The sequence below is a fragment of the Melospiza melodia genome, chromosome 19 (assembly GCF_035770615.1).
Source record: "Melospiza melodia melodia isolate bMelMel2 chromosome 19, bMelMel2.pri, whole genome shotgun sequence".
NCBI lineage: Eukaryota > Metazoa > Chordata > Aves > Passeriformes > Passerellidae > Melospiza > Melospiza melodia.
In genome coordinates, this window is record NC_086212.1 from 15,256,141 (window position 1) to 15,325,143 (window position 69,003).

A 69,003-nucleotide genomic window follows, 5' to 3' on the forward strand; every position below is an offset into this window, starting at 1 on the left:
GAAGGAGAAGGAGAAGGAGAAGGAGAAGGAGAAGGAGAAGGAGAAGGAGAAGGAGAAGGAGAAGGAGAAGGAGGCAGCAACTGGAGCCTTTCTGGCTGTGCTCACATGGAGGGGACGTGCTCAGGTGGTGCTGCAGTGCAGGGGCCTGGTGGCAGCGGCCCTTGTGCTGCTGCAGGGACTGTCACCCTTGCTGTGGGCTCCTGTCACCTCAGACTTTGGCTCCCATGGCCCTGCTGTCCCTGAGCTGCTCTCAGATGCCGTTCCCATGCTGGGACTGTATGATTCCAGGATGCTCCAGCCGCAGAGCAGGACATTTCCCTCAAAGATCCCAGAGCAGGCGCTGCAACTCAGGAAGCACCTTCTCTGAGAGGATACACTAGTTAAATTTTGTCTTCCTCCCAGCTCCCTGTGTTTGAAGAAGCCAGAAAGGGTTTCAGTGTGCACAGAGCTACCCAGGACCCATGGAATCAGGAGAGAGGACGCTGTCCCAGGGTTCCCAGTGCTGTCCCCCTGCAGCTGTGGTGTCTCTGGGGACAGCCTGGGGAGGTGGCAGTGCCATGCCCATGCCCTGCTCCCACAGCTGCTGGTAAGTGACAGTGTGCCGCAGCTGTTTTCCAGAGCTGGCTCGGTGCTGAGGGGCAGTGGCAGCGTGCTGACGTGCTGCTCCAACGAGCCCTGCAGCCCTCGTGCCCCTCTCGGGGCCCAGGCAGCCGGGGATTTACGCTGGGGGATAAATAGGTGGTGCCAAAGTGAGAAGGAAAGAGCCAAAGCTGGAAGCCAACCACAGAACGTGGGTGTAAACGATTACCAAAGGCTTCCAGTAACTCTGCTATCATCAGAGACTGGCTTTATGGGTATGGCCTCAAGAAGTTTCCCTCCACTTAATTAAAGAGGCAGATAAGTATCTAGGTGGAGTGTGCAGATAGGTTCTGAATGAGTTATCCACTAAGGCTGGTTCGCTGCACCTATTGTTAAAGCCAGAATATAATATCAGATTAATGCATTATATTTGCCTATTATAGCACTATGTCATCATTATATGACATGTTATAATTAAAGCCCTGCATTAGAAACAAAACTATTTGGCTTGGGATAAGTTGCCTTTATGACTTCTGTGGTTATGATTTCCTCCTTTTCTTAACCCCTTAAAACTGCATAATATAGCTATTTGTAGCTGTATAAAGAAAGTTTCTAGCTTCAGATTCTAATCTCAGGTAATTCAATGTAAATAAAGTCAAAATCTGGCACATATTCTTTTCCTGTGTCAGAGTATTTGCTAGTAGAGGGAAATCCACGTTGTTTGGGTTGAGAGAATCCCAAAGATGGGCAGATTAAAGAAGAGGGTGCCTGGCTCCCCGTCCTTCCCAGCTGTCCCCAGCAGCTGCTGGGTTTGTCCCATTCCCCAGGGTTCCAGGAAGCTGCCTGGCAAACTCTCACTCTTCCTTTTCCTTCCTGGAACCACACAAGATAGAACTGGTTCTTAGAGCAGTTTCTGGCCGCAGCTGCCGGGAAGCCAGAGCTCCCAAATGCAAACTGGAGCCTGGGTGTGGGACGGCAGCTTGGCTAACTGACTATGCTAATGGCCTTAATGAGCCATTTGCATATGCACCCTTCTCAGTGTCAGTGGTTGGTGATTCACAGTGCCAGCCCCAGCCCTGCTGCCAGGCACAGGGGCCCAGGGGCCAGCAGTGCCCCCCGTGCACAGAGCCAGGGCTGGCTCCAGGCAGGGCACAGCTCCCAGAGTGGCCAGGCTGGGGCTGCTGCCCGGGCAGGGCAGGGCAGGGCAGGAGCCTTCCTGCTCTCTCTGGAGGCAGCTCCACCAGCCAGGGTTTTGCAATGCCATATAATAAATCTAATTGCTGTCTTTCATGTCACTGGCTGGAGTGTGCCCTGGTTTGGCTCAGGGGTGACCACCCTGCTGAGGGTGATGGGGAGGGGGCCTGGGCTGACATCCCCTGTCCCCCCAGTCCCTCTGGGACAGGTCACTCTGCGCTGCAGTGCTGGCAGTCCAGTCCTCGTCTGCCTGATTGGTGATGACCTTTCCCCTGGACTTGCAGAGAGCTGGATTTGGCCTTGGCAGTTGGCTTGTGCACCAGGAACTGTTCTGTCATTTCTGTTTCTCTTGGAAATGTGCACTCTCCTCCCAGGCAATCTCTGCCGTGCGGGAAGGGCCCAAGTGCAAGTGCCAGATGTGTCAGATCATCAGTCTGGGCACACACAGGCTTCTGATGGAGCTGCTGGAGACACAGAGTTTTAGCATTTCATCTAAAACAATCAAATTCTGCAGCAAGAAGTGGACAAGTAAAAATAATAATATGCAAAAAATTTATTTTAATTTTTGTCTTGAACAGATATTTACCTGGCTTTTGCCACCGGTCGCGTGGGCACTGCTGAAGGGAAATCCCCTCTCTGGTGTCACTGAGGCAGGTAAGGCACTGAGCCCATCCACCGAGGCTGCCCTGCCAGGGGGATGTGCTGGGCCACACTTGGGTCCTGTGTGGTGCTGCTGCACCTCTGCTCTGCACTCCCGAACACTGCAAACACTGCTCACTTCTGGGAATGTTTCCATCAGCCCTTACAGGGGCTTTTAGAGCCCCTCCAGTGCTTCCCTGTCCTGCCTGGCAGCCAAGGTGTGGGCATGGCAGGGTTGATTGTCACTGTCCCTGTCCCTGCAGCCAGAGTGAGCCTGGAGTCACACACTGGCACAGGAGAGGGCCTGGCAGGGCAGGTGTGGGCATGGCAGGGTTTATTGTCACTGTCCCTGTCCCTGCAGCCAGAGTGGGCCTGGAGTCACACACTGGCACAGGAGAGGGCCTGGCAGCCAAGGTGTGGGCATGGCAGGGTTTATTGTCCCTGCACCCCATGTCCCTGCAGCCAGAGTGGGCCTGGAGTCACAGACTGGCACAGGAGAGGCCCTGGCAGGGCTCAGGGCAGCTCAGGGCCCAGGGCAGCTCAGGAAGGCAGAGCTCCCTTCCCAGGCAGGAAAGGAAAGATGCTATCCAGTTCTGAGGGTGAGCTAAAATTCCTGGAGATTATGGGGCAGGATGAAAATACGGCCCCTGCAGAGGATTTCCTAATGAGGCACAGGCTGCTCAGTGAGGGAAAAAATTACCTTCTAATAGCATCTGCCTATTTTACATGTATAATGAGCCAGACTCTGTGTGGTCAGATGAGCGTCAGGGAAGGGTTTGGAGTGAGGGACAGTTGTGCTTCTGGCCTTTGCAGTAACCAGTGCTACCCTGGAGAGAGCAGAGTGGAAAAGCAGAGCAATGTCTGCAGAAACCAGCATGTCACAAGCCCAAGAGGTCCATGTGCCATCACAGGAACCATCAGCAGATGGGGAAGGCACTGGCTGAGAGCACACTCCCACCCTGGTGAGCACTGTCAGAGCTGTGGAACCATCCCAGTTTGCTCTCCCAGGCAGGGGCCCTTGGGTGGCAGCTGTAGGAAAGGGTGAGCCTCTTTAAAAAAAAAAAAAAAGAGAGAGAGGGAGAGAGAGAGAGAAACCTTTTTGCTCTGCCTGTCCCAGTAAACTGGCTCCCATGCCAGTAAAGCATTCCTAATTGGCAGGATTTAGAGACTGATCATTTCAATTTATGCCCAGAACAGGTAGGGCAGCAATGAGAGCCTCTCCCACCCCACCCCTTCTCACCAGTGCGCCTCAGCCCTGCCCTGGAGGGACCACCTGGAGCTGAGCAGGGAGTTCCCATCTGTGCAATAGAGGCCCCGGCCGCAGCCAACAGCAGCCAGCAGCCTGGGCCTAGGGCTCCTTAACAGCCAGGGTCCCTCTGCTCACACAGCTCCTGCAGAGGAGCACCTGCTGCTGAAGGCCCCTGTCCTTTCCTAGCACTGCCTTTCAGACGTGGCAGGAAGCACCAGAGTGAAATTTTCCCTTTTCCTTTCCCTGAGGTCAGTGGGAAAATCGTCCCTTGGCTGTTGGGAATGGTTCCCATCAGTGCCAGGCTTGCCACAGCCTCCCCAGAACTGTGGGCTGCTGGGATGGCTTCCCTCTGCCCAGGCCCCTTCACCAGGGCAGATTTGCCTCCTCGCCCTTTCTGCCAATCCCTTTGCACTGTGCCAGCCTGGCTCAAGGACTGTGTCCCTGTATGGCAGGAGGGCTGAGCGCCTCATTCCTGCTGGAATCCACCTGCTGTGAGTGCCCCATCCCTCACAAGGCCAGCTCCCCTCTCTCTGGGGAAGGCACAATCAACACATATTTGTTATTTGTTATTGACAGAGGAAGAACTACCGAGGAGTGTTAGATTTCCCCATAAAGCAGGAGCATCTCTTCCTCTAAATAAAATGCTTTGCTAAAGTGACAACTAAACCCAAGCACAGTACAAAGGGAGCCATTAGCAAATCAGGCTTCTGCAATTGCTAAAATCCAAATAACATTTTCCAGTAGCCCTTAGTCTCACTCAGATTGCCCAACGCAGGCATCACTGCTTTTCTCAGCATCTGCTTTATCAGTTGTCTTCCAGCCCAGGGAAGTCCACGGCTCTTGGCAGCAGCTGCTGCTGATGTGCAGGGGTTATTGCTCAAGAGCCTTTGATCAGCAGCCAGGCTCTATCACACCGAGCTCTGCAGCCCTGGCTGCATGGGCTGGCCAGTGCAGGGCTGGATGGGCTCCCTCAGGGCTCCTCCTGGACAGCATCTCACCCAGCACGTCCCTGCTCAGCCAGCCTTGCCCTGAGCTGGCCACAGCTGTCCCAGCAGTGTGCCCAGGGCTGGGCAGGCTCTGAGTGTGTCTGCACAGCTCTGGGCTCAGCCTGCAGCTCCTGTGCAGCCCTGCTCTGCTGTGCACTCACTGCAGCTCCTGCAGGGCAGCTGCAGCCCAGAGCTGTTAGGTCACAGCCTGGATCCCACTTGCCAGATGCTTTGGTGGCTGAGGTTTTTCCCTGGGAAATGCAGAAATGCCAGAGCCACTGTCATCTCCTTTTGCACAGCGAGTGACAGCCAAATCAGCTCTCTCCAACTGGGAAACACATGAAGTGAAGCGCTCAGAATTTGCCGGGGCATGTGCTGCAAAACCGAGCAAGGCACAAAAATGTTCCCAGAGACACCGTGATCTCAGACCCATGTATATACAGATCCATGTAAATAATCCCATGTAAATACAGATCTATGCATTTATCATTACTCATGCCAGTAATAATAGTTCCACTGAAATCACTACAGCTACGTGTATAAAACGAAGCACATGTGTAAGATCAGGATCTAAATATGGAACAGGCAAATTCACCTGCAGCTATGGCAACTGCACCTGGAACTGCAGATGCACATACCTGCATGAGCCTCTGTTGTGTTAGGGGCTACTGATAATACAGAGATATATGAAACACTGGTGGAAAAGGCAGGACCAGGAACTGTCTCTTGTTCCAGAGCTCCATATTTATCCCTTGCCTCTTAATTTCTGTCAGCATTCTGTACTCATTACCTCTGCAGCTCTGTAATTTAACAGGGGTTGAGGACACTGTAGCTGCACTCAGACATCAAGGCCTCCTGCCATCTCTCCTACTCCTCCAGATTTGGGGACAGCCCAGCAATCAGCACTATCCTTAACTTCAGGCACAGAAATGCGTTGTACCACCCTGAGTGGTCATCAATAACTCAGCAGCAGGAGAGCAGCCCTGTGCAGGGTTTGGGTTTCCTCACAGAGCTGGCACCGAGGCTGGCTTGTGGGCTCGACTGGAGTGTTCTTGGCTAGGGGCCAGCCTGCATTCCTCTAAGCAACCAAACTCCTTGATAATGACTCCTTTTTTTGTAATTCTCCTCATCTCCTTGTGCCAAGTTATCCCCCAGATATTCTGCTCCTGGTACACTGAAGTGTCAGACACGCTAAAATATCTCAGTAAGTTACATTCTTGGTTTGGTCCCTGGCCCTCTGCTTTGCAGAAAGCAATAGAGACAGGAGCTGTGTTTGACTGTTTAGGACACCTGGGCTCAGAATGCCTGTCAGAAACATCCACCCCGAGCTGTGTGTGCATGGCAGGGCTGGGGAAAGCAGCAAAACTCTGTTTGTGCTGGAGCCACCCTTGCGCTCTGCAGAGCGGCTCCAGGCACTTTCCCTACTTCTTGTGATTCCCTTCCTGAATTGCTGCAGCCAAGTAATTGTTTCATCATGTTGCTCTGAAATATTTTCCCATCGTGTCACCATCACATTCATCTCTCAAATGTCCATTTCTCCTCTGCTCACTTATCGGAATTCTATCCCAGAGCACCATGCCCAGGTGGGGAGGGAAGGCAGCAGGGGAGGCTCGGGGCTTTGGTGGTTTGGAGTCCTGACTGCTGTCACTGTCATTTCTAGGCACCACCAGCGAGCTGCTCACCACAGCCTCAATAACTGCTGTTGCAATCCGCTGGCAAAGGCCCGGTATTTATAGCAAACAAACAAGTCTGGCTGCGGGTGGGGCCGGGCACGGAGCCTCCTGCCCCTCCTGGCCAGAGCTGTGCCCCTGCAGAGGGGCTGCACAGAGCCCCAGGGCCAGGGCTGAACCCTGCCTCAGCTCCCTTTATTCTGCAAATTGCGTGAAACTGGGAGACACAACTAACCCTGGGATTAAATACCCTGAGCTCCGGGAAGGTGCTGTGATTGCTATGGAATGTGTGGTACAGGAATCCCAAAAACAAGGGCCAACAGGACAGGGCGAGGTGAAAACCAGATGTAGATCTCAGTCTTTCTTAATTTTTAATTAGCTCCAAAATTTTATTTGAATTTATTATTAATTATTGTTATTATATTAATAATGTCCATAGTAAATATATTTAAATATAAATTCATAATAAATGAGAATTAAATTTGGCACTACTTTGTGAAATCCTGGCACCCAGTTGGAAGGTTTGGAATTAAATATGTCCCTGTTGTAAATGCAAATCAATGATCTTAAGCAAGTGCTAACCCACTTATCCTCATTTTGAATTCCAGCCCTAGAGTTTCCCACATGTATCCCCCAGCACATCTAGGAGGGGAGAAAAGCCTTTTACTCAAAATGAAACATTTGAACCATTGAGCAGGTGGGGAAATGATCACAAAAGGCAAGTTGGTTTCCAGTGGAGTTTCCAATTCCCAGTAGATCAAATGCAGCATTTTAGGGAACGAGGGCTCTGCCAGCCCTGGGGGCTGCAGTGCCCAAGCAGCATGACTTCCATTTGACAGAGGAGAAGGATGATCTTTATTTGACAGAGGAGCAACAGTTAGTACAGAGAGATGCAAGAATTTTCCTGCATCTTCTAAGAGTCAGCAATGGAAAGCAGTGGGAAAAGTGGGAAAGCAGCATCACAGTGTCAGAACTGCACTGGGCTGCTCATGCTTTGGGCACATAACAGAGTGATAATTGAAGAACTGCTTTCAAAATTATAATTGTGTTTTTAAATATATTTTTTCAGCTGCTAGATATGATTTGTTTTGCAGAACTAAGCACTACTGAATTCAAACACCTTATAAACCAATGCTTTGGAAAGGGCATATCAGTGCCAGGGATTTACAGACTGACTTCTACAGAGAAAAAGCTCAGTTGTCTTAGTAGCAATAAGACGTGTAGAAATTAACCAATGCTGATACATCATTTGAAAAGAAATATAAAAACACAAATAAAAAGCCCAAGTGCAATGCTGGTTATCAATTTGATAAAACTGGGAGCAGCTGTCCGTGCCTGGAGTTCTCAGCATGGTTTGCCAACCACGGGCTGTCCTGAGCAGCTTCAGGAGGAGAAGCTCAGCAAGCCCTGTCCGAGGCCAACTGAGACATTCCAAGTCCTGCTCTCAGCCAGCAGAATCTTATTTGTCATGGGAAACTAAATCAATATTTGGAGCTGAGACACTGTTTGGACAGGGATTTTCCAATCCCCCCACTGCAATTAGAAAAGGTATTTGGAATCTTTTGTCTACTTTAGTGCTTGGAATTTTCTCAGATTCGTTTACAAGCTATTTTTTCCAGACTATTATTTTCTAGGAAATGTTTTAATTACCTGGGTTTTTTCATGCGCTGTTTTAGAGGGCAGAGTATTTCATGGCCTCCGTGCATTTAATGGCACTAAAAAGCTCCTACAATGTAAATTTTGAGGGTAATACAAGATTACGAATGAAGGATTGGGGAATTATCTTTCCAAGTCTTTCACAGATTCCTTCTGAGACGACTGTAAAATTGGTGTGTTTATGGCTTAATTTTCTTGTCTGTACAAAAAATCATTGCTGGACAAGGGTCCTCCCAAGCTAGAAATCTGCAATCCTAATTGAGAGATACCTTGGAATACAGCAGTAATTTAAACATCATTCTTTAAATTGCAGCCACGCCGCCCTGGCTCTCCTGCACTGGGCAGGCAGGGTTTAGGGATGGGGATTAGCTCCTTCATGCCTGCTAGAGCTCAATCTCCAAAACTGGACTCGTATTTAAACAGATATAAATACCTCCAGTACATCTTATCTTCCAATCTACCCTGCCTTCGAACTCTTGCTGGAAACTTTGTTATTTAGAAAGAAAGAAAGAAAAGTGTCTGAGGACACCTCCAGCAGTTCCACCTTGGGCAGCACGGGGCTCTGCAGCCTGGGAGCACCGTGTGTGAGTTTGGGTGACATTGTGTGGCCTCCAGCAGAAGAAGAGAATAGGATCTGAGGATGTGGATGGGTTTCGTAATGATCCAAAGAGTAGAATAAACAGCCAGGGGAGGCTGGAGTAATCATCGTCACGAGGGACAGCCAAGACAAGATCTAACGTCTGTCCTGCCTGCAAGAACTTGAGTCATGCTGGTGCAGGAGCGAGCTCACCCAAGAAATCTATTTTAGGGGCTCGTAAAAACAGCTGAACAACCGAACTGCACTGTACAAATGCAAAAGCAAACGGGGCAATCTGTGAGGGGCTAACCCTGCCCTGCTCACACAGCTCTGGGCGAGCAGGGAATGAGCAGCCAGGGCCAGGGAGGGCTCCGGCTGATGGACCTGCAGGAGGCTCTGATCCTAAGAGTCACAAAAGCAGAGCAGCTCTTTCAGCAGAAAACATGTTTTGCTTAAAGAGACACTGGAAATAAGCAACAAGTTTTGGATTTGTCCTGCAGCCCCTGGCTGTTTGCTTGTGTGGAATGTATAGGAACAAACTCAAGGCCACTGTCTTTGCACTGAAACCCCCTTTGTGCTCAGCTGTCAGAGCACAGGCAGCAGAGGAGCTTCTTTCCCCAGGCACTGGGAATCTGGATCGAAAAACTTCACGCTTAAATTTGGCCTAACAGGAAAATGGAAAATGCTGACTAAGACCTGATCTTCTGCCCAACTCCCTCCACGTAACCAGCCCGGGTCTGTTCACTCCTTGCAGACCTTACACAGGGAACAGCAGCCGGCAGCTCCGGCCAGGCTGGCCTGTCCCAGCAGCAGGAACAGCCTTGGGTGTCCCCAGAACAGAGTCCTGGCTGCCACAACCTCCTCTTCCTCCTCCTCCTCCTCCTGTGGCACCCCCACTCTCTGCCTCTTGCCCCAGCAAACACCTCTCATCAGAGGATCTGCCTGCAGCTCTCAGGAGGTTTTAGGAGAACATCTCCGAGCAAAGGGAAGGGGGTGGTTCATGAGCCTCTCACCTGGTTGGGTCTCACGGGAGCTTCCTGAGCAATGCCCGAAATTACCGAAATCCAACAGAAATGCTACTTTCTCATGTTTATTCCTGTAAACTACAAACATAAGAAATGCTGAATCGTAAAGAATAGAAACTCTGTAAAGGAAAAAAAAAAAACCAAAACCAAACACAAACAAAACCTCATTTCAGGCTTCCTCCCTTACTTTTTCTTCCTCCCTCCCACTTCAGACTCGGCGTTATTTGCCAAAGATTGGTCATGGTTTGGATAGCACATCTTGCTCTACACGTTCAAAACAGCATGAAGTGCAGAAAAAAAACCAACACAAACACCTCCTCCCCAAACAACACCCAAGCAGCAGCTAAAGCAGGTGATTAAAGGAAACAAAATGAGGCAACAAGAACCGGCTAAGGCTTCCAGCTCTGCTCTTTGCTGAGTTTCTCTTGGGGGTTTTGGGGTTTGCTTCTGATTATTGGGTTGGTTTGTTGTTTTTTTCCTGTCTCTCAGGGAAAGCTAAAAGACCAACAAAAATCCCTATCCCTGATCACAGCATTGAGCTAGAATCAGCTGGAATTTCAATTCCGTGTTTAATCTAACTTTAAACATGCCTTCAAAATAAAACAAGCTACTTTTTTTTAACCTAGTCATAAAGTTTATTAAAATTGTTCATTAATGCTTCAAATGTAGCAAGAATGCATAGATCCCAAAATATACATATGTATTTTCTTATAGAAATAGATTATTCTTTATAATAAAAAAACTGTAGGAACATCTTTAACAGATTACTCAATCCATGACTGACAGTTACACGAGATTGCATCATGTACACAGCATTCCCAGCCATGCTTAAAGGATTGCATCACTTTGCCCTTGCTCTCCTCTGGCTCTTTTAAATAACCCAGCGCCCAGCAGAGCCCGCCCGGGCCGGGGCCGGGGTCCCTGCGCGCCCGCCCCGCTGCAGCCCCGGCCCCGCTCCGACCCCGCGCGGCGGCGGAGCCTTCCGCCAACATGTCGGTAAAGACAAAAAAAAAAAAAAAAATCCAACAACAACAGCAACACAAATGAAAACCAAACCCGCCCGCCCGCCCGCCGCGGGCTCTCGCCCCCCCGGCCCGGCCCCAGCAGCGCGGAGCGGGGCCCGCGGCTCCCTCGCCCCGGCCGCGGGTCAGCAGCGCGGCGAGGAGGCGAGCAGGGGCTCGGGCAGCTGTTTGAACAAGTTCCTGAGGGTGCTCAGCTCCCGGGAGAGCTGCTCCACCTTCTTCTGCAGCCGCTCGTTCTCGGCCGTCAGTTCCAAGACTTTGTGCTGCGTCTCCAGGTTGCGCATTTTGGCTTTGTCGCGGCTCTTGCGCACCGCGATGTTGTTCCTCTCCCGGCGGAGCTTGTACTCGTCGCTGTGCTTGTCCACGCACTTCTTGGGCTTGTTCTTGCCCGCCGGGGCGGCGGAGTAGCCCCCGCCGGCGGCGGCGGACTTGGAGGACTCGGAGGGGTTGGGGGTGCCGGGGGGGCTGGAGGAGGAGGAGGTGGACAGGTTCCCGCTGCTGCCGCTCGGCACCGACTGGTAACCCAGGTAGGAGCGCACGGTGCTGCCGTAGGGCGAGGACATGCCCCCCGGTCCCGGCCCCGCGCCCCCTTCTTCCTTACGGGGCCCTTTGCAAGAGTCCAGGGTCTCGAAGACCGGCTCCACTTTGGTTTCCACGATCTGGGGCGGGAAGCAGCCCGGCAGCCCCCCCGGCTTGTGGCTCTGGCTGGCGCAGGGGTGGCTGTGCCGGGCGAGGCTGATGTAGGTGTAGTCGGGCTTCTTGCTGCCGCCGCTGCCTTTATAGTCCTCGGCGAAGAGATCGGAAAGGAAATCTTGGCCGGCGCCGCTGCTGCACGGAGGCTCAAAGTTGCCCCCTGCTGCTGCCGCGGGAGGCGGCGGCTGCGACGCCAAGGGCTCCAGGTACGGGCTGAAGTCGATGGCTCGCTCGTGGTCCCCGACGGTGAGCTCGGTCATGGAGCGGCCCCCGGCCGCCCGCGGGTGCAGCTTGTTGAGAGCAGCCAGACAGTCCGCCTCGTAATAGAAATTAGCCACTTCCATGGATTTAAAGGCGGGCGGCTGGATGGGGAGGCATGCTGCGTCCCAGGCCACCAGGCGTTGCATGAAAGCAAAGGGGGATGCGGGGAGGAGGAAAGGACGCGGGGGGCCCCCCCCGGCAGAGGGTCAGGCTGCCGCCGGCGGGGCGGGGGGCTCCAGACCCTGCCGCGGTCTCTGGCCCGGGCACGGCCCCGCGGCGCTGCCCGGCCGGGCTGGATCAGTCCCTGCGGCGCGCCGGGGCTTCACCGCTCCGGCAGCTGCGGCGGGGGCTGGCGCGTCTCCTCCGGACCATCTGGTTCTGGGTCCCGTGTCCTAAAGTCTCTGACTTAGGAAAGTTCCTTTGCTCAGTTATTTATAGGGGCGGTGGATCCCATAGCAACAGGCGCGTCACCGCCTGGCCGCCTGCCACTCCGCACGCTCGGCGCTGCCGGTGCCGGCCCCGGAGGAGGCTCCCGGGGCGGGTGCCGTGCCCGCCGGGCCGCCCACAACAAACCGGGCACGGACGGACAGAGGGAGGGAGGGAGGGAGGGGCGGCCGCGGGCCCGCAGGTGCGGGACTGGGACTGGGGCTGGGGCTGGGGCCGGCCAGGGGGCAGCGGGCAGCGCTGAGCCCCGGGGACACGGGGACACGGGGACACGGGGACAGCGTGTGCCGGGCACTGCCACTGCCGCTGCTGCTGCTGCTGCCCCGTGCCCGGCCGGGCCCCGCTCGGGCACCGCGGAGCGAGGCAGTGCCCGGGGCTGGCAGTGCCCGGGGCTGGGCACGGAGCGCTCTGGGTCTCGTTTCACCCCAGGGGAAATCAAGGCAGGGAAGATTTCTCCAAGTTCTCTTGGCAAAGCGGGGGCAAAGCTGCAAACCAAAGGCGGATCCCGTTACTCTGGTGCCGGGCTGGCTTTGGTGAACCCCACTGGCAAGCAGAGGTTCCAGAGGGACGTGCCCAGAGCCGCTTTGCACCGTGCAGGGCAGGAGCGGGGCGCTGCCCCGGCTTCCTCTGGCCGCCGCCAGCAGCCGGAGCCCGGCCAAGGCAGCGCTGCCAGCGCCCACGGGGGCCCGAACGCTTGTCTTGGCGTATTTGCTTTGCACGGGATGGTGCAACTGTCCGGGCACACACGGGAACCGGGAATAGGGAACGGGCGCTGGAGCCAAAGGAGACGGAATGGGGGTCAGAGGAGAGTGAGATTCCTGCGTCAAAACGTGGAATCCAGAAGTTTTGAGATTTGCGGGGTAAGTTTGGGAAGGAAGACTGAATCCCGATGTCCGTTTTAATTAAAGACACCCACCTTGGGAATCAAACTTATATTTTCACTCTCTTACTCCCACATTTACCTGTCTACAAGCTGATGATTCATGCCCAGAATAAAGGACATTAATTTAAAACAAAACATATAATTAAAGGAAGTAGGAGTGTCCTCCCTCAGTAAAGAAGACCTAGCACTGCAGGGAAAATGACACTGCCTCTTAGAATAATGTGAAGCAATCCTGCGGTGTGGGAAATATTGTAACGTTAAGCCAGAGGAACAGGTATTGCATTATATGATTCAAACAGTCAACTGTTCTTAATGTTCAAACCTCAGAACTCTGAAAAGAGGAAGAATTCAAGAATCAGTCAGTGGATCATCAGACTTTTTCTTTCTTTCTTTTTTGTTTTTCTTTTCACGTTCTAATAGGATTTATTTGTTTGTTTCCATAACAAAAGCTCCCCAACAGGTTTTCAGGCTTCAAATATTTCTAGTTCCATCTTTATCTACCAAGTTAATCTTTGGTGAATGCGCTAGAGATTAAATTGGAGCTGGGCCTGGCCAGAGAGCTGGGTCTGGAGGTTGTAGTTGGAGCCCATGCCTTCATAAATACAAACATCTGTATTGGGTGCAAATACTGGCAAGTTGCAGTGAGCCAGGGCTTGTTCCTCTGGCTGTTTACTCCCTCATCCTGTGCCTTTATCCTGCATTCTGATCTGGCAGTTACATCCAGTGGCTGCCCCAACTGGCCCTTCCAACCGAACTCTTGAAAATCAGCCTGGTGTTTCCTACGCCGAACGGTGCCAGGGCCCCAGGGCAGGAGCCCTCCTGGCTGGTGACCTGCTGCAGGCATGGCTGGTCAGCCTGGCACTGCCCCACAGGGCTCCAGCTCGCCGTGGTCCTCAAGCTAAAGCCAAACGTTAAAGCCGCTCGCTAAAATTCCTGGACAGATTTTCAAGATGTTTTTGGAGATCTGAGTTTGCCCTCTTCAAATTTCTGCCCTATTCTGTGCTGCTCTGCAGCAGAAAAGTTGTATTCCTGCCTGGGGTTAATCTTCCCTAACAAAACAAAGTCTGTGCAGCTGTCATGTGAACGAGATCCTATCGGGCTGGCGTGGCCCACACCTGCTCTCCCGGCCAGTGCTGAGTAATGCCGCAGTCACCCCGATCACGTCAGCCGGGCGGTAATTCAGGTTGGGTGCCCGGCTGGTCCCCTCCTTCCCTGCTCCCCCTCGCCTCCCTGCTCCACCTGGATCTCTTTCAACTTCCTCCAGCTCACCTCAAATCCCAGCATCCACTCTCACGGAGCCGCCGTCCGCTCTCAGCTTCTCATGGGAACCTTGTTGGCGGGACTAACCACCGCTCCACAGCCCCAGCGTTCGGCGAGCAGGTTTTGGGCTAACTCTGCTCTCTTTTCAATTATTTCTGCACTTGTCACAACAAATGCGTGGCCAGAAGAGGGGTTTTGAAATGGGAACAGGTGCAGAACGAGGCTCACAGCACAGGACTGAGCCCAGGCCTGGGCACACAGGGCTCTGTCCCTGCGAGTGCCTGGCTGGCCTTGCCAGATGTGCAGAGGCTGCTAATAATTGTGCTGGAAAAGCTCCTCAGAGGTGCTTTAGGCAGGGAGATGCAGACATTCCTGGTAAAGGGACCCAGGCACTGGCAGCAGCCCTTCAGCCTGTCTCCCAACAGAGCAATTTCCATTAGAAAAGCAGCACTTCTTTGAAAAGCACCTTCCTTCTAGTGATTTCATAATTTCTTTTTTTTTCCAGAACTATTCAGCTGAGGGAGGAGACAGCAAAAGTCCCAAATTACTTAGTAATAATATAACATTTTTGAGAAAAAAATTCTGATGCAATACCATCCAGGTTCCTCTACATTCATGTGTGTAACAATCCAGACACGGGGAGGGGAACAGGAGGAGGCCAGTGTGGTGAAAAGGTGGAGGGAAGAATCTCATCCTTACTGCTCATCTCTGTCACAAATTAAACTCTGCTCTCTCTTTGTACTGTAGAAGCCTCAACTTTGCAGCTCTGGGCTCAGACCTACGGTAAAGCATTGCAGAGGAATTTTCTTCCTGGAAATTGTCCTTTTTTCCAGGATTTCTTGCAAGCTTTCCAGTTCACACTCCAGGTCTACATCAGCTGCCTCTGGAATGACACCAGCTTTGGGGAGATGCTGTGAGTTTAGTGGTGATGGCTCACACAGTGAAGTAAGTGTTTATCAGAAGGTCTCTGGACCCAGGATCATACCCTAGAAAGGGCCTGGCTGACATTTCTGATGTTTCTTGCACAGCTTTGTCCCGTTTATGATTTCCCTGGCAGTAGCTCTTGGCAGGTCAGTGAGATCAGAGCTGCATGGCACTGGAGCTGCTCACCCAGCCTGCAGAGCTGCAGCTGGGGCAGCAGAGGGGCAGAGCAGGGGCAGCAGGGCAGCAGGGCAGTGCCAGCAGTGCCTGAGCTGCTGTGGGCAGTGTTGGAGCTGGCTGGAGGACAGGAACGACCCCAGAGCAGAGTCCCTGCCAGCGAGCACGGAAGGGCTCTGGGGGTAGGAGGGGACCTTGCCTAAAACACTGACCTAAGAAGAGCAATGTTGCAATAAAGGCTGTGAAATAGAGAAGTAAAATTGAAATTTATTTCTGAGCATGTTGAGCCCTTTTCTCCCTTCTCCCCAGCCCCATGTCTCTATTCAGCTGCACACCATATGCCAACAGCAGCTGTACCTGGCAGAGCCCAGGTTTGGAACCATTGCTCTGCACTTGTGTTCTGTGCTGTGAAACAGCAGCCCTTACTAAGTGTCAGACAGGGACAATGTCTCACTCGAGAGAGGCTGGCTGTCCTTCTGGCTGCCCCAGCTCAGGCCAGGCTCAGCCTTGGCTGCGTTTGAGGGATTGCCACGCGGTGCCCGCAGCGGGCGGCTGCGCTGGCAGTGCCAGGGGCGGCTGCAGGCTGTGTCTCCTGGCCTCCCTCGCTGCCGTTGTTACAGAGCAGAGTCCTGCCCGAGCCTCCCTCGCCCCGCTCCCCTGTGATGGGCTGGCACACGGGTTCTGTTGCTCTTTGCTGATTCTGTGCTCACCTCTGACCCAGCAGGCCTGGCCTTTCGGCGCCGCTTGCTCAATCCCCTTTATCTCCTCGCTGCTCTTTGCCCTACTGGCCGCGCGGAGACGACACCTGGAGACTGACACCGGTGGGACAACATCGGCCAAATTCCCTCCCTGACCCCACGGAAAATTTCCAGAGCAAGTCCGAGGTCAGAGCACCCACTCTGTGGCTCTGAGAAACACAGAGAGGAGGAAGAGTCAGAGCACACAAAGGCCCATGGAAGGGAACAGTGACAAAGCAAAGCCACAATCTCCGTCCTGCATGGCAGAGAAAGTCCCTGCTGGAGCTGGCTGGCTGGAAGGATGTGCGCTGTCAGTCGGAGCAGGGACAGTGAGAGCTGACTCTGTGTTTTACGAGTAGCCCATTTCCTTGTGCTCCATAAAAACGGCAGAGAAGCTGCTGTCCACTAACTGTCCAAAAGTTCTCTGTAGCTGCCTGACATTTCCTGGGTAATTGCAGCCTCCTGCTTTGATGAATTTGTTACAGATCATGCATTTGTGACCTCTAGTGTACCCAAGCTTTCAAAAGATCCATCAAGGGAAGATGAATTATATTCTTCCAGGGTACCCTGTGAGGTGTCAGAGGTTCCTAGTAACAGAACTTAGTAATTCATTAGGAAATTTCTAAAAGAGGAGAACTCCTCTGAGGTCCTGAGGCTGTGGGACAGACAGCTTGGACTCCGTGGGGTGTATGGCAAGGGGCAACATAAAACAAGGGAACTCGGGGTGACAGGAGAAGGGGCTTAGGTGAAGAAATAGAAGATTTTTTCTTTATTGAGAGCGTTAGAAGTCTGTGCTCTAGACTGTACAAATACTTGTTTTCCATCTGCTCTCACCCTGTGTCGAGCACCATGGGGAAAGTGGGGCTGCCAGGAATCGGTTGGGGCTTGTTGTTTGTGAGCGCTGGCACTGGCACAGCCGCGGGGCCGCTCTGTGTCACCTGGCAGCTGGCTGTGCGGACGGGCTGCCAGGCGGGGTGAGCGCGGCGTTCTGTCCTCCCTCCTCTGCTGCTCCTCGGCCCCTGTCACCTCCCCGCCTTTGCATCTCGCCTTTGGACGGGAGCCGTGGGAGTGGCTGCTCCAGCTCTGCCACCCACTGACACTTTCCCATGCCAGAGAGAGTCCGGCGAGGAACCGCAGCCAGTTCCTGCTCCCCGGTGCCCCGGGGCTCGGGCGGAGCGGGCCGGTGCGGGGCCGAGCGCCCGCGGGGCTGCGCTCAGCCCGGGGATGCGGCCGGGACGGGGCCGGGTGGCACCAGCGGGGCACCCGTGGGGCACCAGTGGCACCCATGGGGCACCCGTGGGGCACCAGTGGCACCGGTGCCGCTCCCCCGGCGCGGGGTCAGGGAAGGGGTTCAGTGTGTAACGCGATAAGCGCCGCAGTCCGGGGATGGCTCCGGGCAAACGGCTCCGCAGCCGTGGGCGCTTTCCGTGTCCCGTCCGGGTCCGTCCGGTCCCGGCGGGGCTGAGGGGCGGCAAGGGCCATGTCCGGGGCGCGGGGACCGGCAAGGAGACCCCCGAGCCCCGCCCCGGCCGCATCCCGATCCCCGCCCTTCCCCGATCCCGATCCGGCTCGTGATCCCGATCCCCGCCCCGCGCCCGGCAGCAGGCTTGGAGCGCCACCTAGCGGGCGGTGCCGTGCCGTGCCGTGCCGTGCCGTGCCGTGCCGTGCCGTGCCGTGCCGTGCCGTGCCGTGCCGTGCCGTGCCGTGCCGTGCCGTGCCGTGCCGTGCCGGCGGTCGGGCCGTGCCCTTTTACGGGCAGGTGCGGCTCTGGTCCGCCGATCCTGAGCCATTATCCAAGGACGTTTAACAGCTAAACTTCGGTAGCAACGTGCCGGTGCCTGTTCGCCCCGGCAGCCCTTCGGCCTCGACAAACCAAGATCACCAACACACCTTGGAGGTGACTTGGGAACGTGCCTCAGCCACAGCCGCTTCCATCCTCCTCTCACTCACAATTCGTTCGGGCACGTGTGGCCGCGGAGCCGCCGGGGCTGTCCCGGCACCCCGGTTAACAGCGGCCATTCCCGCTGTCACCATTCCCGCTTCCCGGCACCGGGAGCACGGCGCGGGCCTTCGCCTGCAGGCCGGGGAGCGGGCAGGGCCACCAAAGCACCGACCGTGGCCTCATTGCCGCCGTGGTGGCGGGTCACGGGCACGGTCACCAAAGGCACCGACCGTGGCCGCATTGCCCCCGCTGTGGCGGGTCACAGGCACGCACGGGCGCTGCCGCGGAAACAGCGCCCTGCACCGGCAGAGGGCGCGCGAGGCACCGGGCGGAGGGGGCGGTGCGACCGGGAACACCCGGGAGCGCCCGGCCCCGCCCCGGGCCGGTTTCCGCCCCCATCGCGGACTGGACCGGGCCGCGCCCGCCGCCCCACCCTGCCCTGCCCCGCCCGGTCCCGCCCGGTCCCGCCCCGGCTCCTCCCCGGTCCCTCCCCGGCCCCGCGCCCGGCCCGGCCCGGCCGCCCCCGCCCCGCACTGCGCCGCCGGCCGTGCCGCCGCGCCATTGGCCGCTGCGCGCCGGGCGGCGCTGCCCATTGGCCGGCGGGGCGCGAGGCGGCGGCGGCGATTGGCGGGAGGCGCAGGGGGCGGGGCCCGGCGCGCCCGCCCCCCGCCGCAGCGCGGCCCGTTCCCGTCGCTGCCGGGCGGGTCCGCGGGCCCTGCGCGCCCATCCCGGCCGGACATGGCCGAGAGCGGCCCGGGGGCGGCCGCGCCGCGGAACGAGCCCGCCGAGGAGACCGAGGGCGGCGGGCGGCGCTGGGGCGCCCAACACGCCGGGGCCCGCGAGCTGGCCGAGCTCTACTCGCCAGGTGAGGCGGCGCGGACGGGCGGGGCCCTCGGGCCGGGTGCTCGCGGCCGCTCCCCAGGACCCGTTCCCCTCGAGCCCCGTTCTCGCCGCGTCCGGTTCTCCCGTGGCCGGCTCCCCTCGGGCCCGGCTGTCCCCGGCCCGGCTCCGGGCGCCCCGGCAGAGCGGGAAGGGCCGGGGTGGCGGCCCTGGGCTGGGAGCGGGGCAGCCTCAAAGTGCCCGGCAGGGACGTTCTGCCCTCTGGGGCCGGCCGGCACAGCGAACCTTCCCCTCGAGGGCAGGTGTGGCCGCAGCACGCGGTGAGAGCCGGCGCTGCCCTCGGAACCGCTGCCCTGGGCGCTGCGGGCCTGGCACCGCACAGCCGGCACGGGGATCCGTCAGTCCCTGCTCCGCTCCTCCTGCCGCTTGGAACTCCTCATCGAGCTCTAGCTGGGCATTTGGGTGCTCAGTAAATGGCTCTTTGACTATGCTGTGGAAATAATTGCAAACTCCTTGTAAAAAACCATAATTTGTTTTTCGCTCACTGCTCAGTGTGAGCCGTGCTGGGTATTGCTCCGTGTGAGCAGTGCTGGATATTCCTCCCATTCCTAGAGAATCCCTTCTCTGGTGAAAAATTAGGGAAGGGAATGTGTTTTCAGTGTCTTGTGGTTCCCAGCAGATCAGCTGAGCCCAGCTCGCACACCCAAGCGATTCCTGGGCAAGCAGGTGATTTCACTCACACGGAGCCTTGTGATGATAAGAAATCCAAGGCCTTTGTTCGCCTGTGTGACTGGGGCACGTCTGCCTGTTTCCGTTTCTTTTGCTCCCCACAGTCATGCCTTGAGCAGGTGCTTTGTGACACCTTTCAGGCACTGGGACTGATTGCTGTGCTTTACACAAAAGCTCTCACTGGCTTAACCACTGCTCTGGCTCATAAGGAAAAGCTTTCCCTCCCCGAAGAGCTTGCTGCCCTTCTCGCTGGCTGTGGCACATGCACAGTGATATGTCAGGGAGCTGAGGGTGTATTAGACATGCAGGTTTCTTCTGGAATTACATAAATAATTTACATAAGCAATGCCAGAATATGTATTACAGTGGAAGTGTATCATGTTCAAATTCTGAATCCATAAGAACAGGGCTTGAGTTGAATTGTGCAGAGTGAACATGACTGGAATATTTCCCTGATTTCTTGAAGCACGTACTTTGTGGCTTTGGCAATTCATTCCCTCACAGGCTTTGGGGTTTGAGTGCCTTTTAAACGCAAGTTATCAGCGCTGACTCGGTTCCTTGGTTTGCCTTCCCAGTGCAGAGCTGAGGCTGCGTTTTTGAACCTGGCTATCTCGACAGCCATGCTGGGTCCCTGTGTTCAGACTACAGAGGTGTTTGCACACCCTGAGCTCGGGGGACCTGCCAGCCTCCTTTCCAGCACTCAGCTAATTGTTCCATAAGGATCTACCCACTTGGCTCCTCTAATCAGGGTGTGGTTTTCTTATGAAGGAAGTGAGTGTTAATTAACTCTTACTTTCATTACTCCAGGGACCTCTTTATAGAATCACCCACGTTGTGACCTGATGCTGCTGTCAAATATGGCTGTTCTTGTGTCTTAATTTAATTTTACTGTTCTCTCCTCTGCTACTGCAGAGTGTGTTAATTTATATGCTCATGGCCCTTCTAGAACATCTAAAGCTGACCTGTCAAAGTCTCTGTTCACACTTTCAAATATTGCCTTGTAGGCACGTTGGCGATAAGACTGATCCTGCATTCATGTTCCTCCATTCCCTGCTCATTGTGTGGTACAGTGAGAAGGAGGACTTGATTTAGCATTTAGGAGGAGAAATCTGATCAGGCATTAGGTCAGCAGAGAGGAGGAGGAGGACAGAGCTGAACGCGTGCCAGGCCTGAGCGTGCCCCTCTCTGAGCCCTGCTGAGCCTGCCTTGCTCTGCTGTGCCGCAGGGCCTGGGGCCGGGCTGTGGGGGGAGGCTCTGGGAGCCCTGGGCAGGAGGGGCTGTGCTGGCTGAGCCCCAGAGCAGGCAGGGACTGGCCTGGCAGCTCCTCAGGGCATTAAGAGCTGCCTGCAGCCCAGGCCCTGCTGCTGACAGCTCAGATCTTCTTGGCCCTGGGTATTAAAGGTCTGTTTCTGGGCCCTAATCCTGCAGGTTTCACCCTGAGTGTTCCCTGTGCTGTGCCTCGGTGCCTCGTGGGGATGCAGCAGTGAGGAGCAGGGCAGCCTTCTGTGCTAACCTGACAGTGCAAGTGTTACCGTGCTCTGATGTGCCTGCTCCCTTTTTATAGGCAGTAAATGATTTTTTCATGGAGGTACAAAGTGGTACAGCAAGGTGCAGGAGAGAATTTGTGCCAGTTCTTTCTCTTTTCTTGTTCTGTCCCTTGTCATCTCAGAGTTGCTGAGAGTTGCCAGCCTGTGCCTGGGAGCAGGAAGGCACAGACAAGACAGCGGTTCAGGGAGAAGCTTCAGGGGAATACTTGTGACACTAGACAAGCCATTCCAGGGCCACCAAAATCAAGAATGGTGAGAACAGGGCTTTTTCCTGTTAGTACGACAGCTTTATTCAAAATCTCAGAGCTTGTAAATATTACAGATCACAAGGTGATTTAAATATGTTTGAGGCCAGAAATTTGTTCCCAGATTCAGCCCTTCCAGCAACACTGAATATTGGATGAAATGCAAATTGAGAAAAGATGTGACGTGGAGGAACTTTATGCCAGCAATCTCAGGGAGAGGGAAACTAGGACAGCGTGAGATGGTGTCTGATTTGGCCCTGTTAATTGGACAAGGGCAGAGGGCAGAGGGTAGGAGTGGCTTGGGGAAGAGGAATGTCATTTAAGAAAATGTGTGCACTTCCCATAGATAAATATGTTTCTGTTTCAGTTCCCCGTCAGACAAATGGAGCAAGTCATCCAGGCAGTGGAATGGTCTGTCTGTTATTTCGGGTTTTTGTCCTCTCAGATAAAAGTAAAACATGCTTTCTCTCTTGTTCTTTCCAACAGGAAAGAGACTACAAGAATGGATCTCTGTCATCTTATGCTTCTCTCTGATCTGCTTCAATTTTTACAATCTCCTCTTGTACCTGCGGCTGGAGCACACGCCCTCGGTCCTCGTTGGGATCTGTAAGTAGGGGCTGTTCCTGCTGCTGCTCAGGGCAGGACTCATTGGGATCTGTAAGTAGGGGCTGTTCCTGCTGCTCAGGGCAGGACTCACTGAGATCTGTAAGTAGGGGCTGTTCCTGTTGCCCAAGGCAGGATTCATTGAGATCTGTAAGCAGGGGCTGTTCCTGCTGCTCAGGGCAGGACTCGCTGAGATCTGTAAGTAGGGGCTGTTCCTGCTGCTGCTGCCCAGGGCAGGACTCGTTGGGATCTGTAAGTAGGGGCTGTTCCTGCTGCTGTCCAAGGCAGGACTCATTGAGATATGTAAGTAGGGGCTGTTCCTGCTGCTGCTCAGGGCAGGACTCACTGAGATCTGTAAGTAGGGGCTGTTCCTGCTGCTGCTGCCCAGGGCAGGACTCGTTGGGATCTGTAAGTAGGGGCTGTTCCTGCTGCTGCTCAGGGCAGGACTCACTGAGATCTGTAAGTAGGGGCTGTTCCTGCTGCTGTCCAAGGCAGGACTCATTGAGATATGTAAGTAGGGGCTGTTCCTGCTGCTGCTGCCCAGGGCAGGACTCATTGGGATCTGTAAGTAGGGGCTGTTCCTGCTGCTGCTGCCCAGGGCAGGACTCGTTGGGATCTGTAAGTAGGGGCTGTTCCTGCTGCTGTCCAAGGCAGGACTCGTTGGGATCTGTAAGTAGGGGCTGTTCCTGCTGCCCAAGGCAGGACTCCTGTCCTGTGGGGTCCTTCAGGCTTGACTTGCTATTGAAAGGAAGAGGGACATCTGTGGGTGAGCCTCTGCAAAATGGGTTACTGCTTTGTTTTTACGTTTCACTGGCTTCTCAGTCCATCAGAGGGGAAGTTTTGATGTAGCTGAGTAAGTTTGGTGTTCCTGTGTAGTCACTGCAAGAGTAAGGACTATTGAGAAGGAAAGGAGCTGTCAGAATGGTCAGAGTTGGGAACAAAATACATTGCTTGACAAAAATATTCACAAGAATTTTCCAGAATGCAGAAGCTCAAGGGAAATGTCATAAAAGGTGCTTGAGGCATCAAACTGGCTTCATTTCTGGGGGCTGCAGACTGAACACAAGAATTTTGGAGAATTGTGCTTTCATGTCAGGATGTGATGTTTGGCCTTTATTATCCTGAATGATGACTTTTTCCAGGAGTATAAGAAAAGTTGATTCCACCTCTTCTGTGGAGGAGAGGAAGAACCAGTGAAGGATTCTGATGGAATATTCAGAAAAAAAATAGCTTTCCTGTAATTGTGTGGGGTGTGTGTTTTAGAAGAGAATGGTACCTGTTCATCAGCTGTGCTGGGCATTGCTAATGAGTTCAAACTAAACAAACAAGCCCCACCCAAACACTGCCCCGGGTTCAAGCAGTGGCACACAGCAGAAGCTCCGAGTTCCTGCCAGAGCTGGGACTGGCATTCCTGGTGTCTGTGGGGAGGTTGTTGGGGCTGGGGGCAGCAGTGTCCTCACTGTGACTCACAGAGCTCTCCTGGCCCAGTTCAGTCCTGCTGCTCTCAGCTGGTGAGGTGGAGGTGTTGGCAGGAATGGACAGAACAGGGCATGGGGATGGGAGCTGCTGCTTGGGGATGAGGGCACAGTCAGACAGGAGAGTCCGCACTGATGCTTAACCTGTGGTGCAATCTGTTTGCAGCTGCCTTTCATCTCAAAGTTAATATTGATAAAAGCTGGAGTTCTCTGATATCCTGGTTACCAGTTTAACTGATAAAGCAGCCAATTCACTGATAGTATTATTTAAGTAGTAGTGAATGATTAAAGTAGCAGAATCTGGATTCTGTGTAAATAAAGTGGTGTGGAAATAATTGATAGTGTGTACAAAAATGAGTGCCATAAAATGGTAAGTGCTTCAGGCTATCTTGTTTTGCTGCCTTCAGTACATTATTTCTCCAGCTGAAGTGTGAATGATGTCTGTAATTCATACTGATTATTAGGTTTTATTGCATATTATGCAAGTCATATCCATAAAAGTCCTGATTCCTAAATACGTGAGGAGCTCCACAGGCAGTTGGGAATCCTGAGTCACCCACAGGGTGAGGTGTGCTCCACTGACAGCTTCCCTCAGGCTTTCTTTGGAATATTGACTCTGAGCTGAAGTCATAAAGCAAACATTCTGCTAGTAAAGACAGAGCTCTGATCCAGTTCCTGCCAGGTCTTTGTCAGTCTGTTCCAAGGGCTGGATCTGTCCTGCTGCACAGACCTGTTCCCTGCACAGGGACCCTCTGTGTGCTCTTCTGTAAATACATGCTTTCTTTAGGAAATGAGGCACTTTGAACACTGCATCACTCCACTGAGCCTAAACCCTGTGTGTGTAATTAAAGGCTGTGTCACAGCTTCTTTCTTTGTGCCTTTAGAGGCACAGGGGATTGTAACATGAGCAGTGCTGTAAGTGCCTTAGCCTGGAGATTGCTGGGGCAGGAGAGATGTGCCCCTGCTGTGGCTGGCAGTGGGGCAGCGCTCCCTTGCCCAGAGTGTCCCAGGGTGGCATGCAGGTGCCCTGGCCCTGCTGAGGCACTCAGGGCCTGCAGGGGAGCCCAGCACTGAGGGGACACACTCGGTGGCCTTGCCTCGCAGCGGCTCAGGCTGTGTCATGTCCTGCTGACTAAAGATGAGCGTGCTGGACAGGAAGAGCCACGGGGCTCCCTTGCCTTCCAGGCTGCTTCAGCAGAGATGAGACCATTTCCTTCCCTCCTCACCAAAAGAAAAAAAGGAAAAGAGTGGGCAGAGGATGGATTTGTGCTGTGGCTTGTGCTCGCTCCAGTCATGCCCTGCTCTGGGTATGCTCAGCTGCTGGGCAGCCGTGGAGCTGTTCCTCTTTCTCAGGTCTGAGTTAGGTGTTTGATTTGCATGCACACAAGCACCCAGTGCAGGCAGGCAGCCTGGCTGGGGATGGGGCTGTGGGGCAGCTGGAACACCCCCGTGTTTCCCAGTGCAGCAGGACAAGATGCCAGCAGTGCCACAGAGCCAGAGCAGCCTCTGCCACTGTAATTGAAGGTTGGTGGTGCCAGGGACAAGGCTGGCAAAGGGATCGTTGTGTGGCAAGCAGAAAAGCCTCACCAAAACATGTAATATCAGGCTTGAAAGACCTCATACCTTCAGGTGAGCTTGTGATGTCCAGCATATTCAATATACATGAGCTGAGTATATACTTCATATATTAATAACATCTAGATAAAAGTTTGGCAAGTTACAGCATGAATCTTGGTTTTCATTTTCCTCTCCTTCCTCCTATTTTTGTATAGGGTTTTAAGCCCCTTTTTTCCAAATTGGTTGACTTGTTTCAGGCATGTGACTGTTATCTGCAGCCACATTGGTTCATGACAGGCACTGCTCATTGCAGTCTTACAAGAAAAAGAAGAGTTAACTTTGTGTTGTAACCTGTTTATATTCCTAGGAACTGCCCCACGTAGAGCAGATATCTTTAGGAACATCTTGTGACATGATACAAGTTACAATTAATTACTGCTCTCTTGAAAGATGGGCAGCTGATTTTTTAACCCATATGAGGTGCATGTTTCAGTTTTGCAGAGATTGTGGGTTAGCCAGAGTGCATACAGGAGGAAATCACTTACTGCAGTTTCAGAATAGAAACTGGATCTCCTCAAGGCCCAGAACTCTTTGTTTCAATCTCCAGCAGCTCTGCAGGGCTGCCCTCGGTCAGCAGCATTGCAGAGCCAGACATGAGCGTGTAACACACGGGAGCTGTGGCACACCTTGGTGGAAAACACTCCAGAGACATCAGTGCTGGCTGAGGTGAGTGCTGGGCACCTGGCTCAGGCGTCCACACCCTGCTGCCTCACAGCTCCAAGGGTGCCACTTGTGGGCACTCTCAGGTCCAGTTCTGACTCCAAGTCCCTCAGCTTTATTAGCCAAATTTATGAAGTTTTCTTTCTTTCAAGCTGCTGCAGTTTATACTTATTGAAATGTCCAGGGATTGTAATCTTAGCCTCGTAACTTGCCATAATATCAAACCTCTGCCTTCTCTGTACTGAGAGTCACTAAATGGGGACTCCAGGTGACTAAGACATTTTATTTTCATAAGTATATAAGTGACAAACAACTGGTACTTTGGCATATTGATATGTAGCCTACAAGATTTTTTCTGAGTGAAGTTAGCCATGCAGACCATTTAATGCTGTTCAACCAGTTCATACAGCCCCGATTAAACACGGCTGTACTTCCCAGTGATGTTACACAATAGCATCAAGTTATTAAATAACATCATATCCTGCTTTCTTCCCCTCCAGAGGCTCTAACTGGATTTTTACTGTGAATATGAAACTTTGTATACTTTGATATAAGACTTCCAGGTTACAATTTGATCATTCAATCTATGCAAAGCCAAGCTTACTCAGCTCGTGCAATTTTGGTGAAGTACAGCTTTTAATGGTAAATGTGCCCAGCAGTTTTGTGTCTGGAGCTCTTGTGAGGCCTCCTCCTTCTGCAGGCCCCAGGAGCAGCCTGGCCACGGGAAGTGGTTTGAGAGTCACCCACTCTCAGAGCTTGCAGGTTGTCTCTCAGTTTGACTGAAGCGCTGGAGAGGTGGAGAGGGGCCTTTCCTGGGTCACAAACCCTGCACATTGCCTGGTTTCTGAGCTGGACACAAGCAGGACAGAGCTGTGTCCGTGTGTGTTTGGGGCAGGGGCTTATCCAGCTGCATGTCCTCTCTGGGGAGAGGCCCCTGGTGCTGTGCTGGGAGGTGCCCACACAGGATCACAGGTGCGGGGAAATGGGACAGAGCAGCATTTCCAGCAAATGTGTGTGGCAGCTGAGTGTTTGCTTGGAGTCCATTTGTGCACCTTTGGGTTCCCTGTGTGCTGGGCTGCCTTCCTGCCTTCGTTCCTCCTTATTCTGCAGTCTACTTACAAACCAAGAAATGCCAGTGTTCTGAGCAAGTCCTGCAGCTGGTGTCCTTCTGCCCTCCCTCTGTGTGCTCTGAGCATCACCTCCTCCTCAGGGATAACCCCTGGGTGGGCCCATCCTCGCCCCTCTCAGTGAGCTGGAGGAAAGCCAATGTGTGTGGGTCAGGACTTCCCTGATGCTGCACTGAGCTGGGGTTATCTTGCTTTTTCTGAGTGTGTGGTTAACACTTCACCCATGCTCAGGGCTGTCAGTCTGCTCTCACGCTCGCAGCCTCGATGACAGAGCATTGAGACCTTGTGCCACCTCTGGGCAGCAGCTGGGCTCCTGTGCCTTGGCGTGCCGTGCTCAGTGAAGGCAGTGCTGGGTGTGTGAGGGTCAGCAGCCAGCTCATCAGCGGGATGTGCCCTCTGAGCCCGGGGACAGGACACACACCGTGTCACCATGCTGGTTCTGTGGAGCCTCAGCACAGCTCCTGCTCTTTCACTGTGACTCACCCTGCGCAGAGGAGAGAGCACACCCTGCTGCAGTACGGCTGGAACAAGATTGCTGGGAGTTAGGTTTTTCCCAATTGCTTTAGTATAATGCACTGCTCCAGGCACCCTCCGTTCTTCCCTTTACCAGCTGACATCGAAGCAACACGAGGAGCATCTATCGAGCTGTCAGTGCTTTGCCTCAATTTGCGTTGCTGCTCCTGCAGTTGTTTCGCTGGGATGGTGCAGCAGCTGGAGGCAAGGCAGGCTAATGGGGGCATTACCTCAGCGAGAATGGCATTTGAGTCTTGCAAAGAGAAGTGTTGTTTGGATATCTTGCCCCGAGCCCAGGCTGCTTGCCCTTTCAGCTGCTGGGAGCAGATGTAAACGCTATTGTGTCCCACCCGCCCTTGCTGTGGCCTGTGTGTGGTCTGAAACAAGAACAAATGCACAGAATCCACTGCTTGGAAAATGAGCTGTCCTCAGTGTAATAAGGGGTAGATAAAGAATGAAGAGTCTCCTGCTGCATGTAAGAGTTTGGGCCAACTGCATAATGGATTCAACAGCAGGGGCTGGTTGGTTTGTGATAGGAGAAGAGCTTTTTTATTTCTTCTCCCTCTCTGAAAATGAAAGGTGAGGGGAAGGACTGCAGAGGTGAAGGGTCAGCCAAGCAAAAGGTACCCACTAGGGGAGATATTTCTGTTCTGTGGGAGATGGGCTAAACACAAATACAGATTTAATGAAGATTGCTGCTGTCCAAGTGGTGTCTTGCTAACCTCTTTTTCCTAATTGCCTTGCCATATGTTTATTCAGACTGGGCAGTCTCACATGGTTGTAAATACCTAAGTTAGAGGCAGACAAACAAGTACACTTCTGAAATAAGAATAAGATGTGACTGAGTCAGTAAAATGCTGTGTTTGTCTGACTCTCTCTCTTATTCCAGTTGCAGGAGTTATTACAGCTGACTTCCTCTCAGGACTGTTCCACTGGGGAGCAGACACCTGGGGATCTGTGGAGCTGCCCATCGTTGGAAAGGTTTGTGATTGATTCTCGAGCTCAGGAAAGCTGTGCAGTGCCTTTTGCAGCAGTGCCAGTGCTCCCAGCTCTGGCTCTGTGCCTCACCCAGCCCAGGGCACAGCCTGGGCTCTGCTGGGCACCTGGCCTGGGGGACACTGGGGTGGCACTGCTCCCCTCTGTCCCCTGCCTGAGGCTGGCAGTGTTGCAGTCCCAGCGTCTGCAGACCCTGCAGTCTCTGTGGGCACAGCCTGTGGCAGCACAAGCGTTGGACCCTGGCTGGGCACTGTGCTTTATCAGGTCAGGAACACAGATTTGGAGAGCTGTCCCTGCAGCTGAACTCCTAAAAACTTGTGAAACATGAGGCTGCTGCAGGAAGAATCATTCCAGTTCCCTCTTCTATGGGCCCCTGTTGTAACACAGTGATACTAGAATGGTGGTGACTGAAGATTTAATTTGATATGTATTATACACCTGCAGCTACAAATGCCAGCTGCTTAGTGGAAGGTGCACTGGCTTCTGTAGTAGGCAACAATCTGTTTTCTTAATTAAATTTCTTAATAGCTACCATTAATTACTCCTCACAGTGCAATGTTAGAAGGATCATGATTTATATTAAAAAGTGGGCGATTCCTTGTTATTATCCAGAGTTACACAAACTACAACAGAATTAAAACTGTTCGGTTTGGCTTTTTTGCTCACCTTCAATAGGCTTAGTAGTCTTGAACCTCTGTATCTCTGCACCACGATTTAAATAACTTTTAAAAGCCCTACTGCCAGAGACTCTGCACTAAATCACCACGAGCTGAGGCTGCTCAGGACACCTTTGCACAGGCTGGACATGCTGGAAGTGTTAAAGGCAAATCAGTAACTGTGCCCCACACAGTAAAACAATTGCTCTGTGTGTTCAGATGGGATTTCTGCTCTTGGAGGTGACTTCTGTATAGTCTGTTTGTCTTCCACTGCTTCGTCCAGTCACTGAATTTGCATTTAGTGCTGGCATCTGTGGCCCATAAATATGGTAGGCTGAATCCTAATTTTTTAGTCGGGTTTTTTTTTTTCCTTGGTTGATTCTGCTTAGCAAGTGAATTTCACAGGCTTATTTTGCCTGAGAAGTTAGGGTGCTGCTGCTTTGTTTTTAAGATTACATACTGAAGGTCCTAAGTGAAAATTTAGAAGAAGAAAACTGAAAAGCAAGGAAAACCTGGATTTGTGTGGGGGAACTGAATTGCTTTGCAAATGTAAATCACATGATCTGAAGTGTCCTCATGACAAAAGTTTGAATGTTGTTAACATGCTTTCTACTATGGAATTCTCTTCAACTCAGTCATCAGATTTGAGTGTAAGAGAGTTTGTTGAGGTTATTTTTTGGTAATATTTTTCTTTTCCAAGACCATTATTGAGTGTGGTGTTGTGTTTATCCAATTGTTTTCCCAGGCTTTCATCAGACCCTTTAGGGAACACCATATTGACCCCACAGCCATCACCAGGCACGATTTCATCGAGACCAATGGAGACAACTGCTTCATGACACTGGTCCCCTTGGCCAACATGGCATACAAATTTGTGTCTTTTTCCCCGGGTAAGCTGCTGCTTCTGACTGCTGTGGGTTTAGTGTTCTTGTTGCTATTGAATGAACATTTATCTATGAGAAGTTTGGAGGAATCCATGGATGTGATATGACAAGAAATAGCTGCTGGAACCATGGTGCTCCTGGCAGGAGGGAGGGAAACTTTCTTTCCTTTGAGGTGTGGTGACAAAAGGTGGCACAGTGAGATTCTCTAGCTCAGCAGAGAATCTGGGCTGGAGAGTTGTGCAAGGAAGACTAGAAGTTATGCTAAAGGCTTTCTTAATAAGAGGGACCAAGCTGTGAACATCTGGGGAAACTCATTGCCCCAAAGTGTGTAACACAAAACAGTGCTTCCTCTCTGTGCACAAGTGCTTTATGTGCAAAGCAGAAGTCAAGAACTAAAGGGTCAAGTTAATTTTATAGGTGGTAAACTCAGTTTGACTTCCTGTTTATGGTGTGCTGACAGATTCTGGCACTTCCCAGCCTGTCCTGTGACATGTGGGAATTGCTCGTGGCTCACTGGCCCGTGTAACACTTGTGCCAGAGCAGCTTTGGTGATGCCCCTGTCAGCTCCTGCAGCAACAGGCAGCCCTGGCTGGCCAGGAGCCTGTCCTGCCACAGCTGCTGGTGGTGTTTTGCAGAGGCCCTGTGTGAGACCTGTCCCTGGGAGTGCTACGTCTTTGCCCTCATCATCTTCATCACCATGACCAACCAGATCCACAAGTGGTCGCACACGTACTTCGGGCTCCCGCGCTGGGTCGTGTTCCTGCAGGACTGGCACATCATCCTGCCCCGCAAGCACCACAGGATCCACCACGTGTCCCCCCACGAGACCTACTTCTGCATCACCACGGGTATGGCACTGCTGCACGGTGGGCATTAGTGCTCTCAAGGCTCCTGGGAGAGCTGCAGCTGGGTTTGGCATACACCTGCCTTTGTGGGGAAGGTTTGTGATCAGCTGCAGGAGCTCAGAGCCTGAGGGAGCAGTCATGGTGCTGAGATCTGATTGCCCGGGGTCTTGGTGAGCTCAGGCCACTCATGGGGTTTGTTCACTAAAGCTGCTGTTCCTTCTAAAGAGCAGAGTGTCTGCAGCTGCTCTGGAATGCTCATTTCTAAAAGCCAGGCTCCTGGATTTTCAGCATCCACTCATCCTGACTCAGAGGAGTGGACAGGTTTGCAGAAAGCTTTAGCTTCCTTTTATATCTGTACAGGTGGGAATGCTCAGTCACCAGTGCTGCACAATCCTAAATAAGTTATCAAGTTAATCAGACAGCTGGAAATAAACCACTCTGGTTCTTCATTCTGTCATTGGCATCGACAAACGGTTCATGTGGGTTTTGAAACCTCTGCCAAGAAAAAAATATAATTCTCATTAGCAGAATGTCATGTAGAAACATGGTACAATTAAGAAGCCTGACTTGACAGATGGTAGCAAAAATCTTGCCACCCAAAGAGCTATTTTTAATTCCTACTATGTCCTGAGAGTTTAAGCCTGACCATTATTAGCAGTATTGGGCTGGTTGCTTTTTTTTCTCATTAAAAAAAATGCTGAACTTTGAATGCTATGACAAACTAATCCTCTTTCTCCTTTTCAATCCTTTAGGTTGGCTGAATTATCCATTAGAGAAGATAAGATTTTGGAGATGTTTGGAGAACATCATCCAAGGACTTACTGGTGAGAAGCCAAGAGCAGATGATATGAAATGGGCTCAGAAAATCAAGTAACTTCTGCCAGCCTTCTGCAATCCTTAACTTGTTGCCAATGTTGTTTTTAAAAGAAAAAAGAAAATAAAGCCATCAGCCAAATTCAAGACCTGCAAAGAAATAACAGACTCTAAAGCACAAACTAAAAAGTGCTAACACAGACTACAATGAAAAGAACTAATTCTTAAAACAATACTTGAAATGAAGATGATTACTCTCACTGAGCACCTTTTTGTGTAGCCATGTCTGCTTACACCTTAGAAGTTGCTTCGTCGCTGTATCCGTGAGGTACGGGCACGCCACAGGCACTGCAGGGGCACTGGGGGAGCAGGAATCGTGTGTTGTATCAACATTCTGAACACTTCCCAACAGCTCGTGGCCTAAGACCTGCAGGGAGAGGTGACAGCCTTGTCACTGGGTGTTGGAGTGCTGTGTGGAGCAGTGGGGGGAGCAATGAAGCCTATAAATCATGACTGCTCAATGCACTCGCTGATTGATCCACGTCCAGCTCTGTCTTCACTATCATGTTCACCCTGATTGATGTCATGTGCAACGGACCAGAGAGTCCCGCTCCTCCAGGGGCCACCAATCCTCAAGTGTCTTCAGTTTCCCTTAAAACAAAATTGTTGTACTCTCCACATGGAATTGAGCAGTTTCTGCATAAGCCTTCAACTTCAGGAGCCTCTGAGGAGAGGGAGGGCACCCTACAACATGTGTGTCTGTTCGTGTGGAGTGCTCACTGCTGAGTCTTCTATTAAGTGTTTCCTACCCTGACAATAAATGTTTGAAATAGTTCTAGCATTGGGCACACTGCAAATAGCTGTATTCAAGAGCTCAAGGTATCAAACTCGTAATGTTAGAAGGGAAATGTCAATGACTGGTGTTTTGTTCTTTTTATTTTTTTAAGGTGCTTGCTTGTTTCTGTAAATAATATAAAGCCTTAATCTCTTCTGGTGTAATGGAATAATATTTTAATGTGATGTTTGAATGTATATAATATATTTATAACAAAGCAGTTGGATAATACTAATCACGTTCAAGTCTTGTTGCTGTTTTTCATTGTTGCACTGGCAGCACTTAGTGCAAGAGCTGGATCAGTGGTTGCACACCACCTCGTGCAGTCCCACACCTGAGACACCTGGCAGCCTGTCACAGCCTGTCTGGTTGATCATCTGCCAGCGTTTCAGGAGCCTGGCACCATGTTAGAGCAGACTTCTTCACCTTTCAAGAAGTGTAAGTAATTCATTCTGCTCTGGATGCAAAGGAGTTACCCCAACAGAATTGGGGTGAAGAATTTCTCTAAAAACATCCAACAGGCACTTTATCAAGTTAGTGTGATTTGGATCTTGTTCAGTTCTTGCCTGACTGAAAGCTTAGTGATGATCAAGGTTTGTTCCCTCCTCCAGCTGTAAATGGTGTTAAATTCAAGCTGCCTCTTCCTGAAGAGCAGGGTAAGATGGGTTTGAGTCATAGGTTTAGACTGACCTTGATCTCCACTCCTTCAGATGTGGTGGATGGATTCTGAATGAGCTGGGACCTGGCAAATCCCCTTCAGTGGCAGAGCTGAATGCAGGAGCTTCTGAGCTGGGTTCTGCACATTAAAATCACAGTTGGTACCTTGGTCACAAAATATTTCATGTGAGTGTTCAGACCCTTGGAGAACTTAATGCCATTGCATGGAGCTCTCTTCTGTTCCCATTGCCACAGTCACGACCAGGTCTCTGTGCAGCCCTGACATTAAAGAATTCTTCCACTTCAGCAGGAGTCCCAAACTGCCTTCAGCTGATTGTGGAGAGCTCTGCACAGAGCTGGGTGGATGTTCAGGGCTCAGCCTGAAGCACTGGCTCCTCAGAGAGCTCTTTTCACCACAGGTTTAAATGCCAAGTGAGCTGCAGTGGATGGAGCAATGGATTTGGGACAGAATCAGCAGAATTTGTACTTCCAACGTGCTGTTGAAGGCATTGCTGCCGCCTTACTGGAAACAAATCTGAGCTACTCATACTGGTGGCTGCTGGGACTATTTATCTGTTAATCTTACTTAATTATGAGAAACTGGGACAGAGTTAATCTCCAGCTGCATTTTCCACGTGGATGCTGTGCTGGGCTCCTGGGGCAGCCCTGGCTCTGTGACCCCACACCCGACGTGGCTGTGGCTCCTGAGGTCCCTGTTCCGCCCCTTCAGAGACGTGGATGCTCCCACAAAACCAGTATGGCAATTCTGGAGCAAAAGGCTGCCTGGATCCTTCTTAACAGCTGTAAATCTGGCTTAAGAAAATTTGTCTTAAGTTGATTAGGAACAGATTAGAGCTGAAGCAGAATAAGGCACTCCTGTTGAACTCCTCAGGGATGGATGGCCTGCATTGTATAATGCTTTTAAATGCTTTTAAAAGCTCTGTTTTCAGTCTCACCACCACGGAGAACTCTTGTCAGGCTCCTGCTCTCAGAAGGACTCTCAGGCCTCCAGCTTTTGCCAGGGCTGCAGTTGCCTTCCTTGAGTGGATCTTGTGGTCAGGAGGGCCTTGGAGGAGCATCCCAGGAGCAGGGGTGATCCCTGCACACATCCCAGGAGCAGGGGTGATTGATTCCCTGCACACATCCCAGGAGCAGGGGTGATTGATTCCCTGCACACATCCCAGGAGCAGGGGTGATCCCTCACATGCAGCGTGGCGCTGCAGAAGCCTCTCATCCAGAGCAGTCTAGGGACACTGTGCTGTAGTAAACTGAGGAGAATTACTGCAGAGTGCCTCACAATCCCAACAATCTCACTGGAGGCGTTGGCTCAGGTGTGCTCCTGTCCCTGCGATCCTCCTGACCGAGCAGTGATGAAGCTGGAGGGGAGTGCTGGTTGGCAGCCGTGCCATGGGTGCTCACCATGCCCCCCAAGCAGCCCCATCCTGCGGGGGCAGTGGGCTCTGCAGTGCTGCCCAGGCCGGCCTCTCGGGCCCTCTGGCTGCTTCTCCTGCTGCCTTTTCCTTGCCTTCCCTTCCTGCTGCCTTGGCCGTGCAGTGAAATGTGCCCGGGTAAATAAACGCAGCGTTGCTGTTCTACAGCAGCTTCCAGGAACAGTCGATGGCCCCGTCCCTGCTCGAGGCTGAGGCTGGGAGGGCTCACTGCACAGCGGGGCTGGGGCTGCCGTGGGGCTCCAGAACGATTTGTTTCGTGATTATTCCGGCTGTTCTCAGGGGCTCTTTTGGGGCTCGGTTTTCTGAGCGTGTGGTGCAAAGCGAAGTGAAGCAGAACTCATTTCCTTCCCGTTTCTTTTAACTTTTTTTTCGTACTGTGCCGGAAGGGAGCGGGCTGGGGGAAGCTGGGCCGGAGTGTAAGGGGTGTGGCACGCCCGCCATGGCGCGGGTGTCCCGGAGCCCCGGGGCTGCACCGAGCGGCGATAACGCCCGCCCGCGCCGCGGAGCCGCGGGAGCGCCGCCCGTGCACCACAGAGCTCTGCGCGGGCCCGCCCCGCCGCGAGCTCCCCTTAGCGCGCCCGCCCGCGCCCGTGGCCGCAGTTCCCGCGTTGCGGTGACGTCAGGCGGGGGCGGGGCCGGCGGCGGCGGCGCAAGATGGCGGCGACCACGGGCGCGGGTGAGCGGGGCCGGGCCGGGCCGGGCGGCGGGGCCGCGCCGGGGCCGCCTCGTCCCGGGGCACCCGCGGGGCCACGGCCGGGGACGGCGGGGCGGGAGGCGCCCGGCGGAGAGGCGGCCGCGGCCGGGGGGAGGGGGCGGCGGCGCGGCCCGAGCGGGGCCCGGTGGGGCGGGGGTGGAGCCGTCCCCGCTCCCGTCCGCGGGTCCCGGCGGGCCCGTCCGCGCCTCCCCGGGGCTGCCGAGGGCCCGCGCTCGGAGCGGCCCCGGTGCGGCTCCGGAGGTAGCGGGGGCCCTGCCGGACTCGTGTCCCGGCGCGCCGGAACCGGGCCGGGCGGGCCGCAGCCCGCGGCGGGGCCGGGCCCCGAGCCCCGGCCGCCGTTCGGGCTCTTGCCCTGCCCCGCTCCTCTCCCGGCCCGGCCCGTGTGGCCAGGGCCGCCCCGAGGCTCTCGGCCGGCGGTGCCAGGCTGTGGCCGGGTTCCGTGGCTGAAATCGGTGCTCTAGGAGCCCTTTTGGCCGCTGGCCTCTGTGCTCCGCGGGAAGCCTGCGGCTCCCGTGCCGAGGCAGGTCGCGTGTGCTCCAGAAGCGCTGAATTGTCTGTTCCCTTCAAACCTGCTCCACGCCAGCCTTGAGTACTTACATACACTCTCCCTTTGCATTTATCGTTACATATTAAACAAAAATACTGCCACTAGATTTGGAGTGAGGGTTTTTTCTGTTGACATCCTCTAATGAACTTCAGCAGATCCAGTAAATCAGAGTCACTTCTGTTGAGGCAGTTTCATTTTCCTGTTTTCCCAGTCCATGGAGGGTTTCACATGTGCCCCTGTAGTGCTTGTTTCCAAATTGTACCCTCCTAAGTTGGACTGTGCTCACCAGAACGTGGCTGGTGGGGATATAATAGCAATATTTTGGACTTCTTTTTGTACAGATAGTTCTCTGTCAATGACCACTCATTGGATTTTAAGGATAACCATCACAACGCACATAATTCATATTAATCAGTTAATAAAAACTCGATGAAGTGCAGTGGTTGCTGTCCTGAGAGCTGTGTTGCAGGTCTGTGTTTGAACGTGTGAGGTGTTGATTAAAGACCCAGGAACTGTAGCTTGGAGGAAGGGACCCCTTTTCCTCTGTTAGGTCACGTTCTCCTGCCTGCCCTGCATTCTCCGTGATCCTTTCAAGCTGCTGACTTTGCACTTTGTGTTTGGCTGGAAGAACGAGGCAAATGCTTTCCTTTCCAAGGCAGGGCAGCTCTGTGAGAGAGCTGTTGGGTGCTCATGGAGGGGCAGGTGTGGGACGGGGCTGGGCTGCAGGGACAGGCCTTTGGGACAGGCTGCGGTTAGCCAGCACCTGCTGGCCACCTTGTGCCTGCTGCGCCGTTCCCTTGTCCCCTGGGTTTGTGACAGGGTTTGTTCCCAGCTGTCTCGTGTCCCCAGTGCTGGCAGCAGGGCCGCAGTGTGGGCACACAGCTGCTCTGGGTGACTTAGAGAGCCGTGCTGCAGGAGCGCTGCATGTCTGCAGCAAACCCTGCACTCAGGCTGGAGCTCAGGGGCTGCCCTCAGAGCACTCTGCAGTGCTGGGCAAGGACAGACAGACAGACAGCCTCCCGTGCTGGTGGCAAGGGCAGCCCGGGAGCTGGCAGTGGCACTGCAGTGCAGCTCTGTGGGTCCCTGCAGGGCAGGCATGGCCTGGCACAGCCTGGGGGCTGCAGGTGAGCCCTCCCTGGGGGCTTGGGAACGTGCCTCAGGCCTGCCTGCACTCATCTGGGAAGAACAGAGTGCTAAAACTGGATTTGTGCAGTCTTAATGTGTTTGTATTTGTCTGTAAAGCACTGGAATATTTATGATATCTTGAGTTCATGGTGGTTTAGCAATGGAGCCAGCACTCATATTGAAGATGAAAAATGCTCATCTGTCTTCAAAAGCAGCTACTGACCCACAGGAAGAAGTGGTAACAAATGTCCCTGTAACCTAAAAAAGTCATAGCGCTGGTCCTGGCAATTAGACAGGTAGGTAGAATAGCTATTTGTATCTATTTAGCACGTAGAAGTTATTAGCAGGGGGAAAAACCCAACCCTCAGCCTGGAAGGATGTTAGGGTGTGGGGTCCATCTGTACCACTGACAGAGGGGAATTCTGTGCTGCTGATGGTGTGGGTTTCCCACACACCCCATTACATATGAATAAAGAGTTGGCTTTAATGGCTTTAATGAGGGTGTTTATAGGAGACTCAGCTCTGTGTGTCCATCCCACAGACTGAGGTGTCCTGCAGGAGTGCCCAGCTGCCATAGGTGGTCCAGCAGGAATCCAGGGGTTCCTCAGGGGCTCTGCACTGGCTGGGCTGCACTTGCACCACGGTGCTGAACTGCAGTTTGGGTTTTACAGTGAGTCGAACCCATCTGTGCTGGCTGGGGATGGTGTTTCTGTAGCTTTCACCCTGGGAAGGGTTTAATGACCTCACTTAACCCACTTTCACAGTTCACTGTAGTGGGTCTGTTGCAGGGCTGTGTTTACTAACAGCCTGGGAGTGCTGAGTAGTAAAATGGTTTGCCCACATCTAAGTTTTTCCAGGTCTGAGGAGGGTGGAGAACTGCACAAAAACCAGTCCTTGGATGTATGGCTGTGGCAGTACTGGTACATGGGGCTTAATGCTCCTAAGAGGGGAGAGCAGACAGTGGGGTTAGTGCAGTGTATTGAAAGTGTCTGTTTCTAACCCTGAAACGTTGGGGTTGGTGCAGTGCATTGAAAGTGTCTGTTTGTAAGCCTGAAACAGACACTTGCATCCCTGTGCACTCCAAGGGCTGCTGGTGAGAAGCACAGGAGAGGGGCAGTGGCAGTGTTGCACAGTACAGGTGGCTCCTTGGAGTGACAGCAGTCATCCTCATCTCAGAGGAAGCATTGCCAGCACCAGGGGCTCTCTGGGACTCTAAGTGAAAGACTCGAGGATATGGGAAAAGTAACTGAAAAGAAAATATCTTGGTACCTGTCTACATCATCAGAGTGGAAATTGTGACTGTAAAGACAGTGCAAGAAATCCAAAGTTCCTGTCTCCTGAAAGCTTTTGTGACAATTGCTGAAAGCCTTTTGTTTGGTTTAAGTATTCCATCACTTCAGAAACTTTATATACCATGGTGACAAGGAATGGCTTGTTTATTTTTTACTGTCCTAGTGCTGCCGGGATTAGCTGTCCAATTCATTATCTGCAGTCAATGCAAAGACATGAAACACAGACTGGGAAGGATGTAATTAAGGCTGAGTATCAAATACACAGAAACAAGCAACAGAAAGCATTTTAATATATTGAGCAACAGAGGTGTTTAAAGCTGTTGGATTTCAGCTCACTCGAGTGACAGTACATCAGGAACTAGTATAGAAAGCAGAATTTAAATTGTCCAGAAAGGCCAGATTGATAAGTTGCTTGTTACAGTGAAGATGTGGAAAAACCTTCAGTAAAGGACAGTTCCTCTCCTCAGAGCCCCATTTTCTGGGTGCTTTGCTGAGGTGTGCTGTGCCCCTGCCTGTGCTTTAGTCCTGAAGAGAAATGCTTGTAATTCGATCTCACTTTAGAAAGGAGAGAAACAGGTTGTTGAAGTTTTTGAGAGGTGTGATTTTTGTTCTGCTGCCCCTGCTCAGAAGGATTGGAGGAGAGGATCTCCCCAAGGCACATGGGCTGCCTGCTTTCACAGTGCTGTTCTCAGCCTCACAGTGTCCGGATGTGAAATGGCTTTGGCTGTGTGACTGAGCAAAATGGAGATGGAAAAGTGAGTAAGAGGCAAAAAATCTCAGCCTGATAAGATCACTCTTAAACTTGTTGCAAGACACATTCAGTTGTGTATCTGTGTCTTTAGTAGTGCTGCATGAAAAGGTAAATCTGAGAGTGCTTTAAGATCTTTAAAAGTCCAAGCTGGCATTGCACTGTCATTGAGGGTAATTCTGTTTTTCCTTTAGTGGGACTCTGACCAGGTCACCCAGTCAGTGCAGTTACGATTTAGCTTTCACTGGTTTGTTGTTGTGATTAATAGTGAGTATCTCCTATTGCTCTGAAATAGGTTTTCAGTTCCATTTATGGAGTATTTCTGTGAGGTTAGGCAAGCTCCAAGTGAAGCAGTTACTGAGATATTACTGTATTTATGTTTCAAATGAAGCTGCTATTTGAGAGTCATCTTGAACTGTAGTGAAGGCAAAATTACAATGCATAACTGAAAGTACCTTAGACAAGCTGATTACTTTTTAATTGCCTCTCACTTTATTTAGGCTTTCTTGTGTTAACTGAAGAGCTCTTAGAAAACCAGGTTGGTTTGGTTAATGCCAAGGAAGGCTCCATTGCTACACTGAGAGGGTTATGCAAGATATTTATTGGGAGGTGGGAGGAGGAAACCCCAGAGACTCCTGGTGCTGTCAGGGGGCACAGGACATCTGACTCTGCAGCTGCCATGCTTCAGCATGGACATCAATGGCAAATACTGTGTGTGCCTAGGACAGATCTGGCCACTATCTAGGAATCTTGGTGGGCAGCAAGCACAATGGTGATGTGTTTGTGTATGATCACAAGTGATAAAGTTCCTGTGAGGGTTGGGTCCCAGCAGGATGTGGTGGCAGACCATGAGTGCTCCAGGCCCCTGCAAATGAGGAGGAGATGGGGTTGCCTTAATGGCCTGGTGCCTCTTTCCAGACTGACCAGAAGGGTGAATCTGGTCTTTATTCTGCCTTGCTTAAGGGAAGTTTATTTATATAAAGCATTTATGGTTATATAGGCATAATATTTTATATTAATATGTGTGATTCTGTTGAATGAATTTCCTGAGAATATGTCAGGGAGGGAGCTGAATTGGCACCTTCTGTGGTAGCTGAGGTGATGGTCCTTCATGTTACACCCTGAGCTTTAGAATAGGGGTAACACACGTTAAAAAGCAGCAATGCTGTGTGCCAAGGTCATCTCTTGTGAAGTCACCAGTTATCTGCCATGACCATTTTCTTTTCCGTGCAGTGCACAAAGCTCCCATCTGTGTCCTTGCCTGTGGGCGCCCCTTGCCGCGCTGGCCCTGCAGAGCTCCTGGGAGCGGTTCCTGTGAGTGAGCACTCGCTGCTGTGAGCCATTTCCGTGTGGCAGGAGTGCTGCTCACTGTGACTCGCCAGCTCTCCGGAGACCTCACACTTCCACGGAATCTGAAATCCTGTGTGACTCTTTTATGGCTCTGATTCATGCTGCATTCATGCTGAATCACAGCAGCTGGATCTGCGGAGAGCTCAGCAATTAAGTTGTCTTCTCTTCCCATAAGGTTGTAAAGCCAAGCCCAGCTCTGGGTAGCAATGTGAGAACTAAGGCTGCCTTTCAGTCCTGCTTGTGGCTGCTCAAATATGTACGTGATGATGTCATTTTTAATTACACGCTCACTTAAAGATTCCTGCCTGGCTCAGTGAGCAGGGTGTGATGCTCAGAGGGATCACTCAGAGTTGATGCTCAGAGGAAGGGTGGATGGGCAATACTTTTTGTGTTTTTCTTTGCTGAGTGGCCTGTGTCTGCCCTAAAGCTGATTGCTCCTGGGTTATTTAGCTTGGTCTCAGTAAATACCTGTCAATCGTCTTTGCACCACTGATAGCTATGAAGTGATGTGATGAAGGAGCGAGGCACAGACTGAGATGATGCCTGTTAAGGATTGTGATGTTGTGGTGTGGAAGTGAGAGCGTTCTTTGACATCCATGTGACTCCAGATGAGTCTTCCCCTGGCTCCAGCTGATGGCTGCTCTGGCTGGGGCTGTGGCCCCCCCTGCCCTGGGGAAGAGCTGCTGGGCCCCTCCAGAAGGACCTGCTGTTTGCCCCTCTCCCCTGGCCCTTTTTGCCCAGGGCACCAGCAGGCAGGGCTGCAGCCCAGACAGCAGCTTAGCTGTGAGTCATTCCCCATCGGCAGCTCTCCCTGCATCCACTGCAGCAGAAACAGGGAAATAGGTGAGCTGTGTGCAGGCAGAGGTTGCACCTTGTCCTTCAGCTCGTGCTCCGTGGCTCGTGTCCCCCAGCTCTCTTACCCCAGGTGTGGGAGCCGGGCTGCTCTGCCTCCCCAAACCACAGCACAGAGGGCGTTGGGATACAATTACAAACGGGTGGCTCTGTGTCACGGCTCAGGTGTGACTGGCAGACTCGAGCCCTTGTGTCTGGGGCACACAGGATACACACTGCACAACTTAAACATTTTGGGGGAGAGTAAATGTGGAGTTAGTGGTGCAGGGGATGTGGCAGTGGTGCCCAGGAGGTCCCATTGCCACCCAGGGTCTGGGGCTCGGGCAGTCTCATGGCAATGGCTTTACTGGCCCCAGCTGACTCATTTCCTTTCACAACTAGGAGTTGTGCTGCTCAGCAGCCATGGAAACAGCAGGGTCTGGCTGGGAGGGGATTTGGCAGGGAGCTGTGCTCAGCAGCCCCCGGGTGCGAGGTCTGGTTCTGCCAGCGCAGGGCTGGTGTCTGCTGGATGAGTTCTGTGCTGCTGCTGCAGCTGGGACTGAGCCCTGCTGCCCAGGGTGCTCTTGGATGTGATCACCTTAGATGGGTATCCACTTCCTTTAGTCACTTGCTGGTTTGGTTTCTTTGATGCATGCTTTGTAGTGAATGAAATTTGGACACCTCTGATTATGCAGCAAAATCATCTCTGCCACTGCTTTTCCTTAGATCATTCATATATTTCAAGGAGACTTTAAAACTGCCAGATCCTCTGTATTCAGTGCATGGCCAAGGAGTGCTCCATGGGCTGCAGGTGGATCTCTGCTTCCCCAGGGGCATCTCTGCCCATCCTTCCCTGGCCTTGGTGTGTGTACAGCTGTTCCTCTGGCACAGTCTCACTCTCTCTCCAGCTGCTCCTGTGCAGTAACTTTGTCCCTTCCCAAACACTGTATCCCAGCAGTGCTGATGTCCCAGGCCTTGGCCAGCAGTGGATCCGTCCTGGAGCTGCCCAGGATTGGCTCCAGCACAAGGGGGGAGCTTCCAGCAGCTTCTGACGGGAGCCAGCCCTGGAGCCCCCCACCACCCACAGCTGGGGCACAGACGCCAGCTGAGGAGCAGCAGTGGCTCAAGTGCAGTTCTCTGTGGTGCCTGGGGTGCAGATACCTTGAAGAGCAGTGAGACCCACTGTGGCCTGAGTTCAGGGTCCTCCTTCACCATGGCCTTGGTGTGTGACCTTGGCTGTGCCACCAAAGCTCTCTGGGCCATTGTTTTCCATTCATGTAATGGGGAGAAGGAAATCTCCCTGGTTTGCTGTCTGCTTTGAGGAGAAGTGTGCCAGCAATTACAAAGTGCTGAAATTCCTTGGTGGTGCAGGTCACAAGTACAAAGGATGCTATTGCTGCTGACAAAGCCCACTTCAATTAACTTCAGATTAACCTACTAATGTTATGAAAGAGTTTTATTTGCTTTGAAAGGTATTTTTAAAGCTCTGAGTGAGTCAACTGCTGTCAAGCCTCTCATGGTGTCATTTTGTAGAAACTTCTAAATTTTTATACTATAAATCATAAAGACAAGTGCTAATTAGAGCTCCACAATACTGCGTCTACCTTTGAGGGAACAGAGATTTCCTTTCATTTTACTGCCTGTTGTAACATGTGGCCTGTCAGCCTTCTGGAATGTTTATTTGGGGATACCTTGATTCTGCTTGTAAAATCCAAGCTAAATATGGGAATAGCTTTTTTGTAACGTTGAAATATTGTCATTCACAAAGTGGTATTTTCATGGTTTTGCCCAAAATGTGATCTGCAGAATGATCAAAAGTGTCAGGAAAATTACTCTAGCTTTTTTTCTTTACAAGATTTCTCAACTGAAAGTATTTTTCTGATTGTTTCAGGAGTAAAAGTTCCTCGTAATTTTCGTCTTTTGGAAGAACTTGAAGAAGGTCAGAAGGGAGTAGGGGACGGAACAGTTAGCTGGGGCCTTGAAGATGATGAAGATATGACACTTACGAGATGGACAGGAATGATTATTGGGCCTCCAAGAGTAAGTGTCCACTTAAATACTAAAATAGTACTGTTACATTTTTTCCCCTTCTCCTAACTTCACCACTGAAGTCAACAATAAACAAAAGGCAAATGAGTGAAAAAACACTTTAGGAAGTGATTTATGTTGAAGTTCTTTGTAGTAATGCGTTTCATGTATCTATATGGCTTTTTGTTTATAATTTGGAACATTTTGGTGCCTTTCTCTGGTTAGTTCTGTTATATTTGTTTCTGTTATATTAGTTCTGTTATATTTCTTTATATTTGCAGATTCAGTAAGATATAACTTTCAAGATCCCAGAATTCTAACCTGCTGAACCCTTGAGTCCAGCAAGGTTCAGAGCCCCTCAGCCAGTGAGGTTCCAAAGGGAGCTGCTGCAGGTGCCAGGGGATGCTCTGTGCTGGTTTTTCTGCTGCTCCTGTTCAGTTTATGGGGTGCTGTTTATTGCAGCAGCACTGACAGCTCTTGTAGAATTTCAGCTGACTGAGGAAACTCAAATTTTAGTGTTTTCAGTCTCTTCTCTGAATGTCCTCTCCCAAAGCAGCATCTAATCATGCAGCTGGTCTTTGTTTGAGTATTGTTGTATTCCCAGCCCCACTGAACTGTGGGTTTACCCTCTAGTAGTGAACTTGAGGACTTCATTGTGTGCCTGTGTTCTAAAACCAGAACTTGTCTGTTGTCTCCAGTTTCCCTGTTCTGTTTCCTTAATATCCTTTGATGGAGTGCAGGTAGCCAATTCTCCTTCCTGCAATGGCAGATGTCTTCTACAGCTGGCCCCAGTATCATTTCTCAGTAATTCCAGGGGTCATTATATGAAAATCTTCACAGACCTTTAATCATGTTCCTGCTCTCTGTTCCCATTCTGTCAGTTGCCTCTTCTGACACACAGAGAGGTTATACAAGAACATGTATTATGAAGGCATTACACATGCAGTGTTTTCTGTCTCACCCAGAAGTGTTGTTTACTGTTGTCTGCCTTTGCTAATCTCTCCCCAGTCACGAGCATTTCATTTGTTTATGATGTACCCAAATTGTTTTCTAGAACAGCATTTGATTTTAGAACACTTGCAAAGTGCTAATGAGCCTGCATTAAGGCTGTGAAGAAAGCTCACTGTGTGCCTAGGGTTTATGGAAAATTTAAACAACCTTGAAATCTAATTTAGAAAATTAAATAGGAATCGAAATGTGCAAACAGGAGCATGCAGCCTTGCCAGCAGTGACGGAAGTTTGCAGATCTTGTCGTGCTGCAAACCAAGGGCCATCACAGCAGAGGAGTCAGCTCTGCCTCTCCCGTTTTCCTGACACACTTAGGAATACAGATCTTCTTGCCAGATATGTTGGGACTTCTTTTGAGCGTCTTGCTGAGTCCTGTTTCCCTCTGGGTGGGAAGCAGTAGCAGATGGGAGGATGTTGTGCTGGATTCCAGTGGGAAGAAGGAGCAGCTGTGCAGAGCTGAGTTCCTGAGTGCTGCTGCCCCGAGCTGTCGTGCAGGGTGTGGCATCCCCAGGCTGTGAGTGATGTCCCACAGGCAGGAGTCACCTTGCTGGCAGGGGCACTGTCAGAGCTGCACCTTGACTGCGCTGTTCTGCTCTGGCTGTGCACAGAGCACCCAGACCAGCAGAGCTGTTACCCTGCAGGAACATTTGATACTCTGAACACTGAGAAATGAACTCCAAACAGGGAGCCAGCATAGTATCCATGCGGCTGCCCACACTTCGGTAGCTCCCATGTTCCTAAAGTTGCCACTGCTTTAACCAAATGCTTATTGAACTGCCTGATGTAATTGTTTCCCCCTTTCTTTTCCCCCTTTCTTTTCCCCTCAGACAATTTATGAAAACAGAATATACAGCCTTAAAATAGAATGTGGGCCTAAGTATCCAGAAGCACCTCCATTTGTAAGATTTGTAACAAAAATTAATATGAATGGAGTAAATAGTTCTAATGGAGTGGTAAGTTTTTCGCTTTTATTCATTTTAATGTTGGGGTTTTGGGCAGTTCCAAAGCTTTGTTTATACTTGTGGCTTGCCTAGCTCCTCATTGCTTGTGATGCCCTTTGTTGGAGAAGGAAAGGGGGTAGAAGGGAAGTGGACAAGTGGAGATTTATTATGCTTTTAGGAAAACACTTGCTTTTGATTTCTCCCACTCAGATTTCACGTGGGATCTTTAGTTGGGGGTGGGGGGAGTTATGTGTAACCAGTGCACTAATTCTGACAGGAATGGTCTTTTTGTCTGTTTTAGGTGGACCCCAGAGCCATATCAGTCCTAGCAAAATGGCAGAATTCTTATAGTATCAAAGTTGTTCTGCAAGAGCTTCGGCGTCTAATGATGTCTAAAGAAAATATGAAACTTCCTCAGCCACCTGAAGGACAATGTTACAGCAATTAATTAAAAAAAAAAAAAAACAACATGCCCCCCCTTATTCAATTTAAGCTGTCTTCATTTTCCACAGTAGTAAATTTTCTAGATGCATCTTGTAGACCTCAAAATACTGGAAAGGAAGTTCCCATTCAAAGGAAGTTTTTCTTGAGATACTGTAAATGATACTAATTTTTTTTTTTTCATTTGAAATATAAGTTGTGCTATAACAAATAATCCTGTCGTGTAACCACTGTCCACATAGCTGAACTTCTGGTATCAGGAAAAGTCTATTTAAATTTATTACTGTCAAGACCAGTGTGGCACATCCAACTTAACTGTGAAAGGATCCATCCCACAATCACCTTGCTGTGTGTCTGGCCTGGGTTATTTTTTTCTTTCTCTCTCTTTTGCAATAGAGTCGAAGCTCAGGGCTATTTATTAGAGTAGACACAAAGGTTTTTGCTTCCAGTACTACACTGGGCTGTATGGACTACTACTGGGGATGTGTGCTAACCTCAGTCATCCCTCCCTTTGTGCTCGCTCTAGTAAAGGCTGAATGTGACTGTGGTCGTTTTTGGGTTTTTATTGTTTTTTTAAATGCCCTGATAATCTGGGCCAAGCTTTCCTTCTTTCCTTTGGCCAAGGCATAGATTGTATTTCTCTTCCTGGTCTCCCTCACCAGTGATGTGAGCTTTGGGTGAGGGATTCAGGGTTCTTTTTATCTCTTCCCTCTTCCCCTCTTTTTAGTGGGGGTGCTGCTTTCTTTTTGCCCCTTTTGGTGACTCTTCTCACCCCTGGCCCAGGGGTGAGCGTCGGGGCAATAACTTGACCTGTTCCCTCCTGCTTATCGTTTTGGTTTTGCAACAAATTTAGTCTTCACCAGCCTGGGAAACAAGAGTATCTGTTCTGCTGGCAAGCGTGGGTTTTCCCTTCCCTCCGGCACTGCTGCCACACCGCCAAGCTGGCCACGGCCGTGCTCTTAGATAGGCTTTGACGTGGGGAAAAGAGCAGTAATTTACCAGGATTGCCCAAAGTTCTGCTGCCAAGCCTCACTGGGGGACACTCTGCACCCAGAGGTTCTGAACACGCTCCAGGTACCCTCGAATCACTGTGCTTTGGTGCTTTGGATTGACCCGAGAATGTTAATTAACAAAACGTTGCACTTGTGTTTGCCCCTCCTAAAGATGTAACAACCACAGACAAATCAAATCCGGGCGGTAGATTTCGTTAGGGCTCTGTAAGTCTTAGAAATCTCTTCAGTGAAGGTTTTGGGGAAGCGGTGGCACAGCAGATTAAGGACCTTGATTGGCTTTGCATCCTGGCAAATCACTGCCTTTTCTGGTTTACTCTTCAGGACCACTAACTGCTGCAATGTGGATGCAAGCTTACAGGAAACCAACCTAGTGTGTCCTAAGTTTTATGAAAAATTCAGTGTTTGTGTAAAAAAAAAAAAAAATAAAAGAAAAAATAAGGAAAAAAAGAAAAGAGTAAAAATAAACACATTTTAAAGCAGCAGCTGTCAAGTCAATGAACAATTGATGTTTCCATTAACTTCTGAGGAAAATATTAGTTGTAAGGATTTAACATCCTCTGTACTGAAAGTTTAACATAACAGTATTCCATAAGCAGCCTTTTTATTGTATCAGACCATTGCCTGATTTTAATATAATAAAAAGTGTGCATTAATATTAGAAGGCTTTAATTGTATTTATGTTTAAAATTTTGATCCCTTATGGAATTCTTGATTTGTTGGAAGTACCTTCCTACAGATCGTGTTTAGCTGACAGACTGTAACCTGGCGGTGAAAGGCAATTGTCTCTATCCAGCTGCTGCTGCTGCTGTGCCAAGGAGCATCTGTAGTTTGGTGTAAGCCTCAGGCTGCCCCTCAGGCCCTTGGTAGCATCAGGTGAGGCCCAGGGGCTGCCAGGGGTTCCTGGTGCTGTGCTGGAGTCCGAGGAGATGGAATCCCTCTGCAGCTGCACGTTACACTGCCTGTCAAGGTCAAGGAGTGTTTCACAACCTGGCATTCCCAGTGTTTTCCTCAGATAGTGAAGAGTATCTGCCTGCAACATGCCCTGCAACAAGCTGAGCTTCCCTCCCAGTCTGGGTAAAAACAAGGCTGTGGAATGTTGGCCCTTTCCCAGTGTGAAGTGTCTGGAGATTGCTGGAAGGTCCTGGCGCATTCACGGCAGCGGTGGGCTGAAACAAGGTTCTTCCTGGGCTGGGGATGGAACAGGGAATGGCCTTGCGATGCTCTGTGACACTGGCTGCTGGTGTCCGGGCTGGAGTGAGCACTGCCGGCTCCCGGGGCAGCCCCAGGGTGTCTGAAGAGAATGGAACTAACACCGTGTGTGTTTGTTTCAAATAGCTTGGTGTCAGAGGTGGTAAATGGGCATTGAACAACGTGATAATTACAGTGGGCTGCTTGATTGTCTCTTTTTCAGGGTGCCCATGCCCTCCTTTCGAGGTTGTGGTTGGTGCATGTTTGGGACCTCCCTGAACCTTCTTACTTCAAGTAATGGTTTTAAAGCCGTTAAATCGTCGGGTTTGCTTTGCAAGCTGTACAGGTGAGAGTGTCCCACCCTGGCTGGGAGCTGGGAGCTGTGCTGGCAGGAGCCACCTGCTCACAGCCTCAGCCAAAGCTGGATGCTGCTTTAGAGAAAAGGGTTCACTGTGGCTGTTCTCCCCCAGGAGCTGCACTCTCCGGACACCTCAGAGCTGCCTTGCTGTTCCCACAACCAAGCAGGGCAGTGTGGGATAAAATCTGCTTGGGAGTGAGCTGCCACTGGAGCTGCACAGTGCTCTGTCAGCGTGTGTCACCTGTGAGGGGAAGGCACCGTCCACCCCAGGCTGCTGCTTGTTGGAGCTCCAGAAATGAGGTGTGCAAACAAAGCCTGTCACCTGTGCTTACCCAAACTCTGGCAGCGCCCAGCAAGGTGCTCAGGTGATCCTGCCGGCCCTCAGTCTGTGTCCCAGCCCACTGCCTCTTCAGAGACACCTGTGAAGGGACAATGAATCAAGTAAGGGGATTGGCCATGAAACAAACGTGCTTGGAGCAGGTGCTGCTGGGGTGGCTGAGCAGCGCTTGGAGGAGGCTGCTCTGAGCCGGACCCCCCTGCCCTGTGCCCGCTGTGCAGAGGCTCCCTGAGCCCACGGGGAGTCCCTGAGCCAGCGGTGTGCCCGCAGAGGGTCCCTGGTGCTGCCCTGTGCCCACGGGGAGCTCCTGCTCTGCCCAGTGCCCGCACAGCCCCCGCAGCGCTCTCGGGCCGGGCAGAGCGGGACGGCAGAGGGAGCCCCAGGGCTGCCCAAGGCTTTGGGCGCTGCTGCTGCTGCTGCTGCTGCTCGGGTTACGGGCACGGCCTCTTGTGAGAACCGCTTCTGCTTGTCCAGAACCGCTTCTGTTTGTCCAAACCGCTTCTGTTTGTCCAAACCGCTTCTGTTTGTCCAAACCGCTTCAGTTCGAGACGCCTGTGTGCGGTGCCTGTCCCACTGACGGGCTGGGGAAACACCAGCGCCCAGGGAGACCTGAGTTGTTAATGAAGACTAGTGGTGGTTTGCTTCTTGGTGTGCTGGAATTAAGCTCTCTGTGTAGGGAGTATGTGCTCAAGTGTGCCCTTTCTGCTCTCTTACAACCCCGTGCAGTGCTTTGTATTTGAAATTTCAGTGTCTCCCACTGTCATCACAGTAACAATTCTGAAGCCAGGCTGTCTTCAGCTGCTCTGTGAGACACTGATGTTGTCATGGGACTGGGACACGGAGCAGGAGGAGCAGCCGTGCCCCTCGGCCCTGGCACACCCTGCCCAAGGGCAGCTCGGGGGCTCCATCGCAGAGCCCGGAGCCCCGTGGGGCTGCAGGTGGGTGTGAGGAGGGCAGAGCCCCGGCTGGGCAGGGGATGTGCTCCTGCTCCCCTGCCAGAGCACTGCCAGGGCTGTGGGAGCTCTTGGTGGCTCACCTTGGTGTAGGAATTGGCCATTCAGCCTCTGAGGTGGGTGCTTTTCCTGCAGGACAGTGTTTGCTGCACAAGGAACAGCACAGTGGGTTCAGTGTGTTTGTTCAATCTGGCACCGACATGCCCTGCCACAGGGGAGTTCCAGTTCTGCAGGTACCTGCAAATGTGTCTGCATCAGGCTCTACCTACCTTGAGCAGAAGGAAACTGAAGAGAAACTGATAGTGATCATCTTAACATCTAAACGTTTTTACTTACTATTTTATGTTTGAGGAGGATTTTCTGATGGCTAAGGGTTTTCCTGTCAGTGGAATTGCCATGTTGCATTAATCTTGGCTAATGTGCTCTCCCAGTGCTCTCTAACCTGGCTGCTGACTGAGATTCAGGTCCCTTAATAGCTCCTGGTTTCCCTGGCCATGCTGTACACATTGCTGGAGAATGTGCTGAAGCCTGCGAGGAGCCCCAGTAAAGGCAAATTTAATTCAGGCACATGCTTAAGTGCTTTGTTGGACCAGAGCCAGCGTGCTCAGCCTCTGCTAGGAAAGAGGATTTCTTACTTGTTGAGCATCTTCTTCCTTGTCCTCCCTTCTTGGTGCTGCATCCCTGGTGCTTGTGCCTTTACCTTTTCCCTGATTTCTCCCACATCTGTTGTCACAAAAAAGTAAAGAGCGGAAGAAGATGTTGAGGATAGGGAGATAAGCTGAATGCTCATCATTTTATATCTGTCAAGCATTTTGTCACCTTTCTTCATCCTTATCTCCTTTTGAATAAAGCCTACAAAGGGTTTTCAGAAATGTGGGTCCTGTCCTATTTTTCTGCCTCTTGAGCCAGGTTGTTGGTGGCTTTGCCCTGCCATGCCTAGAAAGCCCTGCAGAACCTTGGTGGGTGATAGGAGGAGAGAGTAAATGTCAAATGGTCTAAAAGTCTCTTCCCCCTCTCTATTGCTCAGCATCTATTCTTTTATGTTGCCTTACTTTTTATCTGTCCACTTGCCAAAGGATGTTTCAGGATAGCCAAAGCTGAAGATTCTTTGGGAGGACAAAACCAGCCAAGCAGGAGTTTTGACAAGAAAAGTGATGCAAACTTCTGAGCCATCTTCATCAGAAACAATGGGGCCATTTCCCCCCACCCCGCTCTGCTCTGCAACCACGTGTTCCTAATTGTCTTGATCATGGTCTGCAGATCTTTGGAGAAAAGGATTTCTGTTTGCCTGGTGCTGGGAACTTTCTGGGAGTGATTTGCTGTAAGTGAGGCAGAGGGAGGACAAGCCAGGGGAGGCTGGAGAGCTGCTCCAGTGCTGTGCATGTGGGGCAGAGAGGTGGAGAAATGCCTGCTGTGGTGGGCTGGCACTGAGCTGCTGTGTGTCCCCTTGAGACAGGGCAGCAGACAGTGCCACGCCTCGGGCAGTGCCCCTGCCAGGCAGGGCTGGTGCCCTCTGTGTGTGCTGCAGTGGGCTCTGTGTCAGCCCAGAGAGGAACAGCCTCAGCAGGACGGAGCTCTCAGCAAGGATCTGCCAAACTCCTGTCCCTCTGAAGAGACCTCTCAAATCCCTGGGCTACCAGATTAGAAGCTGTCCAAGGTTAGCAGCCAGATGTTTCTCAGCTGTTTGGACTGGTTTCCAGCTGAGACCAGATGAGTGGCCGTCCAGCATGCACGTATTAATATAAACATTTCAGAGGCCTTGCCTTGAGCGAGCCATTAAAAACTTCCCACGGTGCTGAGGCGATGCTGCTCGGAGGGAGCAGGGTCTGTCCCCGCTCTGAGGGGCTCGGGCCCTGCTGCCACCTGCTCCGAGCGGGGCTGGGCCTCCCCTGCTCTCAGTGGCGCCAGAGCAGTGTGGGCCTGGAATTTGATTATTTGTGTTAGCAGATAATTCAGGCCAGAAGGCTGAGAGCGTTCCCTTCCTTCCCTGGGTGTCGTCATGCTTCCCAGCAAAACAGGCCCGGGTCCTGTGTCCCCTCCCCACCCCTTGCCCCAAAAGTGCAACAAAAACCCTTTCAGTGTCTCTTCTTGTGCAGGGGCACTGCCCACTCGTTTTAAGTTTGGTTTTTGTCTGTGCAGGCCTACACAAGGAGAGGATTTCATTAACTCCACCATGCAGAGTCGTGTTTTAAATAATTACATGCATTAAAAAAAAGAGTTGGTTTTTGATGTGTGGTTCTTCTAAAATATTCCTAGTGCCACCCATGAGCTTTGGTGTTCAAACAAGAGTGACAAGAACTGCCCCTGTGGTCTCCCACTGCCACAAAACAAGACCCTTCTGACACTTTCCATCATTTTCATCAGATTTTAGTGGCCTGGTTCCCCCAGACCCAGCTGTGGAACTACCCAGGGTGTGGAACAGGGAATCTCCTAGTGATGTTTTTAATGAGATTAATCAGCTGGGCCCTGCAGACATGTGCCTTGGCCCAGCTGTCCCACCCTCAGCCTTGGGCTGGCACCTGCCCAGTGTCCTCCCATGGCAGAGCCTGGAGGTCTGGCCTGGGGAACAATTGTAATTCCACAGGAATTTTAGTGTTGTGCACCGTGACACCCCTGTGCTGGATGTGTGCTGCTGTGAACAGAGCAGGATGCAGCTTCCTGACTGCTCTTCAAGGGTTTTTAGGAGTGTCAGGTTGCTGGGATGCTCTGAAGGGGCTGTGATTAGGTGGAAGGGTTTTGAGGAAGGTCTGGGATGCTCTGAAGGAGGGTGTGACGAGGTGGAAGGGTTTTGAGGAGTGGCTGGGATGCTCTGAAGGAGGGTGTGACGAGGTGGAAGGGTTTTGAGGAGTGGCTGGGATGCTCTGAAGGAGGGTGTGACGAGGTGGAAGGGTTTTGAGGAGTGGCTGGGATGCTCTGAAGGGGCTGTGATGAGGTGGAAGGGTTTTGAGGAGTGGCTGGGATGCTCTGAAGGGGCTGTGATGAGGTGGAAGGGTTTTGAGGAAGGTCTGGGATGCTCTGAAGGGGCTGTGACGAGGTTGCTTTCCCAGCCCCTCAGCCCCGCTGTGCCCCTGGCTGGGCCCTGTTGGGTTTGCATCTCCCACAGCTGAGCCATGCCAGGAGCTCACAGAGCTCACATCCCTCGCTGGAGTGAACATTTGCCAGCACAGACCCCAGCAGCGCCCAGGAGCCATCGAACCTGGGCTGGTGTTGGATCTGCCCCTCTCCATTCCCCACAGCTCGGCATCCCCAGCTGAGAAAGGGATGCCGTTTTCTGAAGAGAAAAATGAGAAGTTATTTTCGCTTCTCTCTAGCACAGAGGCATTCCTGTGAGTGGGAATTGTCAGCCCTGGATGATGAGATGGGTGTTTTCAATCATTCCGTTTCCTTGTGTTTCTTGCTCATTTTTTACCCATTTTGATTTATTTTGAATGGCCCCGACACCCTTGTTTATAATAATAAACAGCAAACGTGTGGACACAATGAGTCTGTTTCAGGTTCAAGTGTTTTTAATAACCTTGCAGCAAGAAATAGACGCGAGCCCAGATCTGCAGAAACCCGAGGAAGAGTCGGTGCTGCTGCAGTGAAATCCGATTTCGGGGTGGCTGCTGTGCAAACAGCGCCGCGCCGGCTCCCGCCAGCCCCGCACAACGCTGCCCTTTGTACGGCCCAGCCTCGCTCCAGCAGGGCTCTTGTCTTCCAGCGGGCCCGATCTGAGCAAAGGCAAGGGGCAGGTACGGGTATTTTTTGTTATTATCATTTATCAGTGCCTCTGCAGCCCCTGGGCACACGGCTGAGTCCCGTCTGGGATGTGGCAGCAGCACGAGGCAAAGTGACGCTCGGCATTGTGAGGCCTCGTGCTGCTTAATTAACTACAACCTTATTGGCTATTTTCAGGGGTGTAACGGCTTTGAGGGAGTTGTTATTTGCCAAGGAAAACGCCCGGGCGGGTTTGCCAGCAGCCACATGGGCTCCGTGTGCCCCCCGTGCCCACAGGAATCAGGGGATGGCTGCTGGAAAACACTGCCCGGGCTGGGAGCTGGGGATCATCAGCCTTTTGGGCAAACAGGGGTTGATTCTGGGGAGCTCAGGAGGGTAACCCTGCCCTGGGGACACCCATGGGCTCAGAGGGGCAGGGTCCGGGTTTGGGGGTCCCTGGGAGCCCTGGGGAGCTGGGACAGACCCCGCTGTGATGCCAGCCCAGCAGCTCGTGCCCTCTCCCATGTGCACAGGGGAGCTGAGCTGCCCTGCCTGTGCAGGGGACAGCCAGGGCTGCCCATTGCCCTGGCAGAGAGTGCCAGGTCCCAAAGAGGTGCCAGGGAGGGCAGTGTGGGCAGCTGTGCTCCCTCTGTGTGTGCCTGCTGCGCCATGGGGTGGATGCAAAGGGGTGCCCATGGAACCAGGGCCCTGCTGTGCTGGGGATTGCCCGTTAATGATCCCAGCGTGTTAGCAGAGGACATCCAGGAGCCCCTGTGCTGGAGCAGGTCCTGCCCAGGCTGGGAGCAGCCCCAGAGTGTGCCCTGAGCTGTGCCCATCCTCTGCCAGAGCTGGGAGCTGGGAAATGCCCTCCCTGCCCCTCTGCAGCCCTGCCCCAGCCAGCCCTGCCCAGCCCTTTGTCTTTACGGGCTCTTCTGCCCTATTTATCTTCCCCAAATGTCATCTCCCCTCCCCACTCCGTGCAGCACCCCCCAAAAAATAATAAACGGTGGCGGGCTCTGTAAACAGAGCCTATCTGCAGGGCTGTTTGAAATGCAGACAGGCCCGAGGGAAGGAGCTGAGCGAGGCCGTGATTGCTGGGCTGTCTGTCAGCGGGCAGCGCAGGCTGGGGCTGCAGGGCATGGATGGGCCTGCGGGGTCACCGCTCCAGGAGCCGCGTCCCGGCGTGGCCCCGCAGCTGAGGGGGCTCTGCACCGGCCCGGGGCTGCGTCCTGCTGCCTGCCCTGCCCTGGCCTGCCCCGAGCCAGCCGGGAACACAAACCGTGGGCCAAGGGCCTGGGCTGGCAGAAATGGCTCCTTGGCATTGTCCGGGCCTCGTGCCCCTCTCTGGGGCTGGGGGCTGCTGTCCCCACACAGGGAGCACTGGCTGCTGCTGGCAGTGCCATGTGTCCCCACTGCAGGGACGTCCCAGCCCAGGCAGCACAGGGCCCTGCAGGCTGGCCAGGCTCTTCCCCACCTCCCCGTAATTAAACAGCAGCCTCTGATGCATGTGCAAAAGGAGGGAGAGAAAGAAAAAAGGATCAGCAAACCCAAGCCCTTAGATTACTGTTTGCCCCCTCTAGGAGCACAGAAGTATATTGTCCATTTAATAGAAGCCTATAAATCACTGAAAAACATTTATAAAATAATTGAAGGTAATGGGAACCATTTGTTTAAATAACATCACGTTCATGCCCCAGAGGTGCAATAAAAGTTAGATTAATTGATAGGATTTTATATCTCACTGTGAAAAACTGAATCACATTCTAGACACCGACAGTTTGGGAAAGTTGCAAATTCATCAGGCACCCAGCTACTATCAAAATAGTCTCTTCCATGTGAAGAGGCACATTTATATGACCCTGAAGGGTTTTGGGATGAGAACTATTTACTTAAACTGTGAAGTGAACTAGCCAGTGTGAGATCCTGACCCAGATTGGGGTTTTTTCCTTCCTCTTCTATCTGCTGTTGCATTTTTTTCCCATTATGATAAAAAGCAAATAAATATCTCTAAACCAGAGGCTCATTGCTAATCCAGGGCTCTAGTGTCCCGCATCCATCTGTGCCCATGGGAATGGCACCTCAGAGGCACCGGGGAGGGGCTGGGGCAGGGATGCAGGGCTGGGGCCGCCCCCCATCCCAGGCTGCTGCCCCAAAGCTTTCCCAGCCCCAGCCAGGGCTCCTGTGCCTCAGCCTGGCCCAGCAGCTGCCTCAGTCCTCAGGCTGGGAACCATCTGGGCCTCCCCTGTCCCTGTAACTGTGCTTTGTGGTTTATCTGGTGCCAGGGCAGAAAAGTGGAACAGAGCAGGAGTCCCTCAGAGCAGCAGGGCCCTGGGCTGGGAGCTGTGGGCAGGGACTCCCCAGCTCTGCCACTGCTGTGCCCTCCCAGAGCTCCCCACTGCCCACACCCTGCTCTGCCTTTGCCTGGCTTTCCCCAGGCTCCATTTTCACTTCTGTTCTCTCCTTCCATCAGTGCTGGTCTGTCTGAGAGTGAGGCCAAAGTGAGCCTGGGTTCTGCCAGGAGAGGCTGTGGCACTGTCACCCCCCGGTCACCCCTTGGTCACCCGGGGCTCTGGGGCTGGCAGCAGGGACATTGCCCTGCTCCAAACTCCCTGGAGCTCCTCTGCTCAGCAGCTCCAGCCATCCCGGGCTGGAGGGGCAGCACAGGTGTCCCCAGAGGCACCTCGGGGTGGGTGGCACAGGGGGACCAACCCCAAGCCCCCCCTGGGAAGGAGCAGCCCCAGCCACCCTCGGCAGCGCCACCGAGCCCGGGCTGCGCATCGGCTTTTGATAAAGGCTCCCTGTCAAACAAGGACTGAATAAATCATGATGTGTTACCAAGACGCATTACAGCTTTTAAAACAACCACCATGGCATTCTACCCCACGGACTGATGAGTCTGGGGATGCCAGATCCCTGGCGCTGCGCAGCCTGGCTGGAGCCAGCTCACATCTGGAGCGCAGTAAACGTACCCAGGAGCAAGAAAGCAGCTCTGTAAGGGTCAGGAGTACAGAGAGCGGCTGCTGACTCCAGGCGCCACCCCAAAACCCACATGCATTTCCTTGTGTAAACACATGTGGCCAAAAGGCAGCCATGGTCACCTTTCCCCAACGTGAGCCCTATAAAACCGCCAGCAAAGTGAGGAACAATGTCACTATTATTGTTTTAGAGGAATTCCTCCGGAGCAGAGAGGCATAGCCGCGCTGCCGACAAGGGTGTCTTTAAAAGCGGGGCTGACAATTGACTCCAGAGCCGAGGGGAGGAGAGAATTCCCCGGGGTTGATCATTTGCAGTTGCCGGGGCTTCCAGAGCTGCCGATAACCTGCTGGGTGCTGCTGCGGAGGCACAGCTGGGCACAGCTGGCACACCGAGCCCTCACACGCTCCTCACCCCGTGGGGCTGGGGCCAAGGCAGCCCACCCCAGGCATGGGGGCTTTGGGGCCAGCCAGGGGAACCCAGGGGGTGGATTTGGGTGCTGGTGGGCAGCACCCAGAGAGCCCCTTCTACCTCAGCAGTGTGCAGATAGAATCCCTTCTGCCTCAGCAGTGTGCAGGGCATGGACTCGCTCAGAGCCAGGCAGCTGCTCCCAAAGCTGTGCTGGTTTATTGCCCCACAAGAGGATCTCTCCCCCAGCCAGTATCAGCCGCATCTGCAACCCTGCTGATGCAATCACAAGTGGCATGCTTTGGCCCGAGAGTTCACTGGACCTAGGGAAAAGCCACGGGTGCCTTCACGAGGGGCTGACCAGGGCAAACATTTGGGGTCTGGGCCTGCTTTCTCTTGGGGGGTCCATGGATGGAGATTGTAGCTGCTTCTCCCTGGGATTTATTGCCTGTCTGTAAAACCAGACACGGGCTGCCAGAGGCTGCAGGAGCGATAACCTGGAGCCAGACCCTGCTGGAAATGGGGAACCAGGGCCTGGAGCTGCCCCAGCTGCAGCCTGTGGGCACTGAGCACAGCCCCCAGCCCTGCCCAGAGGGCAGGGACCGGCAGCGGGCACAGGGCTCCTGCCAGCAGCATGCCAGCCCCTGGCCAGAGCCCCAGAGGGTCCCTGAGCCCCTGTGGGAGCCCAGGGCCACAGGGTTTGGGGACAGCACAGGGAAGGGGCTGTGAATATGTAGGGAGGTGCAGATAGGATGACTCTCCAGGCTTAACACCTGATTGGGATGACCTTGCTCCTGGATCAGGGCTGTCCTCCAGTGACCATAGATGAACATCTGAATTTCACTGATAAGCCCATCAAACAGTTGAGTGTGTTAGAGGCTGTATGAATGCACTGCAGAAAGTTTCTCCAGTGAGTCAGGGTCCCAAAACCTTTCTTTGGGGAGCTTATCTTATCAGGCAGGGATGCCTCGCTCCCCAGGAAGCAGGGCCAGCTCAGCCTGACTAATGAGGCTCTGAGCAAGAGCATTGCAAAACTAGAGGTGCTTTCTAAAACGTCTGGCAGGGCAGAGAGAAGGGTGAGCAGAGAGGAAGAGGAGGCTTAGTCACGTTGGCCACAACCCAACGCCCCGGTGCTTCTTTAATGTCCTTCCTAGGACAAAGCTGCACATCTGCCTTCCCCCTTCCCTGAGAGAGAACCTGGGGGCTGTTCCCAGCCAAATCCGCTCCTAATTCCCTCCATCAGGGCTGGGGCCAGCGAGAGGGAGGGAGGGAGGGAGGGAGGGATGCTGCCTGAGCCTGAGCCCAGCCTGAGCCCTGATCCCTGAGCCTGAGAAGCCCCTGTGGTCCTTCAGGTCCCCCAGCACCGGGAGCCCAAAGCTGCTGTAAATAACTGCAAATACTGGCTGAAGCCTTTAACCAGCCTTTAACCAGCTGGTATTGCTGGGAAAGAGCAACAGCAGCGTCTGGACATCCAGAGCCTTCCCCAAAAGGAGCAGTACCAGGAGTGCACAAGGATGATGCCTCCCCTGCTCCTCCTCTCTCCCTGGGCTGATGGAGATCATGAATTCCCACCTACTTGGGAAGTTCTTCCCAGGGTAAGCGCCAGCATTAAATTAAAACCTCCCTGGAGCCCTGCCCTGAAAGGCAGCGTGTCCCAGCACCATCCCAGCGTGGCCAGGGCAGAGGGGCCCTTTGGGAGCTCCTGTGAATGGCCCTTTAAGCAGATGTTGGGCACAGTTCCTGGGGCTGGGGGCATGGGGAGCCTCCAAACTGCCGGGAGCCTTTGGCTGCTGTGTGCCCAAATCCCTGCACACCCACACCCAGGAGATGGAGCAGGACTGAGGGGCAGCCCTGCAGCTGCCAGAGCAGCCTGGCCACGCTCTGCTCTCGGGGAGGGTGACCAGGACACAGCAGCAGTGACACATCCTCGGCACTGAGCAGCTGCTGTGGGACCCCTGTGCCCCCCCGTGGGAGGTGTGGGACCCCCGTGCCCCCCCATGGGGCTGTGCCCTCCCTGGGCGAGAGCTGGGGCACCTGCACCTCCAGAGGCTTTGCAGCACACAGCCACAGGACCAGCGTGGGTATTGCTGTCATTATCTCCATTTTCTGTGTTTCAGATAAGTATTTACCCTTAGGATGGGCATCAGGAGGTGGCTGCAGAGGAGCGGGCAGTGTTTCCTGCTGGGCTCTGTGAAGGGGGAAGAAAAGGAACTTTTTAATGTGGGTTTTTCATAGTTGATAATAAAATAAGAAGATGGGTCTCTTTGCCACGGCAGAGGGAAGTGTCACTAGTGATTAATGGCATTGTGAGGTCCTTGTTGAAATGGGGTCAAAGCCATCGTGGAGGAGACATTTGGGGGCAGTTCTGCCACCTGTGCAGTGTTTGCAGGGGCCTGGGTTTGGCACGGGGCTGCTGGGGGTCACAGCCTCATCTCCAGGGGTCCCCCAGGGCTCCTCCTGCTCCCCCAGCCCGGCAGGGGAGGTTAGCCAGGCTCCAGTGGTGTCTGTGCAGCTCAGGGCAGCCCTGTGCCCCAGCTGTGTGCCCAGGGTCAGACCAGCTCAGGCCCTGCCCTGCAGAACCGGGATGGGATTTTGGGAAGGTTTCGAGGGCAGGTCACAGGGAGCCTTGCTGAGGGCTCTGCCTTGTGCCCCAGGCTCTGTTCTTTAGCACCGGGGCAGCCCCAGACCCTCCCCACCGTGGCATACGAGCACAGAGGGCCCGAGGAGCAGCAGTGGGGGACAGACACCGTCCTGCTCTGGGGCCTGGGACACAGCCCCATCCTGTCACCCCTGCGCACACCAGCAGGATCCCAGCCCGCCTCTCTTTGTAGTGCTATTTTTAAAACACCAAAGCAGAACTCCCACCTCTGTCTGCTGGAAACGTGGCGTGTCCCCCGCAGCCAAGAGCTCTGCTCATTCTCAAACCTGCCCGAGTTAGCCTCAGATATAAAACCAAACAAGCAAACTGAAAGGGGCTTGTTGTGTAAAAAAGTTCCTCCGAATTAGTTCTATCTGGCTTGTGATCCCTTTTTGATTGAACGCTTAATAGCAGCCAGGTGCAGGCGGCGGGGCCGGCTCCGGAGCAGCCCGGGAGCGCTGGGGCAGCCCACGGGTGCTCGGTGTGTGGGCTGCCCTACCCTGCCCTTCCCCTGCCTCCCGCCCGCCCCAGGGACACAGCCATCCCTCCTTCCTGCCCCAGGGACACAGCCATCCCTCCTTCCTGCCCCAGGGACACAGCCATCCCTCCCGCCTGCCCAGGGACACAGCCATCCCTCCTTCCTGCCCCAGGGACACAGCCATCCCTCCCGCCCGCCCCAGGGACACAGCCATCCCTCCTTCCTGCCCCAGGGACACAGCCATCCCTCCTTCCTGCCCCAGGGACACAGCCATGCCTCCTTCCTGCCCCAGGGACACAGCCATCCCTCCCGCCTGCCCAGGGACACAGCCATCCCTCCTTCCTGCCCCAGGGACACAGCCATCCCTCCTTCCTGCCCCAGGGACACAGCCATGCCTCCTTCCTGCCCCAGGGACACAGCCATCCCTCCCGCCCGCCCAGGGACACAGCCATGCCTCCTTCCTGCCCCAGGGACACAGCCATCCCTCCTTCCTGCCCCAGGGACACAGCCATCCCTCCTTCCTGCCCCAGGGACACAGCCATCCCTCCTTCCTGCCCCAGGGACACAGCCATCCCTCCCGCCTGCCCAGGGACACAGCCATGCCTCCTTCCTGCCCCAGGGACACAGCCATCCCTCCCGCCTGCCCAGGGACACAGCCATCCCTCCCGCCCGCCCCAGGGACACAGCCATCCCTCCTTCCTGCCCAGGGACACAGCCATCCCTCCTTCCTGCCCCAGGGACACAGCCATCCCTCCCGCCTGCCCAGGGACACAGCCATGCCTCCTTCCTGCCCCAGGGACACAGCCATCCCTCCCGCCTGCCCAGGGACACAGCCATCCCTCCCGCCCGCCCCAGGGACACAGCCATCCCTCCTTCCTGCCCCAGGGACACAGCCATCCCTCCCGCCCGCCCAGGGACACAGCCATCCCTCCTTCCTGCCCCAGGGACACAGCCATCCCTCCCGCCTGCCCCAGGGACACAGCCATCCCTCCTTCCTGCCCCAGGGACACAGCCATCCCTCCCTCCCTCCCTCGGGCTTCCTCCCAGGGCGCTGCACACGCCCGGGACAGCACACACACACGGGTGTGAGTGAGTGAGTGAGTGAGTGTTATGTGTGTGTGTGTGTGTGTGTCTGTGTTATCTGTGTGTGTCTGTGTTATCTGTGTGTGTGTGTCTATATGTGTGTGTGTCTGAGTGTGCAAACAGAGCTCTGGCTGCTGGCTGTGCAGGAGCGTGGGCATGGCCATGGACATGGACATGGACACAAGACATGACACAGACACAGACATGGCCATGGGCATGGGCACGGACACAGGCAGGGCTGGGCAGGGTCCCTGGGTGCAGCACACAGGGATGAGTGTACAGCCCATGATGAGTAGTTTTGGGGGCAGCTCACAGCTCTGTGCCATCCCAGGGCCAGAAGCCCTCCCTGCTCCCGCTGCAGGACCCTCACCTGGCACCCCAGACCTTCTCCCAAACACGGCTGCTGTGTCTGAGCCCTGTCCCTGCCGTGTGTGTGCAGCTTTAGTGCATTCATGTTAGAAACAAGCTGCCTGTGTAGATGGTAATAAAAAGTGGATGCCAGGGAGAGACTGTGCAGAAGCTGCCAGGTTAAAGACACTGCTCATCTGGAGCCTGACACATCCCTGGGAGCACGGGGCCAGGTGGGAGTGCTCCTGAAGGCAGGAATATCAGCCTGGCCAGTTCAGTGCCATGCTGCTCGCTGGCCCTTGGTCCCTGTCCCCATGCCAGGCTGTGGGAGCAGCTCTGCAGGCAGCTGGAGGTTCCTGAGCTGCTCCTGCCCTCACGTGGCCTTGGGGTCCTTCTCTATCCAATGTCCCTGTTGCCAATACAGTATTTCTTTACCTTTCCTATCCCCCATTTCTTGTTCCCAAGTGATGCAATTGCCAGCAAACACTGTCCTAGAGAAAGATCTACAGCATGTCTGTTCCAGCTGGAGCTTCTGCAGTGCTGGCTGTAGCCTCTCTGGTTACTGAACTTCCAAATGCTCCAAAGAAACCCAGTGACTTTATACAAACAGTTTGTGCCTGAAAACACAGGATTTGCCAGAGCTCCTTGTGTGTGTCAGCATGCAGGGGGATGGCAGCAGGAGAAGGAGCTGCTGGGGCAAACACGCTGAGCCCTGCAGAGATACAGCCCGAGGTGAGCTGTGCCACGCTGCCCTGGGCTCCAGGGCTCTGGCCTGAGGCCTGGGGGCTTTGACCCCATCTGCAGGCAGGGGCTGGGCTGGCACCAGCGGGTGAGCTATCCACTGTCAAAACAAACATCTGGACAGAATTAACCTGTGAAAACACTCCGAGTGCACAGCTCTCTCTGTGTGATGGTGCCCAACAGCCTGGCACCGGATCTGCCCTTGGCACTGCAGTGACAGTGCCCAGCCCAGGCTTCCTCCATCACTGACACACAGCTCCAGTCTCCCACCTGCAGACAGGGCTGGTTGCACCTTCAGGCTGTGGAAAGGAAGGTAAGGTCCAAGGGGAAAGGTGCCACACTGGAGCCACTTCATTCATTGCTATCCCAAGGTTTCAGGTGTGCACAAATGGCTGCAGGGAAAAATCAGCCTGAGGTCTGTTCCTTCTCCTGGAGGGGAACTGTTTGCAGGACTGGGGCATATTGAGACATGGCAGAAGTGGGATTCCTAAACAAAGGGCTGGGGGAGGTGGGTCCCTGCGCTGCTGCCACCGCTCCCACCACAGAGGGATTCCAGATTCGCTGCCTGCCTACCTGCCTGCGGGAGTAAAACTGTCCAGACCCACTGCCCAGAGCTCCACACTTCCATTTTAGGAGCTGCTGGAAGCAGGGGGAGGCCTTTCTAATCCCCTGCTTTCCTGGCTGAGCGGGGAGGTGGGCTGGGAGCAGGCTGCTGCCTGTGGGGGCAAGAGAGCCCTGGGGCTGATGGGCACAGGCGGTGCCACAGCGAGGAGCTGCTCCTGGTCCTGCTGCAGGAGCCTCCCTTGGGGCACCATGATTGATCCCAGAGCAGGATCCTCCCTTGGAGCACCACCATCCCACAGCAGGATCCTGCCCTGGGGCACCATGATTGATCCCACAGCAGGATCCTGCCCTGGCACCATGACTGATCCCACAGCAGGATCCTCCCTTGGGGCACCATGATTGATCCCAGAGCAGGATCCTCCCTTGGGGCACCATGATTGATCCCACAGCAGGATCCTCCCTTGGGGCACCATGACTGATCCCACAGCAGGATCCTGCCCTGGGGCACCATGATTGATCCCACAGCAGGATCCTCCCTTTGGGCACCACCATCCCACAGCAGGATCCTCCCCTGGCACCATGATTGATCCCACAGCAGGATCCTGCCCTGGCACCATGATTGATCCCACAGCAGGATCCTCCCTTTGGGCACCATGATTGATCCCACAGCAGGATCCTCCCTTGGGGCACCATGATTGATCCCAGAGCAGGAGCCTCCCTTGGGGCACCATGATTGATCCCAGAGCAGGATCCTCCCTTGGGGCACCATGATTGATCCCACAGCAGGATCCTGCCCTGGGGCACCATGATTGATCCCACAGCAGGATCCTGCCCTGGGGCACCATGATTGATCCCACAGGAGGATCCTGCCCTGGGGCACCATGATTGATCCCACAGCAGGATCCTCCCTTTGGGCACCATGATTGATCCCACAGCAGGATCCTGCCCTGGCACCATGATTGATCCCACAGCAGGATCCTCCCTTGGGGCACCATGATTGATCCCACAGCAGGATCCTGCCCTGGGGCACCACCATCCCACAGCAGGATCCTCCCCTGGCACCATGATTGATCCCACAGCAGGATCCTCCCTTTGGGCACCACCATCCCACAGCAGGATCCTCCCCTGGCACCATGATTGATCCCACAGCAGGATCCTCCCTTTGGGCACCATGATTGATCCCACAGGAGGATCCTGCCCTGGCACCATGATTGATCCCACAGCAGGATCCTCCCCTGGCACCATGATTGATCCCACAGCAGGATCCTCCCTTTGGGCACCATGATTGATCCCACAGCAGGATCCTGCCCTGGCACCATGATTGATCCCACAGCAGGATCCTGCCCTGGCACCATGATTGATCCCACAGCAGGATCCTCCCTTTGGGCACCATGATTGATCCCAGAGCAGGATCCTCCCTTGGGGCACCATGATTGATCCCACAGCAGGATCCTCCCTTGGGGCACCATGATTGATCCCAGAGCAGGATCCTCCCTTGGGGCACCATGATTGATCCCACAGCAGGATCCTGCCCTGGGGCACCACCATCCCACAGCAGGATCCTCCCCTGGCACCATGATTGATCCCACAGCAGGATCCTCCCTTTGGGCACCATGATTGATCCCACAGCAGGATCCTGCCCTGGCACCATGATTGATCCCACAGCAGGATCCTCCCTTTGGGCACCATGATTGATCCCACAGCAGGATCCTCTCCTGGCACCACCATCCCAAAGCAGATCCTCCCCTGGAGCACCAGGCCACGCTGGCCAAAGCCCCAGCACATCCCAGGCTGCTTCCCTGCCTGGCTGCCCTTCAGCCAGGGCCCTTGGGCTGCCAGTGCTTTGTGCTGGTCACGGGATGGAGCCTCCTCTCCATGAATTGCCGTGGAATAAATTAAATGCTGAATTGCAGCACGGCAGGCCTTTGATACAGATTTTCTGTGGGACTGTGCAGTTAGCACAGGACCTGCAATCCTTGGAGCTGGTGTGCAGGAGCAAATTCCTTCCTATGGAAGGAATCAGGGCTGAAGGAAGGTGTCAGAGCCAGCTGTCACACAGCGACAGGGCTGGGCCAGCCAAGGTTTGGCCTGAGTTTAGGAAATAAAGATGTGTGGTGCCAGATTGGTGCTGTGGAGCGAGGACGGGATGCTGCTGAGGTTTTGGGTGCTGGAGGTGGGTAGAGCTGCACCGCAGGCACAGAGGGGATGGTGGGCCCTGTCCCTCTTGCTGTGTGAAACCTCCCTCTGAGCAGAGCCTTGGCAATGTTCCTCCTCCTCCTCCTGCCTGGTGCTGGGTGGGCTCGGCTGGGTCTGTGCACGTGCAGGGCTGTGCTGTGTGCGTGGGCAAGGCACACATGCAGGGAGGCTCCTGTGCTGGGCTTGGCCTGCAGGCTGCACATGCAGCTCTTTTCTTTACGCCCACGATCATTTAGAACCTCTGGCCAAAGCTCCATCCCCTGCATGGGAAGGTTTGGCCTGCAGAGACACATTAGCAGAGGGCGAGTGGGAAATATGAAAGAGCTGTCTGTGTGAGAGCAGCTCTGCTCACTGCCAGTGCACAGCCCTGGATTTTCCATCCTTTGGGCTCAGAGAGCTCCCTGTGCCACGAGCTCTGCTCTGGTGCTGCTGTGGCTGGGCAGCTGTGCCCAGCGGTGCCCCCATTGCTGCAGGGTGACGGTGAGGGAGGGACAGGGGCCGTGGAGCCCATTGCCCCTGTGCAAAGTCAAGGCTGGGACCTGTGCTGTTTGGCTTTTCAGCCCTGGGCTCTGAGCAGCCCTGGGGAAGCGCTGGAACACCCTCAGCTGGAGGGAACGGAGCTGGCCCTGCTCTGGGCGCTCCTGCTGGACTGGCAGCGCTGGCACAGCACCAGCTCCAGCACCCTGGGATGGAGCCTGGCCACCCACAGGGCACCTGGGCATGCAGGGCTCCCTCTTGGCCCTGGAAACGATGGGGGGAAGGCAGCATGCTGTCAAAATGCCCATTTGGCACTAAATTCCCTTGGGAGTCAATGGAAAAGATTTAAAAATCACCTCGCTGCAAAACTCAGAATAAAGATGGGGGTTGGAGGAATGAAGGAGCGTGCGGGCGTGCCAGTGCTCTGCAGGCTCGGGCAGCCCTCAGAGGATGGAGGGCAGTGCCGGGCTGCAGGGTGCCAGCCTGGCACAGTCTGTGCCACAGCAGAGCACCGGCCCGGCGCTGCCCCGGCCCCACAGGCGCTGCTCTCACACGGGCACCGAAGGTGCGGGGCCTCAGCTCCCGCCCCTGCCCCTGCGAAACTTAATTGTTTTCTGCAAAGAGAAAAATCATTTGGGGAATAGATGGGAAGGGGAGATAGCGCCAGGCAGTCATGGCCTGTTCTCCACCTGTTGTTATTTTGGTCTGGCCCAATCAACCTGCTAGCCAGGCTGGAGCCAGAGACCATCTGGAAAAACTGCCGTGTTTATAAAACTGACATGGAGCAGCACCCCAGGGCCCTGACCTCCCACACAAATCTGGAAATGATTAAAATGGCCCTGGCTGCCTCGGCGGCGGAGCTGCCTGCGGAGCAGCCCCCGCCCGGCGGTGGAGGAGCTCTCAGCAGCGGGGCTGGGAGCGCCCCGGCCCGGCCCGGGGCTCTGATGTGCCCGGGGCTGTGCCAGGGGAATGTGCCCGGGGCTCTGATGTGCCCGGGGCTGTGCCCGGGGATGTGCCAGGGCAGCCCACCCTCCTGCACCTTTCCCTGCTCTCACACCAGCCCCTCGTCAGCAGAGCTGCTCTGCTCTCCCCTGGGAGCTGCAGCCCCCGATTCCAGCAGGACAAAGCCCGGTGTCCAGGGCAGCCCATGAGAACCCCAGAGAGCTGCTGAGAGCTCCGCCAGCTCCTTCTGCAGGCCCTGCCCGCCCGCACGGCCCCACGTCGCTGCTGCAGGTCTGGGCCACGTCCAGCCCTTCCCTGGGAGCACCAAGGCTCTGGCAGGGCCCTGAGCTGGGCTCCAGGTTCGGAGGAACACTCCCAAGGGCTGCTGCCCTTCCTTCTGTGCTGCCTCAGACCTCCCTGCTCTGGGATCGTGCTCGCCAAAACATCCCCTGTGCGGCAAAGGGTGAGCAACACCACAGCCCAAATTGAAGCCACACCGGACCTCGCTGACCTGCCCTGGCCTGGGGACATGTGGCTGCTCCCAGCCCTGCTGGCCAGCAGCTCAATTAGAGAGGTGTGAATAATGAATTATCCGTGACTCTGAGCCATCCATGGAAAATTCAAATCAACCTGCTCTGCGGTTACAGGACGTCAGCAAACTCTCTGCCAAGAGAGAGCAGGGGGAGAGCACAGAATCAGGGCTGGGTGGAGGTGATGGGCTGTGCAGGAGGGGATGTCTTGCCCTCAGGGTGTGAGCCAGGGCTGGAGCTGCCAGGATGGAGCTGCCAGGGCTGCTGGGACTGAGCCAGGCTTTGCCCAGCCCGTGCTTCACCCCAGCACAAGGGGACCTGACCCCCGGAAGGGCCCTGGCCTTGGAGGAGCCCTTTGTGTTTGCCTCTGTCCCTCCCTGCTTCACCTGCCCGGCCCCCGTGTCCTGCTGCTGTTATCGGGGGAGGCTGATGGCACAGGGACAGGGACAGGAGCAGGAGCAGGGGGGCTGCTCGGCTGCACGGTGGGGCTGGGGACAGCCAGGAGCTTGAACTTGGCACAGCCGGGCAGGAGGCTCTGGGCAAAGCTTGTCCTCCCCTCGGGCGCAGCCCTGCCCTGCTCTGAGGGGGCAGCTCCTTCCCTTCCTTCCCTCCTCCGAGTGCTGGGCAGGGCTGCGGGGACAGACACAGCCCCAGCACCTCCTCCCAAAGCAGGAAAGATGAGCAAAACGTTCAGCCTGAATTTCAGATGCTTCAGTTGGCTGCTGATAACGAGGGGCAGCCTCATGCTGCTGCCAGGACAAAGGCTTTGAAGCAGAAAAGAGACCTGTCACGTCCTAGTCCAGGGCCAGCTCTGCCCGTTGATCTCTCTATCGGATGAGTAAACCCGTATATATTAACCCAGAGCCAAAGCAAACACGTCCTGAGTGCTGAAGAAGCTCAGGTAAGTCCCTTTGTCCCCCAGGAAGACGGAGCTGAGCCCTGGCTGGGGGCAGCCCTGGCACAGGCCCTCGTGGCTGTGTGTGCCTCAGTTTCCCTGCCTGGGGAGGGCAGGGCAGCCTCCACACTGGGTCCATCACGGTCCCCACCCTGAAGCCCTCTGGTTCCACCACTCACCTGCCCCATGGGACGTGGGCACACACCAGCCCTCCTGCCCCAGCCCCTGTGCTTGCAGAGATTGTTAAATCCCCTTTGCAGAGGGAGGGCTCTGGTGATTGCCCGGGAGAAAGGAGGTGATAACAGCAGGGAGATAAAATAAAATAAAATAAAATAAAATAAAATAAAATAAAATAAAATAAAATAAAATAAAATAAAATAAAATAAAATAAAATAAACCCCCGTGGCAGCCCCTGCACACACCCACCTGCAGGACCACGAGGGACTATCAGCCCCTACCTCGCTGTCATCTGTTATAAATGACAATTAAAACCCATCAGGAATGGATTTTGTGAGTAAATTGCCCTCCAGGGAAGTTCAATACTTGGAAACACAAGAAAAACCTGTGGCTGATTCAATCACTGGGATGATAGGTGGGTCTGACCGGGGTTTCTTCTGCCCTAAATGAGCATCACCTGAGCTCTGAGGGGAAGGTCTGGGTGCTGACACCCACCTGCCTGGGCAGCCAGAAGGGAAACACTGCACCAGGACGGGAGCATTTCGGTGCTTTTTCCCTGGGGGACAGTTGGAATGACTCACACTAATGGGGGTTTTGGCACGATGAGGTCTGCGCCTGATTGTTTTTAATAAGCTTCAAAGTTTCATTTCCACATGATTGCTTTGGTTTATTTTCCTTCATTTTTATACTAAGAACTGTGCTAGATACTTCTGCTTCACATTTTCCTTTAAATGATGTGCTAAATACGTTGTGAATGCAGTACATTACACGGACATGGTCATTTGGAAAGCACAAAATCCAATTTGATGCAAATGGCAGTGCAGGAGTGAGGAGAGAGCATCCATCCCTGTGGTGCCACACGGAGACCTCCTCCCCGCCGTCACTCCCACCCTGGCCAGCCCCGGCCCTGCCGCCCCCACTGGGGGAGCCGGGGTGAAAGCCAGCGGTGCTTGAGGAGCATCGCTGGGGACAGGGCAGGGAAGGGGCTGTGTCACCAGAGGGGCCACCCGCGTCCAGCCCGGCCAGCGGGCAGCTGTGCCTGCCCAGCACACAGCCACGGGGAGCAGGGACAGACAGACAGACTGCTGGCCTGCCACCCAGAGCAGGGATGGACAGACAGACTGCTGGCCTGCCACCCAGAGCAGGGATGGACAGACAGACTGCTGGCCTGGCCAAGCAGGGATGGACAGACAGACTGCTGGCCTGCCACCCAGAGCAGGGACAGACAGACAGACTGCTGGCCTGCCACCCAGAGCAGGGACAGACAGACAGACTGCTGGCCTGCCACCCAGAGCAGGGATGGACAGACAGACTGCTGGCCTGGCCAAGCAGGGATGGACAGACAGACTGCTGGCCTGGCCGAGCAGGGATGGACAGACAGACTGCTGGCCTGTCATCCAGAGCAGGGACAGACAGACAGACTGCTGGCCTGGGCGAGCAGGGATGGACAGACAGACTGCTGGCCTGCCACCCAGAGCAGGGACAGACAGACAGACTGCTGGCCTGCCACCCAGAGCAGGGATGGACAGACAGACTGCTGGCCTGTCATCCAGAGCAGGGATGGACAGACAGAC

The 69,003-nt window shown here is 53.7% G+C and overlaps 3 protein-coding genes across 3 annotated transcripts; 2 read left to right on the top strand and 1 right to left on the bottom strand.

Moving 5' to 3' along the window:
* Positions 1–10,688: 10,688 nt before the first annotated feature.
* CEBPB (CCAAT enhancer binding protein beta) lies at positions 10,689–11,805 on the bottom strand. Its single transcript, XM_063172020.1, has one exon. The coding sequence runs from the start codon at positions 11,695–11,697 to the stop codon at positions 10,723–10,725; it is 975 nt and encodes a 324-aa protein (XP_063028090.1). The 5' UTR covers positions 11,698–11,805; the 3' UTR covers positions 10,689–10,722.
* Positions 11,806–18,653: 6,848 nt separating this feature from the next.
* PEDS1 (plasmanylethanolamine desaturase 1) lies at positions 18,654–32,545 on the top strand. Its single transcript, XM_063172660.1, has 6 exons — positions 18,654–18,780; positions 21,763–21,882; positions 28,161–28,252; positions 29,669–29,813; positions 30,443–30,655; positions 31,405–32,545. The coding sequence occupies exons 1-6, from the start codon at positions 18,654–18,656 to the stop codon at positions 31,524–31,526; spliced, it is 819 nt and encodes a 272-aa protein (XP_063028730.1). The 3' UTR covers positions 31,527–32,545.
* A 2,475-nt stretch (positions 32,546–35,020) lies between these two features.
* UBE2V1 (ubiquitin conjugating enzyme E2 V1) lies at positions 35,021–47,108 on the top strand. The gene is made up of 4 exons (XM_063172662.1): positions 35,021–35,084; positions 42,908–43,056; positions 44,880–45,005; positions 45,295–47,108. Exons 1-4 carry the CDS (start codon positions 35,063–35,065, stop codon positions 45,439–45,441), a joined length of 444 nt encoding a protein of 147 aa, XP_063028732.1. The 5' UTR covers positions 35,021–35,062; the 3' UTR covers positions 45,442–47,108.
* Positions 47,109–69,003: the final 21,895 nt, after the last annotated feature.

Coding starts and splice junctions, on each gene's coding strand:
- PEDS1 (XM_063172660.1), top strand. CDS start 18,654: ATGGCCGAGAGCGGCCCGGGGGCGGCCGCGCCGCGGAACGAGCCCGCC. Junction 18,781..21,762: donor GGCCGAGCTCTACTCGCCAG/GTGAGGCGGCGC, acceptor TCTTTCCAACAG/GAAAGAGACTACAAGAATGG. Junction 21,883..28,160: donor CTCGGTCCTCGTTGGGATCT/GTAAGTAGGGGC, acceptor CTCTTATTCCAG/TTGCAGGAGTTATTACAGCT.
- UBE2V1 (XM_063172662.1), top strand. CDS start 35,063: ATGGCGGCGACCACGGGCGCGG. Junction 35,085..42,907: donor GGCGGCGACCACGGGCGCGG/GTGAGCGGGGCC, acceptor TGATTGTTTCAG/GAGTAAAAGTTCCTCGTAAT. Junction 45,006..45,294: donor TAAATAGTTCTAATGGAGTG/GTAAGTTTTTCG, acceptor TGTCTGTTTTAG/GTGGACCCCAGAGCCATATC.
- CEBPB (XM_063172020.1), bottom strand. CDS start 11,697: ATGCAACGCCTGGTGGCCTGGGACGCAGCATGCCTCCCCATCCAGCCG.